The 71,746-nt window shown below is 48.1% G+C and overlaps 2 protein-coding genes and 1 long non-coding RNA gene across 5 annotated transcripts in view; all 3 read right to left on the bottom strand.

The window, feature by feature from the left end:
- LOC123180216 (nuclear pore complex protein NUP98B) overlaps positions 1-5,476 on the bottom strand; it is a 6,539-nt gene extending 1,063 nt beyond the window's left edge. Inside the window, exons 1-8 of one of the 3 annotated variants that reach the window (XM_044592193.1) lie at positions 5,263-5,476; positions 3,919-4,401; positions 2,785-2,859; positions 2,011-2,166; positions 1,137-1,483; positions 919-1,044; positions 731-844; positions 393-513 (exon numbers count right to left, since the gene is read on the bottom strand). In XM_044592193.1, the coding sequence (XP_044448128.1) occupies positions 393-513; positions 731-844; positions 919-1,044; positions 1,137-1,483; positions 2,011-2,166; positions 2,785-2,859; positions 3,919-4,399 (1,420 nt within the window). In that variant the 5' untranslated portion in view covers positions 4,400-4,401; positions 5,263-5,476. Of the gene's footprint in view, positions 1-392; positions 514-730; positions 845-918; positions 1,045-1,136; positions 1,484-2,010; positions 2,167-2,784; positions 2,860-3,129; positions 3,185-3,918; positions 4,402-5,262 lie in introns of those variants that run through there. The other 2 variants (XM_044592194.1, XM_044592195.1) reach the window with 2 other exon arrangements.
- Positions 5,477-24,844: 19,368 nt separating this feature from the next.
- LOC123180215 (uncharacterized) lies at positions 24,845-29,838 on the bottom strand. The gene is made up of 2 exons (XR_006490773.1): positions 29,555-29,838; positions 24,845-28,811 (listed from the first exon to the last, which is right to left on the bottom strand). It is a non-coding gene; the product is annotated as an uncharacterized lncRNA (long non-coding RNA).
- Positions 29,839-31,272: 1,434 nt separating this feature from the next.
- LOC123157714 (uncharacterized) lies at positions 31,273-34,350 on the bottom strand. Its single transcript, XM_044575950.1, has 5 exons — positions 34,079-34,350; positions 33,503-33,771; positions 32,813-32,858; positions 31,688-32,193; positions 31,273-31,604 (listed from the first exon to the last, which is right to left on the bottom strand). The coding sequence occupies exons 1-5, from the start codon at positions 34,348-34,350 to the stop codon at positions 31,570-31,572; spliced, it is 1,128 nt and encodes a 375-aa protein (XP_044431885.1). The 3' UTR covers positions 31,273-31,569.
- Positions 34,351-71,746: the final 37,396 nt, after the last annotated feature.

Raw genomic sequence — 71,746 nt, 5'->3', positions numbered from 1 at the left:
TATTCAAATTATTAGCATGAAGCAACAAAAGCTTATTTCAATAAGTTTTCCCATGGGATAACAAAAGCCAAGTAGAACATGACAGTGGATCCATTTTATAGCAAGAAATGTATCTAGTTAATGAGGAAAACAAAATATTGTTTACTCTGCTTGAACCTGCATCGACTTAAGTTTGTGATGCAATGTGAAATAGAAAAGACAAAAACACATCATGCTTATCAGAAGTCTCAAGAAAATCCGAGCCATATGAAAATTACTGCTACAAAAACATTGCAGTATCAAAAGTCTAGGAAAAATAATGTAGCATCAACCTATCAGAAGTCTACAGAACAAACTAGTATCGAAAGCTAAGAAACTGATACGATACCACTGATAATTTCTGGAGTATCTACCTGTTGAACTAGATGGTTTCCCGTCATGCTGCTCCACTGATTGGATAGTTAGCTCTTGGTTCTCTCCAGGATAGATACAGAAAGACACTGGTGTTGCTGAAGCTTTAACATTATGATGAACCTATGCAAAAGGACATGTGGATTTCATTTATGGGGTACTCGAAATGGACAGATTCAATTTTTTTGGATGCAATAAAAAGCGACTGGGAGCATTTTATCTGAATATTCATGAGCCTAAACGTGTGAGCATATATGGCTTCAAACATGTTTGAAGAGGTCCACAAGATTTCGTTTTACTGTGCAACACAATTCTGGGCTATGGAGATTTATTGCCATACCTCTGTAGCACGACTGCCAGTATCATCATTCTTTGGAGAAAATCTAATCCTTACAGTAGTAATGTCAACTGGTAGTACCAACTCCACAGTTTTCTCAGCTTGATCAATATTTATCTGGAAAGGAAGACAATAATAAATCAGATAAAGAAACAAAAAGCCAGGAAATATAGCCATTCAGTGACACCTACAGTAGTGGAGTGACCGTTTGGCGATGGAGCTGGTGCTGAATGGGCGACCGAAGAGCTGAGTGAACTTCCTCCAGATTGAGTAGATTTTGGAGGGAACAAATTTTGGCTAAACATATGGCCTTGCTGCTTCCATCAAAACAATTAATCAATGAGAACACATACCAACTCCTATGAATGAAATGCATCATGAAAGAATAATCTTCTATAGGGATACTTACAGCAGAAGATGTATCTGCAGGAGCTGTATATGCCGCTGTGTTATTGGATACGTTTTCCCAACATGTAGTAGATGGTGCAAAAGAGCTTGAAAACCATGATGGCCTGTGGATTGGCTCGGGAGGGTATGAGAATAATGGTGACTGGGGTGCTGGAGGGCGCAGCCAAAATGGGTTGGTGGTACCATGTGCTGAGGATTGCAGTCCCACAGGTGCTGAGGATGGCTCAGAAGAGTATGAAAACAATGATGGCTTGACAGGATTTGTTAAGGCATTCACTGGGGGCTGGGGCTGGGGCTGCGAGGAATGATAAGCCCAAGGAGCTCTGCTTTCCTGTAAGTTGAAACCACCTGGGGAACACACAAAACTAGATTAGTAATAAGAACCATATAAACTAATAAAATAAGTACATAATGGAAAAACACAAGATTCAACAGTTATTAACCATCAGTTATTATATAAGGTCCATGCACGTTCTTTGGCCCCAGATTGCAGCCAGGGCACCAAGAGCAGTACCGTGTTGCTTTAATTGAACTAGTCAAGTTCTTGCACATTAGGTTAGGTCTCTAGAGGATTGAAGATAAATTTGGAAGAAAATTAATTAAGTACATATTTTAAAGTGTAGATTAACTCATTTTGCCCCGTATGTAGTCCATATTGGAATCTCCAAAAAGGCTTATATTTAGAAACAGAGGGAGTACAATAAGAAAGTTAAGACTGAGATGTATTATATGTCAGAGTTGCAAGTTATCCTTCTCCTGTGCATAACTCCTATTGATCTTGACCATCACAGCAACCTGCCGAGACCTCATAGAACTTATCAAAAATCTAAACAGGACAAAAAAGTCTAAAGTGTTGGAAATACTCAATATCTTACCTTTGTCTCCTTTCTTATAATTTTCATGTCGAAGCTCCTCATGAGATTTGCTCTTGAATACTGGCATTGCTGAAATAGATACATAGTAATTACGTTCAGGATCATCACCAGGAGTCCTGGTATAAGCAGAAACCCTGCTGCCTTTTTTAGACACTCCTGCATAGATAAGATGTGAAAAAGAAACAGTGAAATAACATATAAAATCTCATAATAAGTCAACTCAAAGAAAGAAAATTTTACATCAAATTGAAAAAAATCAAGTACCAATAAGTCAACTAAACCTTGAACCAACCGTATTCAAAGAAAAATGTCAGACTCATTTGACCAGCGGTTTTCCCCAGTTTTAAAACTCTTATTTCAAAATAAGCTAACTACTTCAATTACTAATCACCACTGAGGGTGTATTGTTATTGTATAGAAGGCACTACTTCCCATAACAAATAGACAAAGTAGATCATGTAGAGACTTGCATGAATATTAGGATCAGATTACTGCATCACGTTTTGAGTCAATAGATCCAGAAATAGTAAGACAAAAATGGTATTTAAAAGTGCGTTGACAAATTACAATGCACAGCCAAGTTTACATATTCCCTCTGATCCAAAACAAGTGACATGGTTTTAGTACAAATTTGAACTAAAACCACAAAACTTATTTTGGATCGGAGGGAGTATGTTTAATGATAGCAGCTGAAAATGTAAGAGACTGGGTGAACTATAATTTGTGAATACATGATGAACTAAATGAAAAGCACAAAGAAACCACAAAACTTACGGCCAAAGGGCCCAAATGAAGGCTCAGATTGCACCCCAAAGGTAGGAACATGTGAATAATGTTGGCCTGTTGTAGCTGTACAAAGCAATATGAAATTAGTTTAGTCAAATCAGCTGTGCTGAGTAAACTTATGAGTAATGAAACCGTAGAAAACAAGGTTATGTTTGGGATTATATCTACTGCTGGAAATAGTGAAAGCAACATAGAAAACAGTGACATTGCCAAATAGTTCAGAGAAGAAAAAAAAATACCCTAATGGTTTCACAAAGGAATATGACCACTGCATGCAGCAAACAATTTTGATTATGACAATTAATTTATTGATAAAATATCAGAATTGACTACATACATGCTCATGATATGGGTAGTTTTGTAAAAGAATATTCCTGTAGACTGTCATGACTCTTGTGAATATGTCATGAAGAAAATAACGATCCAAAGAACATCATGGAGACCATGAAACAAAATGGCGTGCTCCTGGGAGCAGAGTACCACTTGCAGCCTACTATAGCTGTTTATATAGCGTCCATGTCCATTCAAAAACAGATCTTCCAAGAACTGACAAAAGACCCTGTAGTATCAGCATACTGGTTTGGTTGACCTTATTACAGTCATACTGGATTGATTAGCCTCAGTATACATAGTTTCAAATTAGAGAAAATCAAAAGTCAATGCTAAACGAATACTTCCTACTATATATCAATCATAAGTCACGAGGAAAGAAAAATACTTAACTGTTAACCAAAAACGTCAAAAACCACCAATGGTGCTTCAGTAGTCAGAGTTAAATGCATCCTAGTATCATACTGGAATTGTAGTACTTGCACAATCTTGTTGTGCAGGACATTTGGCTAACAAATATCTTGGGTTATGAACTCAAGGAAAATTGTGTTCTCAGTTACACCATAAATCTTTCACGTATTCATGAACTTACTCACGGATGCTACTTGATGGCATCGCCAGAAATTTTACTGTTCACCCAACACATGCACCGTCAAACAGGGGAAGACACTGCTAACAAATAGAATTCACATCTACCATTGTATTGAAAGAACCCATCAAATCTACTTCAGGATAACCAAATAGCAGACGATTAAAATAAAATAGAGAACTGGTGGACAGAAGGCTACTTACAGCCAAATGGTGTGTTGGATGAAAAAGGTGCCTGATGGGGCATGGGGTGCCCGAAGGCGTTAGGGGATCGCCCAAATGCCGGGCCACACCAAGATGAAGAGGAGCCCGTGGCTGCACCAGAGGAAGGCGTGAAACCAGACGAGGATGGAAAAAGGCCAGTGGCTACCGGCATGGAACCAAACGAGGATCCCATGGCTGGACCAGCGTATGGTGTGAAACCAGAGGATGGAAAAAAGCCCGTGGCTACCAGCGTGGAACCAAACGAGGATGAAGAAGGGCCCATGGCTGCACCAGAGGCCGGCATTATACCAAACGAGTATGGAGAAGAGCCCGTGGCTGCACCAGATGCCGGCGTGAAACAGAACAAGGATGGAGAAGAGCCCATGGCGGCACCAGAGGTCGGCGTGGAGAACAATGATGAAGAGCCCGTGACTGAGCCAAAGGCCGGTGGGGGGGTAGACCAAGATGAAGAACCCATCATAACTGCAGAAAACAAAGATCAAATCGAATTAGATGAGTGACAAGTTAATAATCTAATCTTAACAATCCCTAATTAACGCCTAAGCATGGAAGATAAAACTGCGTCAATCACACAAGACACTAATTGCTAGGTACCAGACAACGAAGGCACGCGGTGCACTCCTTGCCAAAATTGCAAAAATATTCACTGAAACAAAAACACATCCGTCTATCCTGGCAGTTATGTTCACTGAGTGGGTGCATTTTCTCATACGTCGTGCTGCATTCAGAAACCATAAAGTAATTCTTCACCTCCGGATTGAAGGCCTACCAAATTTGTTAACTCTTAATAACTCCTCATTAGTTTATCTACCCCGCTAACCCCGTGGTAAACTGGAATCTAGGCAGCAAATGCAATGCAGCATAAATAGTTAAATAACTGATAAGAAAACCCAACAAACGAACCCTCCGAATCAAACCACATAGAACAGCGCTTCTAACATCAGAGGAACAGGTGCAAATACAGTGGGACCGCCGCGTGCCCAGTTCGCTCATTCATTCAACGACAATATGTATAGAAACAAACGAAAAATCGTGCGCGCGTCGCACAAACCGGAGAGAAAACGCACGCGGTTGTCCCGGCGGGGCGGCAGTGGAGTAGAGCTCCTAATCAAAATCGACCCACCCGAAGAACCGGATTGGGGACAGAGCTGAACCGAACCGAATCAGGCGGGGAAACAAGCGCGGGAAGCACGTCAGGCGGGCAATGCGACCGCCGCGGCCTAGCGTCGGACTTGACCTACGAGCGAACCGCGAGTAGATAGAATCGCCGGGGTTCCGGTCGCATTGGGGCGGGGAGGAGGGTGAGGAGGAGGGGAGGCTTACAGGGAGGAAGGCAGGCGGCGGTCCGATCGAAGGGGCGGCGCGGCGGCTCGGGGTTGGGCGGGCGGTGGTCCTCCGCCGTCTGGGTGGAGGGAGGGAGACGAGGTGGCGCGGGTGGGCTCCCCGGTGCGGTGCCGGCGCGGTTTATATACTACAGCGGCGGTTGGGGTTGGGGGACGGACGACTTCCGGATCGCGGGTAGCGTGGGAGTGGTACAGTAGCTTACATATCAAGCCACAAGAGTAAAATATGACTTGTCAGCTTTCTTCCAACGCCACCTTTTTTTTCGTTTTTTATTAAGTCTTCTTCGGTAGCCACTTCTCGGCAAGGGAGGTGGAACATGAAAGATGTACCGAATGTAAGGTTCTCTCCAATCTAAGAGTGCCGTGGTTTTTTTTCTTGAGGAAAAGCCACCGTAACGCACTTTATGGATCAATAGCAAAACGGCCGTGCGTTGCGACGTGAGGAAAATAATCATAATCTTCAATGGCCATCGCCATATTTTGCTGCATCGCCGAGATACACTATCACTCTCATTTTCGTGAAATGGTGAACAATTTTTAAAAATTATAAACATTTTTTTAAACTCGTGAACACTTTTTACAGATTTTCGAGCATTTTCAAAAATCATGACATTTTTTGGATTCGTGAACACTTTATACTATTTGCAAACATTTTTATAAAAAATTGTGTACATTTTTAAAAGGATTTTTATTGAATAGGAGACGATTTCTAGAATCAACGAACATTTTTTGGAAATTGGTGGAACAATTTTATAAAAATCATGAACATGTTTTAAAATGCATGATCATTTTTTTGAACCGGCAAACATTTTATAAATCAATAAGCTATTTTGTAAGTCACGAACAGTTTTTGAATATTTTTGGAAAAAATTAATTCTTGAACATTTTTTGAATTGAAGAAATTTTGTTCTATTTCATTATCAATTTTCAAGACACGAATTTTTAAAAAAAATCATGAACTTTTTTTATTTCCCAAACGTTTCTTTTCAAAATTGCGAACATTTTTTCAATATGCGAACAATTTTTAAAAATCACAAACATTTTATTAATCCACAAACTTTTATGAATTATTAAACATTTTATTTCAATTTTTTATTTTTTATTTTAATTTTTTGAACTTTTTTGAAGTCTCAAATTATTTAAAGTAGAAAAAAACAAAGATGGAAAACAAAAACGAAAATAAAAAAACAGGTAACTCCTGCCGTCATGCGCAAGCTAGTATCCGACAAGAGTATGCAACTCCACAGTCCGTGCGTAAGCAACTATGCTGCCAGGGTGTGCAACTATGCCAACAAGAGCATGCAACTTCGCTGCCGTTCGTGTGCAACTATACCGACGAGAGCATACAACTCTACGGCCATGCGTGTGCGACTATGCCGATGAAAATGGCGTGTGCAACTCCCGATGTCGTGCGTGAGCTACTACCCGACAAGGGTGCGCAACCGCGCAGTCCGTGCGTAAGAAACTATGCCGATCAGGGTGTGCAACTCTACGCCCGTGCGTGTGCGACTATGTTGATGAGAGCATGCAACTCTGCGGCCATGCGTGTGTGACTATGCCGATGAAAGTGTGCAAGTCTATGACTTTGCGTGTGAGTATGACACCACGCATGTGTAACTTCTGTGCCGTGATTGTGCAACTATGTCGTCGCCCGTGTGCAAACTCTTGTAGGCGTGTGTCGGAGTAAATGGCCACGGGTAGTATAACCGACTGCCCCTAGCTCTTCCAAAAAATTATCAGGCCTTTGGGCCTTCAAGCATTTCAAGCATTGGGCCGCCTTCCCGGGCCGGCTACTTCTGAAGCCGACTCTTAGAAGGCGACCCAGCCTCAGCAACCTCCCCCCAAGATAACCACGGGATGGCCGACTCCCCAGAGCCGGCCATAAAGAACGCCGACTCCCCAGAGTCGGCCACGAAGAGCGCCGACTCCAAGAAGCCGGCCAAGACCGCACCCACCAAAACTACACCCACGTAACGGTGACAAGACGGGGTGTGGCCACAGTGCGGCCCACTACCCCCGAAGCCCGAGGCAGGCATGGCCACAGGACGCCGTACGGGACGGCCGTCTCCCGTCCGGCTCAGCACTGTAGCCATGCAGGCCTCAACGTCACCCACGACAGACGCCAGTACGGCCCACGGGCGGCGGACCCCTTTAGCCAGAGAGAGGCGCGAAGGCGGCCCGGCCTCCCCCAGTCGGCCAAGGGCGTAGCCGGCCCCCAGAAGCCGGCTACCCCCTCCCTCGAAGCATGTGCCACATCAAGGAGACAAGACGAGGTAAGGCTACAGTGAGAGCCCTCGAGGCGGCACACTGTAGCCACGCTTACCTCGATGAAGCCCTCATCATCAGGGACGAGGCTACAGTAAGCAGCCGCCGACAAGACCCTAGGCGGTGGGGCCGGCCTGTCGACCGAGAGGCCGGCAGCCGGCGGGACCCACCAGTCGGCAGGCCCCAGCGGCCGGCGGAGAAGCCGGCGAGCGTAGACACTGACGGCTGGGACCCGCGCCCAGCCGGATTACACTTGTACCCCCGGGGGATAGGCCTATATAAACCCCCCGGGGCACCCATGCAAAGGGTTGGCTTCTTAGCATTACACACACACCATAGAGAGAGGGAAGCAAGAGCTAGCCTTGCTCTTCTTCTCCCTTGAACCGAGCAGCTCTAGGAGCATTTGTAGCTACTCTTTCTGATCTAGTGATCATGCGGAGACCCCGCAGAGCAGGACTAGGGGTGTTATCTCCTCGGAGAGCCCCGAACCTGGGTAAGATTCGCCGGCGTGCATGTCTTCGCCTCATCCCGTTTCCAGGCACCGGCGACGTCTTACTGGCACCCACTATGATAAGCCATCCGTTGGCATATGTCGCACCTACCACCCGACATTTGGCGCCCACCGTGGGGCCAGGTGCACCGTCGTCCGGAGACCTGTTCTGGACGGGAACCCTCTTCCTCCCCCGCGAGCGCAGCCAGCCTGCTGCGCCCGATGGCGTTTGCCTCGACGCGCTGCAAGGCGTCGACGACGCCTGCGCGGCGAGCTGCCTCGCCGATCTTCTCGGTGAGACTCGCATCTCCGACGAGCCCGCGTCCGATGCGGGCACGGACTGCCCCGAGAGCCGCCTCGAACAGCTTCACATCTCTAGCGAGCCCGCTGTAGATGTGGAGTCGGTCGGCTCCACCGACCCGATGCTCGTCGACTCCGACACGGCATCGCTCGACGCCTACCCCTCCGACGTGGTGGTCTTCGACGACCCTCTCCCTCGAGCTGACAGTGGCAGCAGCGCTGTCACCGAAGTGTTGGTCATCAGCCACGTCGCTAACTCGGGCGAGAATGCCCACGACGCCCTGCAAGCGGCAATGCACGATCTCTCCGTCCCCATCCCGGCCGACGCCGACGCCGAGACCCTGGAGGCACGCCGCCTCGCCCTCATCGCGGAAGGCCAGAAGATAGCCTCCATGAGACGCCTCACCGAGGCCCACCAGCGCGAAGTCGACCGCGCCGCCTTCGGTACGCCGCCGCCTAGCGGGCCGAGCCGAGCCGGCTTCGTCCAGAAGCGCGGCGCGGCTATTGCCAGCATGCTGGGGGCAGATCGCCCCGTCTACGCCACCCCGCTCGAGAATCTGCGAGCCGCTCAGGCGGCCGCCGAAGAGCTAAATGGGCTGGGAGCCGACGAACTCCCCTACATGACAAGACGGATCCAGCAGCTGATCGACGCGGCTGCAGAACGGCATGAAGCCAGCGCCCGCGTCGATAGTCATCCCCCGCGCCGAGAGCACGCTGCGACGTCCCGCTCGCCGACTGCGAGCGGCGCCCGCCAGAAGAAAGACAAGGAGCCGGCTGCTAGCCGCAGCCGGACTCGTATCACCATCGAGCGCGACGCGGAAGGCCGCCCTCGAGCGGTGGAGCGCCAAGGAAACCTGCCTCCTCCCCCGCCTCGAAGAGGGAGACGTCTCACCCCGCCGCCCGTCACGCACCCGACTCTTGGTGACCGACTAGGCCGCCGAGAAGGAGTCGGCGAGAACGACGCCCACCACCGGATCGACTGCCTTGCTCGATCCCTGGCGTTAGAAGAAGAAGACGATGTCGGCCCGCCATGCTTTGGCCGCCGCATCCGCGACGAGCCCTTCCCCAAAGGGTTCTCGCTCCCCAGAGACACGCCCAAGTACAACGGCTCAGTGAAGCCGGAAGCTTGGCTCATCGACTACTCCACTGCTGTCAGCATAGCCAACGGCAATCGGCGCGTAGCCATGAAATACGTCCCCCTCATGCTGCAAGGCACGGCGCGCACCTGGCTCAACAGCCTCAAGCCCTACAGCATCAACAGATGGATGGACTTCACGAAAGTCTTCGTCCGCAACTTCACCAGCACGTACAAGCGACCTCCCAAGCCTCGCCAGCTCTCCCTATGCGTCCAAGGGCCCGACGAGTCGACCCGCGACTACCTCACGCGGTGGGCCGAGCTCCGCAACTCCTGCGAGGGGGTGCACGAGGTCCAGGCCATCGAGTACTTCACCGCCGGGTGCCGAGAGGGCACCCTCCTCAAGCACCGACTCCTCTGCGACGAGCCAGCTACCCTCGACGAGTTGCTGGTCATCACGGACAAATACGCCACGGCCGACTCCTCGGTGAAGACCGAGCTCCGAGTGGACGCCTCTGGGAAGGTGATCGCTCCGGCTCCCAAGATGCCGGCTAGCGACTCCAATCGGCGCCCCTACCAGAACGATCACAAGCGCAAGGCCCCCATGCCGCCTTCCACCAGTCGGCAGGTGGCCACAGTTGAAGATGAGCAGCCCGAAGAGCGGCCCGCTCCCAAGAAGAAGGGTGGCAGGCCGGCCTGGCAGCCGGCTCTCTCTTACGAGCAGACTCTCGACGCCCCCTGCAAGTTCCACAGCGGCGCGAAGCCGTCCAACCACACGACCCGAAAATGCCACTGGCTCACGCGAATCTCCAAGGGCGAAGGGTTGTTGCCGCCTCCGCCACCTCCGCCTCCCGACCCGCCGCCTCCAGCCCCCCAGCAGCTGGCGGCTCGGCCGGCAGTCGGAGCCATCCAAGACGAGTTCCCTGAAGAGCACACCACCTACGTCGTCTTCACCAGCCAAACCGATGACAAGCGTAGTCGGCGCCGTCAGCATCAAGAGGTCAACGCAGTCGCCTCTAGCACCCCCGAGTTCATGCACTAGTTAGAGAAGCCAATCAGCTGGAGCCAGGCCGACCACCCAGAGGTGATGCCATCCCCTGGCTCCTATGCACTGGTCTTGGATGTTACCCTCGCGACGGAGAGGCGAGCTGCCCGATTCTCCCGCGTCCTGATAGATGGCGGAAGCAGTCTCAATATACTGTACCGCGATACCATGGAGAAGCTGAACACCGAGGCGAAGCAGCTTATGCCAAGCCGAACCGTGTTCCATGGTATCGTCCCCGGCTTGTCTTGCTCCCCAATCAGCAAGATTAAAATGGATGTTCTCTTCGGAGACAAAGATCATTTTCGCCGAGAAGCTATCTGGTTCGAGGTAGTGGATCTGGAGAGCCCCTATCATGCTTTGCTTGGCCGACCTGCTCTGGCCAAGTTCATGGTTGTGCCCCACTACGCCTACCTGAAGATGAAGATGCCGAGCTCGAAGGGAATCATCACGGTAGCCGGCGATTACAAGAAGTCCATCGAGTGTGCCATGGCCAGTAGCCGGCTGGCCGAGTCCCTCGTAGTGGCAGAAGAGAAGAAGATGCTGGAGCGGGTTATGGCCATGGCCGGCAAGCTGCCGGCCCTGTCCCCCAACCCCAAAGATTGTGATGCGCAGGGCTCCTTCCAGCCTGCCAAAGAGACGGAGAAGATACCTCTGGACCCGGAGAATCCGGAGAGGTTCGCTGTCATTGGGGCGAACTTGGACAGTAAATAGGAAGGCGAGCTCATCGACTTCCTCCGTGAGAATCGAGACATTTTTGCATGGTCCCCAAAGGACATGCCGGGTGTCCCGAAGGATTTCGCCGAGCACAAATTACATGTCCGAGCCGACGCGAAGCCGTTCAAGCAACCCCTCCGCCGACTGTCAGAAGAGAAGCAAAGAATCGTGGGAGAAGAGATAGCCCGGCTCCTTGCCGCTGGCTTTATTATGGAAGTGTTTTTTCCAGAGTGGCTTGCCAACCCAGTTCTGGTATTGAAGAAGAATAACAAGTGGCGTATGTGTATAGACTACACCAGCCTGAACAAGGCCTGCCCCAAGGATCCATTTGCTCTGCCACGGATTGACCAAGTGATAGACTCCACAGCCGGATGCGAGCTGTTGAGTTTTTTGGATGCCTACTCAGGGTACCATCAGATCAAGTTGGACCCAGCAGACCGCCTGAAGACTGCCTTCATCACACCATTTGGAGCTTTCTCTTACCTGACTATGACATTCGGCTTGAGGAATGCCGGTGCCACTTTTCAGCGTTGCATGCAGAAATGCCTCCTGAAACAACTCGGCAGAAATGCCCACGTCTATGTAGACGACATTGTGGTGAAGACGGAGAAGCGCGGCACCCTGCTGGAAGATCTCAAAGAAACATTCGCCAACTTACGCCGATTCCAAATCAAGCTCAACCCCGAGAAGTGCGTGTTCGGAGTACCAGCCGGCCAGCTGCTAGGCTTCCTGGTCTCCGAACGCGGCATCGAGTGCAATCCTGTGAAGATCAAGGCCATCGAGAGGATGGAGATTCCCACCAAATTGCGAGATGTGCAAAAGTTCACCGGGTGCTTGGCCTCCCTGAATCGTTTTATCAGCCGACTAGGAGAGAAGGCTCTCCCCCTGTACCGACTCATGAAGAAGTCCACTCACTTCGAGTGGAATGACCAAGCCGACCAAGCCTTCCATGAGTTGAAGAAAATGCTGACCACTCCGCATGTCCTGGCAGCGCCGACTGAAAAGGAGCCCATGCTCCTCTACATCGCCGCGACTAGCCGAGTGGTCAGTACTGTTGTTGTGGTCCAGCGCCCGGAAGAAGGCCGAGCCCAGCTAGTCCAGAGGCCGGTGTACTACCTAAGCGAAGTGCTATCTAGCTCAAAGCAGAACTACCCGCACTACCAGAAGATGTGCTATGGGGTGTACTTCGCCGCCAAGAAACTGAAGCCCTACTTCCAAGAGCATCCCATCACGGTCGTGTGCACCGCCCCGCTCGCCGAGATCATAGGCAGCCGGGATGCATCCGGCCGGGTGGCTAAATGGGCCATTGCACTGGCGCCCTACACGATCTTCTACCAACCCCGCACCGCCATCAAGTCCCAAGCATTGGCCGACTTCCTCGTCGACTGGGCCGAGACCCAGTACCTACCGCCGGCTCCCGACTCTACCCATTGGCGGATGCACTTTGACGGGTCCAAGATGCGCACCGGCTTGGGAGCCGGCATCGTCCTCACCTCTCCCAAAGGCGACAAGCTCAAGTACATGCTGCAGATCCACTTCGCCGCCTCCAACAACGTGGCCGAGTACGAGGCGCTCGTACATGGGCTCCGGCTAGCCAAAGAGCTCGGCATACGCCGGATCCTGTGTTACGGTGACTCAGACTTGGTGGTCCAGCAGTCGTCTGGCGACTGGGACGCCAAGGACGCGAACATGGCGAGTTATCGATTCCTCGTCCAGTAGATCAGCGGGTACTTCGAAGGGTGCGAGTTCCTTCACGTGCCAAGGGCCGACAACGACCAAGCAGATGCCCTAGCACGGATCGGCTCCACCCGACAAGCCATACCGACTGGCGTCTCCCTCCAGCGCCTCCTCAAGCCGTCCATCAACCCGTCTCCAGAGTCGGACTCTATCTTCGTACCGCCTGTGCCAGATGCAGCCGGATCCGACTGGAGGAACCCCGCAGGCGGCACGGAGACTTCGACAACTGGCCCGGGGACTGCCGTAGTCACACCCGGCCCGGGGACTTCAGAACTTGGCCCGGGGACTGCAGCAGTTGGCCCGGGGACTGCAGCAACGCAAGAAGCGGTGGCCGACTCCAACTCCACGCCACCCAACCCACCCACCCGAGTCATGGTGGCTACGCTAACAGAAGAAGAAGTCACAGCTCCATCTTGGGCCCAGCCCATCCTCAGATTCCTAGTCAGCAGAGAGCTGTCGGCTGATGAGATCTCAGCAAGACTAGTGCAACGACGAGCCGGAGCATATGCAATAATCAACATAGAGCTTGTGAAGCGCAGCGTCACTGGAGTCTTCCAGCGTTGTGTCGAGCCAGAAAAAGGAGTGGCAATCCTGAAGGATATCCACCAAGGCGAATGCGGCCACCACGCAGCCTCAAGATCACTTGTGGCCAAGGCTTTCCGCCATGGTTTCTTTTGGCCGACTGCCTTAAAAGATGCCAAAGAGATAGTCAAGAGCTGCAGAGGATGCCAAGTTTTTAGTTCCAAGCAACACCTGCCGGCTTCTGCACTCAAGACCATTCCCCTCACCTGGCCTTTTGCCGTCTGGGGACTGGACATGGTGGGCCCTTTCAAGACAGCCCGCGGCGGCTTGACACATCTACTTGTCGCTGTGGACAAGTTCACAAAGTGGATCGAAGCGAAGCCGATCAAGAAGCTGAACGGGCCGACTGCCGTGACATTCATCACTGACATCACTACTCGGTACGGCGTGCCGCACAGCATCATCACCGACAACGGCACGAACTTTGCCAAAGGAGCACTGGCACGTTTCTGCATGACGCAGGGCATCCGACTGGACTTAGCATCCGTTGCCCACCCGCAGTCAAACGGCCAGGTCGAGCGAGCAAATGGACTCATCCTCTCCGGCATCAAGCCCCGACTGGTTGTACCACTGGAGCGATCGGCCGGCTGCTGGCTCGATGAGCTGCCGACTGTCCTCTGGAGTCTGCGCACTACACCCAACAAGTCAACCGGCGTTACTCCATTCTTCCTTGTATATGGTGCCGAGGCTGTCATCCCAACAGACATCGAGTTCGACTCGCCTCGGGTCACCATGTACACGGAGGCGGAGGCCAAGGAAGCAAGAGAAGACGGCGTCGACCTACTAGAAGAAGGCCGGCTGTTAGCACTCAGCCGGTCTGCCATCTACCAGCAAGGGCTGCGCCGCTACCACAACCGCAAGGTCAAGCCAAGATCCTTCCAAGAGGGCGACCTTGTGCTTCGGCTGATCCAGCAAACAGCCGGCCAGCACAAGCTCTCGGCCCCTTGGGAAGGCCCCTTCGTCGTCAGCAAGGCACTAGGCAACGACTCCTACTACTTGATCGACGCACAAAAACCAAGAGCACGCAAGAGAGATGACTCCGGCAAGGAGTCGGAGCGACCATGGAACGCGAACCTCCTGAGAAGATTTTACAGTTGAAAGCAGTATGTATCATGCTACCCTTTTATATTATGTACGAACCAACAGGCCCCCCGAGCGGTACTCGGGGACTGCCTTCATTTATCTATGAATGACGAGTGTCATATCCATGAATGTACTATTACATTTGATTTCTTGTCTGGCACCGGGTTCGACTAGTCGGCCCGGGGACTGGCCGCCTTGAGCTATATTAAAAGTTCTACCTGAAGTCAGACAAGTAGTGTGCCGGCTCCCGAGTCCTCTCTTGTTGAAAGTCGCAGCTCGAAGAACCGACTGTCCGACTAGCAAGAGCCAAGGCAGAAAGGATGCCCACACGAAAAACGGCTAAGGACTAACGAACTTATATAGCAAAAAGACGGCCTCCAACCATGCTTGCCGGCTGTCAGAACAGCCGGCTGGCCGGCTTCCTAAACACTTAGCTCTAATCCAACAAAGCTAGAATACTTGCCTCCCAATTGGCCAAGCACTCTTCCAGCCACAGATTGCAGAGCAGCTGTCTGACTGGGGAGGCGGCAACCAAGGGAGGGCGGCAAAGGAAACAGCAGAAGGATGAAAAGCAAAGTACGAGGAAAAGCCAAACGCATGCATAAGTCGTATATACATATAAAGCCCCCAACAGGCCGGCAATCGACATAGTTCGAATACACCCCCAGTGGGTGGAATTGTGCAGACTTAACAGAATATTGTTCCAAAAGTGACAAGACAGGAAAACAAAAGATAGCAGACTAGACTAAGGCGCGGTGCGGGAGCCAGGCTGGTCGGTGGAGATGGCGTCGCCGGCTGAAGGAGTGGCCGGCTAGCGGGTCCCGGCTTGGTCACCACCAGTGGCAGGCGACGCACCCGCGCGTGACGTGGTGCTGGAGGCGCGGTCAGGCTGAGGCTGGTCGGCCGCTCCACCATCCGGCCCGGCGTCTTCACCCTCCTCCTCCTCCTCCTCCTCGCCCTCGTCGCTGGAGTCGATCTCCTCCGCCGAGTCTTCACCGTCTGCCGGGTTCAGCCCGAACCACTCCTCCGGCTGGGCGACACCGTTGTCATCTACCTCAGGGGCGAAGACGTTGGTGTCGGTGTAGTTGGCGATCGCCGAAGCCCGCCGGATGATAGCCGGCCGCACCGGCTCCAGCTCCGTGTCGGCTTGCTGCCGCCAGGTAGCCAGCTGGTCCAGACTCAGGCCGGGGTACCAGGCCTTGACGAACTCCAGCGCCCGCCTGGCGCCGGACCGAGCTGCCGAGGCCTTCCAGGCTTCGAAGCGACCGACCGCCACCTCCAGCCAGTCGGCAGTCCGACTGGGGGTGCGGGGAACCACTACGCCGGGCCAGAGGGCGGCCAATACTTGCACCCCGGCACGCTGAAGCCGGCGGAGCAGTCGGTGAGCCGGCTGGAGACGGGCCTGGATCACCAAGAGCTGCTCCTCCAGCGAACGGCCAGCGCTTGGTGCAATCTCGAAGCCAGTCTGCCTTCGCGCTTGGCGGCGGGCCTCGATGATTTGGTTGGCGGCGGTAGAGTAGCCAGGGAAGTACTCTATGCAAGAAAGAAAGAGAAAGAAGAGAAAACACCAAGTCAGAAAACGAGCCAAAAGCGGCAGACGGCAAGAAAGGACGAAGAAGTAGGCGGCTTACCGTCAACCAGATCTTCGATCTGACCATAGCCAGTGATCAGAGTCTGCCTTGCTTCAGCCCAGCCAGCCGCTTCTGTCTCGTACTCGGCCTGGAGGGCGGCTTCGCAGTCCTGCATCGCCTTCAGAGCCGCCTTGTGGCCCTCTTCCTGGTCGGCCAACTTCTTGGCCAGGCGGTCGCGTTCCTGCACACAGGCGGCAAGCTCGGCCTCCTTGGCACGAAGGGCAGTCTGAGACTCTCCCAGCTGTGCCCTCGGACCGGCGTTGGCCGCTGCAGAGACGGCAGAAAAAGAAGAAACAATAAGAGAAAGTCGTCAAGGAAGATCCGACCCGACTGCTCAGCAGTCGGCCCGAATCTCGGGGACTACACCCAGTGGGTGCGTTGACGCGCCCCCACGTGAGATAAAGAACAAAGCACTTACCCCGGCTCTCAGTTAGGTCGGCGGTCTTCTGGGTCAGCTCCCGAGCCTGGGAGTTGAAGGCGGCCGCACGAAGATTGTGGTAGTCCTGCAAGATAGGCAGAAGATCGAAGTAATAACAAGAATAGCAAAGCCAAATCCACTAAGAAGTTCCAAGCCGCCTGCTCAGCAGCCGACTCGGAACTCGGGGACTACACCCAGTGGGTGCGCTGACGCGCCCCCACGGAAGAAACCAAGATCAAGAACAAGCAAGATAAGAAGCCTAACCCGGATGGCCGCCCGCGTCGCAAGGAATTCGTCGGTGTATTGCCTCAGCGCCGTACCCTGGGCTTGGAGCCGGGTCCGGACGTCCTGCGCGGCCACGTTCATCACGGCCGTCCCTCCGCCCGGCGTCCACCCTGAGGTGGCGCTGGCCACCTCCACATCCTGGGCCGACGAGCTGGAGCCCGCGGCCGGCTGCGGCTCCGACGCCGCCTTCTGTGGCTCTGACGCAGCCTTCCCCGCGCGCCGGCTCGGCGGCATCCGGACCGCCAGCTCAATCCTCGCGGCCGGCTCGCCCCCCGCCGATTGCGCAGGCGGCAGATCAGGCCGGCCGCCTTGAGCCGCCCCAGTCGGTGGAGTCGGCACCGGCGCCCTCTCTAGGATGACGACGTCGTCATCCCTCTCCAGCCCCGGCTGGTCGCCGCCGGCCTCTTCTGGCGAGGGCTCCGGGGCCCCGGGCGCTGCGACGCGCAGTGGGGTGACCAACAAGGCCCCCTCCGCCATCGCCGCAGCTGCAGCCTCCGCTTGGGCCTTGGCTGCGGCGTCGGCGCGCGCCTTCGCCGCCTCCTCCTCCTGTGCCGCCTGGGCGGCGGCCGCCTTCCGCGCCTCCCGCTCCTCCCGCACCTCCCGCGCGTTCCGCTCCGTCGCCGCCTGAAGGTCGGCACGGGGGTCCACGCGGCGAGTGGTGCTCCCAGATCCCCTTGGCGACTCAACGACGGAGGCGGCGGCCGCCCGCTCGAGCGACAACGGAGCTCTGGTTGTTTGGAGAAAAAGACAAGGATTCAGGAACCACCAGAGAAAAGAAAAAAGAGTACACGAAGGAGTTTGAACTTACACCGACACCGTCTGCGGTTGCTTCACCGTCTTGCGGAAGCGAGCCGCCTTCGCGGCCGCCTCCTCCCGCCTGGTCGCTGCCGCCCCGCCCCTGGGCTTCTTCGTCCGACTGCCGAACAAACCCTGCGCGGCACGACGCTTTTGCCCGCCGCCCCGAGCAGGCGGTGCAGCGGAGGAACCCACGCCGCGGCCAGACGCCGGCTGACGGCGCGGGACGACTTTGGCCTCGTCGTCGTCCGGCCAGTCGTCGAAGCCGACTCCATGCCCGGAGCCGCCTGCTTCGCCGTCGGCTTGGCCACCACCCGGCTCGGTGTTGTCGTCCATAGCGGCCGCCCCCAAGTCGGGTTCCTCCAGATCGTGCTCCGTCCGGTCGGGGGCGAATCGGCGCTCCGCGTCCGACCCGCCTGCAGGCCGAAGAAGAGGGCTCTGTCGAAAACAAGCCGACTAGTCAGAATCGGCCAAAAGGAACTCGGCAACAAAACTGAGAGAAGAAGAAGAGACAAGGAGAACATACCGTAGGCGGCGGATTGGCTCGGCAATATGGCTCCTTGCCGAACTGCCACTCTTCGGAGAGTTTGCAGTTCGCAAGGTAGTTCACCATATAGGCCACCTCGTCGTGCGGCATGTCCTTGGTACACATCCGGCTCGGATCGAGCTGGCCACTCATCTGACAGATCAGATGAGGGCGGCTCTGGAGCGGGAGTACCCGGCGCGTGACGAAGGCGGCCAGCAGGTCGGACCCCAAGCCCTCCGACTGGGTCATCGCTCGCACTCGGGAGACGGCTGCGGTTCCAGCCGGCGTCAGCGTCACGGCCCGGTAGGACCACTGGGGCCGCCTGCCCGCCGGTGGGCCGGCTACGTAAGCCGGCAGATTGACGTAGTCGCCCTGCGGGGCGACGTTCTTCACGTAGAAGTATGGCTTTTGCCATAGATTCACCGACTGGATCAACGTGATGATGGGGAAGGGGTTGTCGGCAGCCACCCTCCGCATCGCGATGAAGGCGCCAGTCTGAGCCGGCACGCCCTGCATGCGTGTGCCCAGCTTGGACTGGAAGAACTCCCCCCAGAGCTCGAGGGTAGGGAGGACGCCGAGGTAGCCTTCGCACAAGGTGACGAAGGCAGACAGCAGCACCACCGCGTTCGGGGTGAGGTGGTGTGGCTGGAGCTGGTAGAACTCGAGCCAAGAGCGGAAGAAGGCGCTCACGGGCAGGCCGATGCCGCGCAAGAAATGCGAGCGGAAGACCACCCGCTCGCCCTCCCGCGGCTCCGGCGTAATCTCCTTCCCCGGAGTGAGACGGACCTCCACCTTGTCCGCGCTGGGCAGCCGTCGCGTCTTGCGGAGGAATTCGACGTGATCCTCGTGGACGTTGGAGCCGTCCCAATCCCCGTCGTACTGCTCCGTGGCGGGAGGCATGGCGAAAACGAGCGCGGCGGCAGAGGAACGAGTGGTGGAAGAGCGCGGCGGCGAGGCACTGTTGCAAGAAACAGCAGGAGGAAGAAGATGGTGGAAGGAGGAGGAGCGTGCGAGAGCCTGCCGCTCTCCCTCTCCCCCTACTTATAGCTTCGCGAGGTGAAGCCGGGGAGGCCGGACGTGGGGTGAGACGTGGGATTAACTGCACCCACTCCCCCCACGCCTCGCGATTATTACGCCCTAAAGGCGTGCCGAAACCGCCGCAGGGAGACGTGCGGGCGGTTTCGGGCTACAGAGGATCCACGCCTGGGCCCGGGCGTGGGCGTGGCGGGCCCCCGCCCTGCGGCGACGTCCCGTCGCGCGCGTGGGCTGGCAGGCTTTTTAGCCAAGAGAGCCACGTGGTTCGCAGGCGGCAAGTGGCCGGCCCGCGGCCCGGTGCATGCGCTGGCGAGCTCCCGCCCTCCGACTCCAAAATTTTTGGCCAAGACGGCGCGCCTAACCAAAGCCGGCTCCCAGCTGCCGGCTTGTCAAGATAGGAAACTGATCGAGCTTCTCAACTCCTACCCAACCTCGAAGCCCAATCAGCTTCGGGGACTACTGTCGGAGTAAATGGCCACGGGTAGCCTAACCGACTGCCCCTGGCTCTTCCAAAAAATTATCAGGCCTTTGGGCCTTCAAGCATTTCAAGCATTGGGCCGCCTTCCCGGGCCGGCTACTTCTGAAGCCGACTCTCAGAAGGCGACCCAGCCTCAGCAACCTCCCCCCAAGATAACCACGGGATGGCCGACTCCCCAGAGCCGGCCATAAAGAACGCCGACTCCCCAGAGTCGGCCACGAAGAGCGCCGACTCCAAGAAGCCGGCCAAGACCGCACCCACCAAAACTACACCCACGTAACGGTGACAAGACGGGGTGTGGCCACAGTGCGGCCCACTACCCCCGAAGCCCGAGGCAGGCATGGCCACAGGACGCCGTACGGGACGGCCGTCTCCCGTCCGGCTCAGCACTGTAGCCATGCTGGCCTCAACGTCACCCACGACAGACGCCAGTACGGCCCACGAGCGGCGGACCCCTTTAGCCAGAGAGAGGCGCGAAGGCGGCCCGGCCTCCCCCAGTCGGCCAAGGGCGTAGCCGGCCCCCAGAAGCCGGCTACCCCCTCCCTCGAAGCATGTGCCACATTAAGGAGACAAGACGAGGTAAGGCTACAGTGAGAGCCCTCGAGGCGGCACACTGTAGCCACGCTTACCTCGACGAAGCCCTCGTCATCAGGGACGAGGCTAAAGTAAGCAGCCGCCGACAAGACCCTAGGCGGTGGGGCCGGCCTGTCGACCGAGAGGCCGGCAGCCGGCGGGACCTACCAGTCGGCAGGCCCCAGCGGCCGGCGGAGAAGCCGGCGAGCGTAGACACTGACGGCTGGGACCCGCGCCCAGCCGGATTACACTTGTACCCCCGGGGGTAGGCCTATATAAACCCCCCGGGGCACCCATGCAAAGGGTTGGCTTCTTAGCATTACACACACACCATAGAGAGAGGGAAGCAAGAGCTAGCCTTGCTCTTCTTCTCCCTTAAACCGAGCAGCTCTAGGAGCATTTGTAGCTACTCTTTCTGATCTAGTAATCATGCGGAGACCCCGCAGAGCAGGACTAGGGGTGTTATCTCCTCGGAGAGCCCCGAACCTGGGTAAGATTCGCCGGCGTGCATGTCTTCGCCTCATCCCGTTTCCAGACACCAGCGACGTCTTACTGGCACCCACTATGATAAGCCATCCGTTGGGATATGTCGCACCTACCACCCGACAGCGTGTGTGAGCTACCCAACGAGAGTGTGCAACCCCATAGACCATGCGTAAGCAACTATGCCGATGAGAACATGTACCTCCGCAATGGTGCGCGAGCGACTATGGTGACGAAAGCGTGCAACTCCCGTAGCGGTGGGTGAGGTAACATATCAACGAGTATGTTTTTATCCTCAAAGTAGTACTGAAGTTGGTTCGAAAAAGATTGCATTCCGAAGAATGAAAGTTGCACCATTTGGGAAAAAAGAAGGCAACGAGAAATTTTTTGTTGAAATGTATTTACTCAGAATCTAGTTTTAAAGAGCGCGTCACAAGGATTTCTACAGTGAAACCAAAATTTAATTCGATATATGGTTCAAAGTTATGTTTTTTTGAATTTTTTTTAAATGAAAATAGTTCCCCCACGAATTCAGCAAAATAGCTTGGAGCTTGGTTTTCGCACCACGTGCCCACATTACTAGGTGACCGGCGTATGCGTCGGCTGGAGCCACATGCGCTTCGAATTTTGATGCATCTAACGCGCACACACACTTTAAAGAATTTGGGAATAATTTTTGGCCCGGTAGGTGCAACACGTACGGCTCCATCTATCCAGACATCGTGTATATATTTAGTCTATCCTTACTTTTACACATACTAGCAAAAGGGTTTGTGTGTTGCAATGAGAAAAAAATCATAATCTCTAATGGCCATGATCACATTTTGCTACATCACCGAAATACATTATCACTCTCATGAACAATTTTTGAAATCATGAACATTTTTTAACTTGTGAACATATTCGAAATCATGAGCATTTTTCAAATTTGTGAACACTTCTAAATTTTCAAACATTTTCTCAAATGAATTCGTGAACATTTTATACTTTTTACAAATATGCTTTAAAAAATTCTGAACATTTTTAAACAATTTTCTTGAAACCTTAAATATATCTAAAATTGACGAACATTTTCTCTAAGATTGATGGAACAATTTTTGACATTCACGAACATTATTTTGCTTTAACGAATATTTTTTGAAATACATCATCATTTTTTAATCAGCGTACATTTTGTGAATGCGTAAACTATTTTGTAAGTTATGAATAGTTTTTGAATTTTAAAATATTTTTCCATTTATGAATATTTTATGAATTGACGAAATTTTGTTTAATTTTACTAAAATTCTTTAATACATGAACTTTTGGGAAAATCTTGAACATTTTTTGATTTCCAGAAAAATTATTTTCAAAATTTCGAACATTTTTTAATAAGCAAACATTCTTTTACAAAATATTTTTTAGACATTTTTGAAGTCCCAATTTTTAAATTTTTGAAGTTCCAGACATTTCGAACATTTTTTAAGGTCCCTACTACATGGACCGGCTCAGGTGGGGGCATTCCCCTATGTAAAACGTTTTCTTATCACTTATAGGTGCCATTGATGGGTGATGTTTTGCAACTTTGAGGATAATTTTCGTGATTTACCACCGGAAAAATAGCCCATTTATTATTAGGTATAGATATAGAAGAGATGGGTGATGATGGCTAGTGTGCTATGCTTAAATAAGTTTGGCCTGTGTTCAAATCACAGCCTAGATAATTTATTTTTGTACGCTGGGCGCCAGCGAGGGTGACAGACAAAAAAAACGTACTCCCTCCGTTCGAAAATACTTGTCATCAAAATGGATAAAAAGGTATGTATCTAAAACTAATATACATCTAGATACATCCCTTTTATTCATTTTGATGACAAGTATTTTCGGACGGAGGTAGTACCACTTTGGATAATACAAGATCTTAAAAATTCAAATCCATTCTGTATCTATCTGTATCTTTTTTAATAATAACTAGCAAAAGAGACCGTGCGTTGCAACGGGAGAAAAAACACAACGCACACTCCTAACCGAACAACCATCACTCAAAGACCACGATAGGTCCATCTCCTTTATTTTAGCGACGCATCATATTTGTGTTGCCGCTTATCCTTCTTCTCACCCTCGCCGGCGGTGGCCTTAGTGTTCACACAAATCAAAACGTGTTAGAATGTGGTTAATCCTAAGACGTCTCTCTCTCTCCCTCTCCCTCTCTCTCGCTTTCTCTCACACTCGCGATGAGAAATCTGTTGTTTTCCCCTGCGACGTATTCAGAGGTATGCATGTGTAGTTCTCGATGTTTTCTTTTCCCTATATGATTATAGTGGGTGTTTATTTGCAATCCGGATCGCCGCCTGTATGAAAGGAAAAATGGATCGTGCGCTATAGTTATAAGTTTGCTTCCAAAACAATATTTAAAAAATATTTAACAGGTAAAATTAACATCATATACAGATTTCACACATTTTTCTAATCAAATTTCATATATAACATATTAAAATCAGAGTTACAGTTTAAAAGATACGTATAATTTAGAAAACCATTTGTTTGAATTAAATATCTTCCAAAATAATATTTATAAATACTTAATAAGTTAAAATAATCCTATATTCATATTCTACATATTTTTCTAATCAAATTTCATATATAACACGGTTTAAAAGATATGGATGGTTTAGAAAAGCATTTATTTGACTTAAATATGATCCGCGGATGAAATACCTAAAAAGTCAGGGGTTTTTTAGAAAAACTGTAAAATAACGGTTCGGTGCGACTTAAATCTGGACTACAGGTTGATTTCATGAAAACGCAAGGGCTTTTTTGCAAATTGGAGCAACGAACGCAAAAGAGCCCGTGCGTTGCAACGGGAGAAAAAACACAACACACATTCTTAACCGAACAACCATCACTCAAGACCACAATAGGTCCATCTCCTTTATTTTAGCGATGCATCATATTTGTGTTGCCGCTTATCCTTCTTCTCACCCTCGTCGGCGATTGCCTTAGTGTTCACACAAACCAAAACGTGTTTGAATGTGGTTAATCCTAAGACGTCTCTCTCTCCTCCCTCTCCCCCCCCCCCTCTCTCGCACTCGCGATGAGAAATCTGTTGTTTTCCCTTGCGATGTATTCAGAGTTATGCATGTGTAGTTCTTGATGTTTTCTTTTCCCTACATGACTATAGTGGGTGCTTATTTGCAACCCGGATCGCCGTCTGTACGAAAGAAAAATGAATTGTGCACTATAGTTATAAGTTTGCTTCCAAAACAATATCTAAAAAATATTTAACAGGTAAAATTAACATCATATTCGGATTTCACACATTTTTCTAATCAAATTTCATATATAACATGTTAAAATCAGAGTTGCGGTTTAAAAGATATGTATAATTTAGAAAACCATTTGTTTGACTTAAATATCTTCCAAAATAATATTTATAAATACTTAAGAGGTTAAAATAATCTTATTTTCATATTCTATATATTTTTCTAATCAAATTTCATATATAACATGTTTAAATTGAAGTTACGGTTTAAAAGATATGGATGGCTTAGAAAAGCATTTGTTTGACTTAAATATAATCCGCGGATGGAATACCTAAAAAGTCAAGGGGGTTTTCAAAAAACTGTAAAATAACGATTCGGTGTGACTTAAATCTAGACTGCGGGTTGATTTCATGAATACACAGGGGCTTTTTTGCAAAACGGTGCGACGGACAAGCAGAAACCCTACATACTTTATTATCAGGTAGAGATAAAGTAAGGTACGTTTCTTCGTTTTTTTGGTTCACTAGCAAAAAATGCCCGTGCGTTGCAACGGGAGAAAAAAATTAGCTCCCCCTAGTCTAATGGCTCAAGACCACATCGTGCTCCATCACTCACATACTCTATCTCTATCTATCTATCTATCTATCTATCTCGTTCAGACATTTCGCAAAGCATCGCCCCTGTTATCGACATGAAATAAAAAGTGCATGGCAGTGCTTAGAAATGACATGTTCACTGTCATTGTAGAAAAATGATTAATTTAAATATATAAATTACCTTGCAAGTTGTGAATTAACATGCAGAGTGAATCGGACAACATAAGATTCAGATGCTTGCAAGTTGAATCCTTGGTGGAAAACATGGCTGAACTCCAATAAAAAAAGATTTAACAATTTTGTAAACATTGACACTGGAAATGATAAAAGTAAGTGCATGGGTAACAACATATGTGAGAATTGCAAAATGCCCAAAAAATCTGTTTAAACAAAACTGTCATGCAAGCTATACATCTAAAATAAATGGGGACTTAATATACGTATACTAATCTAGGGGATAAAATGAAGTTAAGGTATCCTTTCAGTATTGTTTTCAAGAAAAATCCCTTCATAGCTTCACACCAGATTCGTTGAGATAACTCAAGAGGTCTAAAAAATTGCCACGAGCAGAAGACTAACAGTGATAATCTGAACCACCGAGCTAAGCTTACATGCCAGATCGCTCAATCCTGTTGAAGGCAAATTAAGGAGTTAATTGCATTTTAGATTCAGATACAATAGACAGAAACGTAAGATGCATCACTATTATGTGGATAAATAAGTTAATGAATACATGTTAGAATTGCAAGATGATGATGTTGTTCATACCAAATAGTATCCATCGCTACTCATGTGTCTATGAGTTACGGATCATACAGGAAGATACAATATATTGGTAGCTCGTGCAATGCATAAAGGTAAGTTCAGGTATGATTCTTTCTTGGTGATTGTATCCCCATCAAGTCAAGTTGGTCCCTGTTGCAGCTAGCTGCACCAAGCGTTGCTCTATTACAAGTACACATAAAGTAGAAGTATTTAGATTCTCTACTTCATTGTCTAAAACCAAGAAGGAATAATAAAAATAATATTTGATCAAAGCTGTTGGAACTTCTCTAGCAAATTTCGATGAAGATTATCTACTGTTATTGTCTCAAACCAAGAAGGAATAATGAAAATAATATTTGATCAAGGCTGTTGCAACACCTCTAGCAAATTTCCGTGAAGTTCTGCTAAGCTGGTATAACATGGAATCTTACATATATGTATTATAACAGCCAACCATTAATGCACATCTTCAGGAGGCGTAGAGTATAGTACATGTGACCGCGACAACAATCTTTTTTTGTTGGAACTAATTTTCTTATGGGACCGGCCAAAACTTTTGCTGCGACCTGGCGACAGCGAGCCATTGTTTTTGCTGGAAATGACGAGTTTTTTTGCTGTAAACATACATTTGTTTTGTTGGAAGAAAATATAAATAGAGCATTAACTAATAGCAAGGCTATTGGATCTTGACACCACAATAGTCAATTAAATAAGTAGAAATTCAGCTATTTAAAAACAGACGCATGTTCTGTTGATCAAATCAGTAGGGGTTTTTTAACTGAAAAGGCCTTTCCATTAAGCAAAAAACTTAGATAAATCATTATTCATGCACCTTGCCAATTAGCACAAATATAGATGCAAATTACCACAGAGAATTAGAAGACCCAAAAAAAATTAACCCACACATGGTGCACTCATACATAAGAGAAGACTCAAGCAGACGATCAAGCCATGCAATTTAAGTTATTAAAATACTAATTAGTTATTGTATCCAGACGGACAATCTTATGTAAAAACGTTTAAATGATGAGTAGTTTGCAAGGAGTATATACATATTTATATTTTCAAATGGGATATATACAACTATTCTCAGAGTATATACCTATGATACTGGCAATAACGATCAGTGTATACTCATTGTCTGAAAGGAGTATATGGTGTGTTTTCAATTGATAGTATACTACTTTTCACAATGGGGTATAGAAGAGAGGGCTATCTTCCATATGATATTTCAGTATCGATCAACAGTATATGTTTCTTTCTGTCTTGTTGTACGTATACTCTGACGAGGAGAAAGTATACACCAAAAAAATTAAGTACTGAACTAAGGGAAACCTATGAGGAGAAGCATGCATGAATCCGCTGAGAAAAAGTAAAAGTGGTAAAAAGAAGTATATACCTGAACAAAAGTAGCATATACCGTATTATCTGAAGAAGTAAGAAGAATGAATTTGAAATACTCATGAAATTAAATTGATAGACACGAACAAGTATATACTTGTATATTTAGCTTTCATTTCTGTCACAACAGCTGTTCTTCCTAGATAAAAAATTTGCTACCTTTATCACCTTTGATTGCTACTTACAAAATAGTCAATTAATGCCATCACCATGATATTAGTTTATCTTTTCTTAAATTTTTCCTGTCATACAGCAGCTGTTCTTCCTAGATAAAAATTTAGCTAGCTTTATATCCTTTAATCGCTACTTGTAATTATTGTCTTTCCCGAAGATCATCTTGTAATGACTACATGTGGTATTTCAGGCATTGACTTGTTCAGAGCTTAAAGAGCATATACTAAAGAACATACAAAATTAATAAGTAGTCTTTGATGACAGATGCAATTGATGACACCGTAGTATGTACCTCAGGTCAGACAAAGTTCCAGCGAACGGTCGAGTACGAGCAGACGGATTATCGGCGAAAGTCGTCGGTGTACAGCCCAAGGTTTACGAGTCGACAAGTCGACGAGTCGTTCCGAGGTTGAGACTCATAGACTAATCGTGACTAGTCTAGACTAGTGCTGGACTAGTCGACATGGTACTGTAGTACTCAATTATTAATAACTAGTAGTAGTATGTAGTATATATATTTTCTGAGCGGTGTATGTAGTACATACTAACAGTACAGTATGCAATAACACCAGAAGTGCTAGGCGACGCTCACCAAGCCCAGCCCAGCGCCACGCAGCAGCCCCCCAGCTGGCCCATTTGGGCCCAAGTGGCCAGCCTACTTAGCCCCCCCAGTAACTGGAACCCTAGCTCCCGATCGATCCCATTGCAGCCGCCAGCATCATCACACAAGGGAGCACGCGCGCGCAACCCACGCCTCCGGCCGCTGCCGCCGATCACCGCCATGCCTCCTCCTCTCCTCTCCTCTATCTCTCTTCCTTCTCTCTTGTCTCAGGGCCGCGCACTCCTACGTGTCACGGCTATGGCCTCTGCCCAAGCACGAGCTCCGGCCAGGCTGGGTGACTTATCCCCTCAAAATTTTGAGTCGCTCGACTCAAATAGCTCGACTAGTCTGTCAACTGCTCGACTCGACCAAGTAGTCTACACGAGATTTGCAGTCGACACTCAAGTTGCGACTCGTAGACTAGTCTGTCGACTAGTCTCGACTAGTCCCTCGACTCGTAATCAGTGGTACAGCCACGCGATGTCAGAAACTTGAGGCACAATGATAAGCCAAAAAACTGCATATTGGCCCAGAGAGTTAGAACACACAAAAAATATTCAACCTTGCATTAGAATCCAAAGGGTTCAGTGATGTGTGCCTCTCTCTCTGCGCTCTCTATCTCTCTGCTCTCTCTGTTCCTCTCCTATTTCTCATTTTTTGCTCACCAAAACCAGATCAGTAAGCATTGGAACCCTGTCTCTCCCTCTCTGTTCTCTCTCTCTTTCTAGCAGCAGCTCAATCAAGCCCTAAATTGCAGCAATCAACGCCTATCTCTCGAGCAGCAGCGCCCTGCCATTCCTAGAGCAGAAACTCATCACAAACCATCTCGAGGTGTTCTGGCTGGTACCAGTAGCCTGTACCGAAGAGGTACACAGCCTCTTGTGACTTGTGTGGGAAAATTTGTGTAGCTCGATCAGTTGGTGTATTGCTTGGGGCATTTGTTTTCAACCTGCTTGGTGGGAATGGCGGGGTGAGCTTCTTCAAACACCTCCTCATACTTCGCAGCGGTGATTGTTAGGTTCCGGCTTCTACTGTTACCCTCTTCATCTTCTTCTTTGTTGTCTGTATCATAGAGCAGTTTCCTTCCCGGAGAGTTTGTTATGTTCCTCCTCACCCTGCATTCCGGGGGTTATATCGGTCTTGCTCGGGTCTACTTTCTTACCATCAGTTTCGTTGGTGATTTCAGCAACCTGATTTTCCGAGGCAGATATCCCCATGACACTCACAAAAAATTCCTGCAGGTTGTGAATCAAATGGCGTGATGAGAATGAACAGAAAAAAAATGATTATAACATCATATGGTGACCATTCGAAATAGAAATCATTCGAAACAAAAAACATCACATGCCGAAGTTCATAAGATCCCAGTTGGTTCATCAATTTAGCAGTGTCAGACCTAATTCACACTACAATGTAACTGGCCTAACACAGTAACATAGAAGTAGCCTTGGTTTGCAGACACACTGCATTATTAAAACGTCCATGCTACACGCTAGCCATAGACCAAATCCAAGATGCTTCCAACACATGGCTTGATTGACCTGCTGCTGGCTGCTGATTGCGTCCAGCAGGAACGTCCCTAAAGCAATTTGGTGACCTGATACATGTTACGCAGACGCAGAAAGACGGAACTGATCGGGGTATGGAAGGCAAACCCCGGGTCAGAAGAATACAAAATCGATGGTTTGGCTCATCTGCTCCTCCCACAACATAAGTGAGATAGTTAATCAATGAACCAACACTTCAAGGCATCAAAACATGAAACTGTTTCTTCATCTTCTGTTCTAAACATGAAACAGGTAGTAAGATGCATCAGTTTAAGGATTCAATTCAACACATACAGAAGAAAAAAAATAGAAATTGTACCTAACACAAGACACATACAGAGAGTTGCAGGCCAGCAGCGACCTCGATCAGCAGCCAAGATGCATCAGTTACAGAGAGTTGAAGGGAGGCCAAGAAGGAAGGAGGCACGAACCTGGGTCCGCCGGAGACGCGCCGGCGATGCCCTGCCCGAAACCCTAGCCACGGGGGTGGGGTTGCGAGCGGGCGGTAGAGGACCGGAGCGGAGAATCTGGCCGGAGGGGAGGGAGGCGCGGACCGTGGGGAGCTCGGGGGCGTGCTGCGCGGCATCGGAGGTCGCCGGAAGCAGCCGGCGTGGGTGGTGGTGGCGGCGGCGTGGGTGGTGGCGGCGGCGGCGTGGGTGAGAGGGGGAGGAGGCGAGCCCGTGGTCCTCCTGTGGTCGTTTTTTTTTCTTTACAAATCTACGCGAACCGCGGGCTGAATACTCCATACGACAGGGTGTTTTGTGCAAAAACGAATCGTTTTTTAGTATTCACTTAAACAGAGACTGCGGGTTGTTTTCTGAACAATAGAAGGGCTTTGTTGCAAAACTTGCTAACGACGTAGTACGACCAGAAGCAATAGCTGGTTTATTATATTATTATAAGGAAATTAGGGAAAGATTTACCTCAACTTTTATTTCGTCTACTATACTCGAGATGGTACTAATTCTGTAATAAATTAATTTGCATTGAAAAAACTCTGTTGGGCCTTGCCTGTAATCTAATGAGCCAGCTGTACCGGAACTTCGAAAAGAAAAGAAAGCTTGCAAATAGACCAGCTGTACCGGAATTATGGCCCAGCTGTACCAGAATTTTGCCAAAAATACTTGATCAATATGTGGGGAACCTTTTGGGCCGGCCCATGTGCAGGCGTCCTGTTTTTCTATTTTGTATTCTTCTTTTCTATTTTCCAATTTCAATTTTTATACTTTAAATAATTTGGGATTTTAAAGTAGTTCGGATTTTTATAAAAAATTATTTTGAAAAAAAAGTTCAAGAATTTATTAAACGTTTGTGGATTTTAGAAAATGCTCGTGATTTTGCAAATTCAAAAAATATTCACCAATTTGAATAACAATAAGAATTCAAATACTGTACATGGAAATTTTTAAAAATCTTCGAAAAAAGGAAAAATATTCCAATTTTTGTAAAAACAAATCATGAATTAAAAAAAATCTTCGATAATTTTAAAAACATTTCATGATTTTAGAAAATGTTCATGAATCTCAAGCGTTATTCACGATTTCAATACAAATATTCAGGAATCATGATTTCAAAAAAAAAATCATGAATTTGAAAAAGTATTCACGATTTCAAAAAAATGTTCACTAATTTGGAAGATGTTTGCGCAAAAGAAAAAAAAAAGAGATAGAAAAAGTGTTTTTGTGCTTAAAAATATATTCATAGTTTGAATAAGATTCGAGCTCTTTAAAAATGCCATGTGATTTAAATAGGATTTATGTGTTTTAAAAAGAATGTCAAGACATTAAAAGAACAAATACACAGTTTAAAGGTGAGCCGGCTCATATGTATGAACTAGATGTATCATTCGCCTGCGATGACACGGTTTATTAACAAATGTGTCATGCGGTGGTTGAGATCATTAACAAATGTGTCATGCGGTGGTTGAGATCATCACACATTGCAATTAGTTGGACACCACATCCATGATCGATGAGTGCGGAAAGGACGATAAGGGACAACAAAGGTGAGACACTATGTTGAATTAGATAATGTGGACCGGTGAATTTATGAAAGCGTTCTTATTATGACTGAAGTCTGTGTTTTTTTCCGTTGCAACACACGAACATGTTTGCTAGTAATAATAATATGGATGAATGGATTAAAAAAATCAGAGAATCACACCTTACTTTATTATTATTAGTACATATAGATACAGATATATCCGTCACGTAAGAAACAAGATCCTAATATAATGTTTTTACATAACGCAGAAACAAAATAACAATTACTAAGTTATAGTACTCCCTCGGTCCCAAAATATATGTCTCAACTTTATACTAGCTTTAATACAAAGTTTAACAAAGTTTTCGGGACGGAGGGAGTATGAATTATAAAGGTAGATGTAGGGCATGACGCCGACGGCCTGAGCGGCAACTTCAACACCGTTTCGACACGGAACTGCACCTCATTCTTTACCAGTCCCCGTGTCCTCGGAAGTCCCTGCATCGATCCAGTATTAAATACCCAAGAATTGCATTGAGGATCAACAGAAAAAACAACTATAACATGTATGAATATCATACTTGTGCTGGACTTTCCAGACTTCTTCTTTTCTGCCAAAAACTTTTTGCAATTCCTTTTCCAGTGACCCTTGTCCTTGCAGAAGAAGCACTGAGTCTCTTTAGTAGCACCGCGTTTAGGCTTTCGCTTGGTGTCGGTCTTAATGACGCCCTTGCCATTTTTAACTTTGCCCTTCTTCTTGAAATTAGTGGTCTTCTTCGTCAAATGATTGGTGCCTTTCTGCATCCAAAACTCCGCGTTCTTGAGCATCACGAGCAATTCATTCACGCTCTTGTCCATCTCGCACATCATGTAATTCATGATAAAGCCATTAAAGCTTGGCGGGAGAGACAGAAGGATAAGATCAGTACAAAGCCAGGGGGGGATCGGAGAGCCCAAAGCTTCCAACCTCCACATGTAACGAACTAGCTTGACCAGGTGTTGGCTCACTGAGCTTCTTTCTGCCATTTTGCACTCCATTAAGGCCTTGGTTATCTCGTAACGTTCGACATTTTGTAAAGAGCATTCCCTATAAAAACCAACTATTAACAAAAAATATATGGCAATGGTGCTTCAGTAGTCAGTAGTTAAACGCATCATATCCTACTATACTACTGAAATTGTAGTACTTGCACAATCTATTTATGCATGGCATTTGGCTAACAAATATATTAGGTCACGAACTCAAGAAAAATGTTGTTCTTAGTTATACCATGAATGTTTCACCTATGCCTCAACTTACTCACGGATGCTCTACTTGATGGCATCCCCAGAAATTGTACACATGCACGGTCAAACAGGGGAAGACGCTGCTAATGGAAAGAATTCACATCTATTATTGTATTGAACTTGGCAAACATAAGAACCCATCAAATTTACTTAGGGATAACCAAGTAGCAGATCATGAAAATAGAGAATCAGTGGAGAAAAATGGCGCATGGGTGGCCAAAAGGTCGGGCTATACAAATGCGAAGAGGAGCCCATGGCTGCACCAGAGCTTGTTTTGTGAAACAAAACGAGGATGGAGAAGAGCCCATGGCTGCACCAGAGCTTGTTTTGAAACAAAACGAGGATGGAGAAGAGCCCATGGCTGCACCAGAAGTCGCGCGTGGACAAAAATGAATGAGGATAAAGAGCCCATGACTGACCCAGAGGCTGGCGGGACAGACCAAGATGAAGAAGAACCCATCATAACTGCAGAAAAGCAAAGATCAATTGAATTAGATGAATGACAAGTTAATAATCCCTAATGAGCATGGGAGATGAAACTGGATCAGTTACACAAGATACTAATTGATAGGTAACAGAGAAGGAAGATATGCAAGCCACTTCTTGCCAAAATTGCAAAATATTCACAGAAACAAACACACATCAGTTTATCCTGGCAGTTATATGAAAGCCACTTAAGCAGTTGAAGTGGGTGCATTTCCTCAGTAAGTTGTGCTACATTCAGAAATCGTAGACTAATCTTTCACCTCCGGATAGGAGGCCTACTAAATTTGTTACTAGTACTCTTAGCTTCCCATTAGTTTGATCTACCCCGCCAACCACGGGGTAAACAAGAATCTAGGCAATAAATGCAGCATAAATAAATAGTTAAATACTGTAACTAATAAGAAAACGAAATCAAAACGCACGAAGAACCCTATGTCGGATTGGGGATAGAACCGAACTGAACCAAATCAGGCAGGGAAACAAGCGCGGGGGAAGCACGTTGATCAAGTAGGCAATGCACCCGCCGAACCTAGCCTCGGATTTGATCCAGCACGAGCGAATCACAACCAGAATCGCCGGGCTCCGGTCGAATTGGTGCGGGGTAAGAAGGAGGGGATGCTTACAGCAAGGCGGCGCTCCAACCACGGAGAGGGAGAGGCGGGGCTTGAGACGGCAGGGGTCCTCTGCCGTTTGGGTGAAGGAGGAGGAGGAGAAGGCGAGGGTGGGCTTCCCCGGTGCGGCGCCGGCGCGGATTTTTATATAGCGGCGGCTGGAGATGGAGTTGGAGGAGGACTTCCGGACCGCGGGTAGTGTGGTACTAGTAGACTGGACACAGCATGTGTCCCCACAAACTGATGTAGGAGCCGGTGTTGCATATGTCCGGTTAGAGCATCTACAACCGCGATAGGCAAATCCGACCTCTCAAACGTCTGGGCGCATCCGTGGGCACTGATCGGGCTCGCCTCATATTTCTCTGTCCACATCCGCGTATCTCATATCCGGCATCCTATATCCATACTACGCATGCAACGTGATGAACTACTCTACGTGATCAAACAACTGACAAAGTAATCGACATCAAACTCACAACGAAATGCACCACCCCACTTTACATTATCCAAAAGATCACCGTTGTTCATCGCCGGACAAGTTCAACTACTAAAAGCGATAACTAAACATAAGAGGAGCTCCTTCACCACTTCCTCGTCGGGTCTTTCCCCTTTCGGTCGCCGGCGTAGCTGTAGGCGTCTGCGGCTGGTGGAGGATCTTGGTCGTCGGAGGAGGTGGAGCTGCCGTCGGAGGAGGTGGAGCTGCCGTCGGAGTCGGAGGAGGAGGAGGACAAGACTACCAGCCCCTTCATCCAACGGACGGCCTTGTCCTGCTGCTGCTTCAGCTTGGCGACTCGAGCCGCCTCCGCCGCTGCCTCCTTCGCCTCCCGCTCTGACTGCTCTATGGCTAGCCGGAGGGCCATTGCGTTCTTCGCCAGAGCAGCAAGCGGCCGTCTCCGTCGTCGTGAGCGACCGACGGTAGACCTCGGCGAGGAGCCGCTCCTCCTCGTTGGGCTCTGCCGGCATCCCGCGCCGACGACGCACGGCCCGCTCCGCCGCTTCCCTCTCCCTTGCCCACTGCCTGAAGGAAATATGCCCTAGAGGCAATAATAAAGTTGTTATTTATATTTCCTTATATCATGATAAATGTTTATTATTCATTCTACAATTGTATTAACCGGAAACTTAGTACATGTGTGAATACATAGACAAACAGAGTGTCCCTAGTATGCCTCTACTTGACTAGCTCGTTAATCAAAGATGGTTAAGTTTCCTAGCCATAGACATGTGTTGTCATTTGATGAACGGGATCACATCATTAGAGAATGATGTGATGGACAAGACCCATCCGTTAGCTTAGCATTAATGATCGTTTAGTTTTATTGCTATTGCTTTCATCATGACTTATACATGTTTCCTCTGACTATGAGATTATGCAACTCCTGTATACCGGAGGAACACCTTGTGTGCTATCAAACGTCACAACGTAACTGGGTGACTATAAAGATGCTCTACAGGTGTCTCCGATGGTGTTTGTTGAGTTGGCATAGATCGAGATTAGGATTTGTCACTCCGTGTATAGAAGAGGTATCTCTAGGCCCTCTCGGTAATGCACATCACTATGAGCCTTGCAAGCAATGTGACTAATGAGTTAGTCACGGGATGATGCATTACAGAACGAGTAAAGAGACTTGTCGGTAATGAGATTGAACTAGGTATGATGATACCTACGATCGAATCTCGGGCAAGTAACATACCGATGACAAAGGGAACAACGTATGTTGTTATGCGGTATTGACCGATAAAGATCTTCGTAGAATATGTAGAACCAATATGAGCATCCAGGTTCCGCTATTGGTTATTGACCGCAGATGTGTCTCGGTCATGTCTACATAGTTCTCGAACCCGTAGGGTCCGCACGCTTAACGTTAGATGACGATTTGTATTATGAGTTATATGATTTGATGTACCAAAGTTTGTTCGGAGTCCCGGATGAGATCACGGACATGACGAGGAGTCTCGAAATGGTCGAGACATAAAGATTGATATATTGGAAGGTTATGTTTGGACACCAGAATGGTTTCGGATAGGTTCGGGCATTTTTCGAAGTACCGGGGTATTACCGGAACCCCCCCGGGGGGTTAATGGGCCTTCATGGGCCCTAGTGGAAGAGAGGAGGCGGTGGCCAGGTGGAGGCGCCCCCCCAAGCCCAATCCGAATTGGACTAGGGTTGGGGGGCGGCCCCCCTTTCCTTCTTCTCCTCCCTCTCTTTCCCCCCTTCTCCTTCTTGAAATAGGAAGGGGGGGGGGCTGAAGGAAATATGCCCTAGAGGCAATAATAAAGTTGTTATTTATATTTCCTTATATCATGATAAATGTTTATTATTCATGCTAGAATTGTATTAACCAGAAACTTAGTACATGTGTGAATACATAGACAAACAGAGTGTCACTAGTATGCCTTTACTTGACTAGCTCGTTGAATCAAAGATGGTTAAGTTTCCTAGCCATAGACATGAGTTGTCATTTGATTAACGGGATCACATCATTAGAGAATGATGTGATTGACTTGACCCATTCCGTTAGCTTAGCACTTGATCGCTTAGTTTGTTGCTATTGCTTTCTTCATGACTTATACATGTTACTATGACTATGAGATTATGCAACTCCCGAATACCAGAGGAACACTTAGTGTGCTATCAAATGTCACAACGTAACTGGGTGACTATAAAGATGCTCTACAGGTGTCTCCGATGGTGTTTGTTGGGTTGGCATAGGTCGAGATTAGGATTTGTCACTCCATGTTTCGGAGAGGTATCTCTGGGCCCTCTCGGTAATGCACATCACTATAAGCCTTGCAAGCAATGTGACTAATGAGTTAGTTGCGGGATGATGCATTATGGAACGAGTAAAGAGACTTGCCGGTAACGAGATTGAACTAGGTATTGAGATACCGATGATCGAATCTCGGGCAAGTAACATACCGATGACAAAGGAAACAACGTATGTTGTTATGCGGTTTGACCGATAAAGATCTTTGTAGAATATGTAGGAACCAATATGAGCATCCAGGTTCCGCTGTTGGTTATTGACCGGAGATGAGTCTCGGTCATGTCTACATAGTTCTCAAACCCGTAGGGTCCGCACGCTTAATGTTCGGTGACGACCAGTATTATGAGTTTATGTGTTTTGATGTACCGAACGTTGTTCGGAGTCCCGGATGTGATCACGGACATGACAAGGAGTCTCGAAAATGGTCGAGACATAAAGATTGATATATGGGACGACTATGTTTGGACTTCGGAATGGTTCTGGCTGAGTTCAGGCAATTACCGGAGTACCGGGGGTTACCGGAACCCCCCCGGTGAGTCTAATGGGCCATATGGGCCTTAGTGGAGAGAGAGGGGCGGCCAGGGCAGGCCGTGCGCCCCCCCTTGGTTCCGAATTGGACTGGGGAAGGGGGGCGGCTCCCCCTTTCCTTCTCCCTCTCTCCTCCTTCCTTCCTCTCCTACTCCAACTTGGGAAGGGGGGAATCCTACTCCCGGTTTAAGTAGGACCCCCCTTGGGGCACGCCATGAGAGGGCCGGCCCTCCCCCTCCTCCACTCCTTTATATACGGGGGAGGGGGCACCCCATAGACACACAAGTTGACAGTTGTCTTAGCCGTGTGCGGTGCCCCCCTCCACAGATTCCACCTCGGTTATATTGTTGTAGTGCTTAGGCGAAGCCCTGCGTCGGTAACTTCATCATCACTGTCATCACGCCATCGTACTGACAAAGCTCTTCCTCGATACTCAGCTGGATCGAGTGTTCGTGGGACATCACCGAGCCAAATGTGTGCAGATCGCGGAGGTGCCGTACTTTCGGTACTAGGATCGGTCGGATCGTGAAGACATACGACTGCATCAACCGCGTTGTCATAACGCTTCTGCTTTCGGTCTTCGAGGGTACGTGGACAACACTCTCCCCTCTCGTTGCTATGCATCACCTAGATGGATCTTGCGTGTGCGTAGGAATTTGTTTGAAATTACTGCGTTCCCCAACAGGACCGAATCCTACTTGGACCGAGAGTCCAAGTAGGACCCCCCTTGGTGCGCCACACCTTGGCCGACCTCCTCCTCCACCCTCCTTTATATACGTGGGAGGGGGCACCCCAAAGACACAGAAGTTGATCTTTTAGCCGTGTGCGGTGCCCCCCTCCACAGTTACACACCTCGGTCATATCATCGTAGTGCTTAGGCGAAGCCCTGCGCCGGTAACTTCATCATCACCGTCGCCACGTCGCCGTGCTGACAGAACTCTCCCTCGGCCTCAACTGGATCAAGAGTTCGAGGGACGACATCGAGCTGAACGTGTGCTGATCGCGGAGGTGCCGCACGTTCGGTACTTGGATCGGTTGGATCGCGAAGACGTTCGACTACATCAACCGCGTTACTAAACACTTCCGCTTCCGGTCTACGAGGGTACGTAGACACACTCTCCACGCTCGTTGCTATGCATCTCCTAGATAGATCTTGCGTGATCGTAGGTAAATTTTTTGAAATACTGCGTTCCCCAACAGTGGCATCCGAGCCAGGTCTATGCGTAGATGTTTGATACGTCTCCATCGTATCTACTTTTCCAAACACTTTTGCCCTTGTTTTGGACTCTAACTTGCATGATTTGAATGGAACTAACCCGGACTGATGCTGTTTTCAGCAGAATTGCCATGGTGTTATTTTTGTGCAGAAATAAAAGTTCTCGGAATGACCTGAAAATCAACGGAGAATTATTTTGGAATTAATAAAAATACTAGCGAAAGAATCAAGGCCGGGGGCCCACACCCTGTCCACGAGGGTGGGGGGCGCGCCTACCCCCTGGGCACGCCCCCTGCCTCGTGGCCCCCCTGGAGCTCCACCGACCTCAACTCCAACTCTATATATTCGTGTTCGGGGAGAAAAAATAAGAGAGAAGGATTCATCGCGTTTTACGATACGGAGCCACCGCCAAGCCCTAATCTCTCTCGGGAGGGCTGGTCTGGAGTCCGTTCGGGGCTCCGGAGAGGGGAATCCGTCGCCATCATCATCATCAACCATCCTCCATCACCAATTTCATGATGCTCACTGCCGTGCGTGAGTAATTCCATCGTAGGCTTGCTGGACGGTGATGGGTTGGATGAGATTTATCATGTAATCGAATTAGTTTTGTTAGGGTTTGATCCCTAGTATCCACTATGTTCTGAGATTGATGTTGCTATGACTTTGCTATGCTTAATGCTTGTCACTAGGGCCCGAGTGCCATGATTTCAGATCTGAACCTATTATGTTTTCATGAATATATGTGAGTTCTTGATCCTATCTTGCAAGTCTATAGTCACCTACTATGTGTTATGATCCGGCAACCCCGAAGTGACAATAATCGGGACCACTCCCGGTGATGACCGTAGTTTGAGGAGTTCATGTATTCACTATGTGTTAATGCTTTGGTCCGGTACTCTATTAAAAGGAGGCCTTAATATCCCATAGTTTCCATTAGGACCTCGCTGCCACGGGAGGGTAGGACAAAAGATGTCATGCAAGTTCTTTTCCATAAGCACGTATGACTATATTCGGAATACATGCCTACATTACATTGATGAATTGGAGCTAGTTCTGTGTCACCCTATGTTATAACTGTTGCATGAATAATCGCATCCGGCATAATTCTCCATCACCGATCCAGTGCCTACGGGCTTTTCACATATTGTTCTTCGCTTATTTACTTTTTCGTTGCCATTGTTACAATCACTACAAAACTATCACTGTTACTTTTGCCACCGTTACCGTTACTTCCATACTACTTTGCTACTAAATACTTTGCTGCAGATATTAAGTTATCCAGGTGTGGTTGAATTGACAACTCAACTGCTAATACTTGAGAATATTCTTTGGCTCCCCTTGTGTCGAATCAATAAATTTGGGTTGAATACTCTACCCTCGAAAACTGTTGCTATCCCCTATACTTGTGGGTTATCAAGACTGTTTTCTGGCGCCGTTGCCGGGGAGCATAGCTCTATTCTTTGAGTCACTTGGGATTTATATCTGCTGGTCACTATGAGGAACTTGAAAGACGAGAAAACCAAAATTTATCCCTCAACTACGAGGGGAGGTAAGGAACTGCCATCTAGCTCTGCACTTGATTCACCTTCTGTTTTGAGTAAACTTGCGACACCTAAACCTGCTTCTGCTATTAATTCTGATATGTCGCATGTTATTGATGATGCCACTTCTTCTATGCATGATACTTATGATGAAACTACTTCTATGCTTGATACTACTGTGCCGCTTGGTGAATTTCTTGATGAACAACTTGCTAGGGCTAGAGAGAATGAAATTATTGAAACTGATAATATTGATGAAAGTGATGATGAAGATTCTCCCCCTAGATATGAATTTCCTGTTGTGCCTGAGGGTTATGTTATGGTGAAGAAACTGCTAGAGACTTTCTTGCTTGCAATGATAGGAGTGATCTTAAGAAATTATTATCTAAGCTTAAAGAAAAAACTCTGAATGCTAGAATGAAATATGATCCTGCTTATGCTACTTCACCTATCTTTGTTACTGATAAGGATTATGAATTCTCTGTTGATCCTGATATAATTACTTTGGTTGAATCTGATCCTTTCTATGGTTATGAATCTGAAACTGTTGTGGCACAACTTACTAAATTAAATGATATAGCCACCCTGTTCACTAATGATGAGAAAATCCGCTACTATTATATCCTTAAATTATTTCCGTTCTCATTAAAGGGTGATGCTAAGATATGGTTTAATTCTCTTGATCCTGGTTGTGTGCGTAGTCCCCAGGATATGATTTATTACTTATCTGCTAAATATTTCCCCGCTCATAAGAAACAAGCTGCTTTGAGGGAAATATATAATTTTGTGCAAATTGAAGAAGAGTCTCCCACAAGCTTTCGGGAGGCTTCTCCAATTACTTAATGCTTTGCCTGATCATCCTCTCAAGAAAAATGAAATACTTGATATCTTTTATAACGAACTAACTGATGCTTCCAGAGACCACCTGGATAGTTGTGCTGGTTGTGTTTTCAGGGAAGAACTGTTGATCAAGCTGAAATTCTATTGAATAATATGTTGACTAATGAAAATAATTGGACACTTCCTGAACCAACTCCTAAGCCAACTCCGAAGAAAAGGGGTATTCTATTTCTCAGTCCTGAAGATATGCAAGAGGCAAAGAAATCTATGAAAGAAAAAGGTATTAAAGCTGAAGATGTTAAGAATTTACCTCTTGTTGAAGAAATACATGGTCTTGATAACCCGACACGGGTATTAAAGGTAAATTCTCTCTATAGATTTGATGAAGGTGATATTCCTCGTTATAAGTCTGCTAGCCAATGCTTAGATGAATTTGATAATTTTATTGTCAAACAAGAAAACTTCAATGCTTATGTTGGTAGACAATTGAAACACAATGCTTATATGCTTGAACACTTGAGTGATTATATGGCTAGTGTTAAAGGTGAACTTAAGCTCATTAGTAAACATGCTTCTATGGTTACCACTCAAGTAGAACAAGTACTTAAAGCTCAGAATGATTTGCTCAATGAATTGAATAGTAAGAATAATGACTATGCTGTTAGAGTTGCAACTAGAGGATGTAAAGTGACTCAAGAACCTTTGTATCCTGAGGGCCACCCTAAGAGAATTGAGCAGGATTCTCAAAGAAATAATGTTGATGCACCTAGTCCTTCTAAGAAGAAGAAAAAGAAAAATGATAGGACTTTGCATGCTTCTAGTGAACCTGTTGTAGACACACTGAGAATCCCAATCATATTTCTATCTCTGATGCTGAAACACAATCTGGAAATGAACATGAACCTAGTAGTAATATTAATGATGATGTTCATGTTGATGCTCAATCTAGTAATGACAATGATGTAGAGATTGAACCTGCTGTTGATCTTGATAACCTACAATCAAAGAATCAACGTTATGATAAGAGAGACTTTGTTGCTAGGAAGCACGGTAAAGAAAGAGAACCTTGGGTTTAGAAACCCATGCCTTTTCCTCCTAAACCATCCAAGAAAAAGGATTATGAGGATTTTGAGCGCTTTGCTGAAATGATTAGACCTATCTTCTTGCGTATGCGTTTGACTGATATGCTTAAAATGAATCCGTATGCTAAGTATATGAAGGATATTGTTACAAATAAGAGAAAGATACAGGAAGCTAAAATTTCCACCATGCTTGCTAATTATACTTTTAAGGGTGGAATACCTAAGAAACTTGGAGATCCAGGGGTACCAACTATACCTTGCTCCATTAAAAGAAACTATGTTAGAACTGCTTTATGTGATCTTGGAGCCGGTGTTAGTGTTATGCCTCTCTCTTTATATCGTAGACTTGATTTGAATAAGTTGACACCTACTGAAATATCTTTGCAAATGGCTGATAAATCAACTACTATACCTGTCGGTATTTGTGAGGATGTGCCTGTTGTGGTTGCAAACGTTACTATTTTAACGGACTTTGTTATTCTTGGTATTCCCAAGGACGATAGTATGTCTATTATTCTTGGAAGACCCTTTTTGAATACTGCAGGGGCTTTTATTGATTGCAACAAAGGCAATGTCACTTTTCATGTTAATGGTAATGAGCATACGGTACACTTTCCGAGGAAACAACCTCAAGTCCACAGTATCAATTCTATTGGAAAAATTCCATCGATTATTTTTGGAGGTTTTGAATTTCCTCGTCCTACTGTCAAGAAGAAATATGATATTCTTATTATTGGGGACATGCATATCCCCGTTGAGGTAACCTAGTGCTATTCGAAAATTCTCCGGTTCCATGTTATTCGGAATGAGTTTGTTAACAAGACTTGATCAACCTTGTTAGTGGATTCCTTTTGATGAGCATGAGATGGATGAAGCTAGAAAGCACAACCTTCTGTACCCTCCTTTTACTTTCTGTAATTTAGTCGAAATAAAGCAAAAATAGTATTTTCTGTCTATTTTTTGAATTACCCGTGCAATAAAAAATACACCGAAAATAAAAATTCTCCAAATGCCCCAAAATTGAAATGTGATTTTTTCTGGAATATTTGAGAATATCTGGCACTGAGAACACAACAGGGGGAGCAAGCACCTGGCCACGAGGGTCCAGGGCGCGCCCCTGCCTCGTGGGCCCATGGTGGCTCCCCTCCACTTATTCCAGCCACCACACGCTCCTTCTTCCTCCCAAAAAAAATCACCAACCAGCTCAAGCACGAGTTCTAGCTCATCTTGCTGCGATTTTCGATCTCCTTGCTCAAAGCTCCACTCACAAAACTGCTTTGGGGGATTGTTCTTCGGTATGTGACTCCTCCAATGGTCCAATTAGTTTTCGTTCTAGTGCTTTATTCATTGCAAATTTTTGCTGCTTAGGTGACCCTGTTCTTGAGCTTGCATGTCAAATTTATATGGTCCCAAGTAGTTCTAATGCATGATTAGTCTCTAGGCATTTGTGGGAGTAGTTGCTATCAATTTTGTTGAGTTTGGTTCACTTTTATTTTAAGTTACTACAAATTTCAGAAATTTTCAGAAAATGATGAAGAGATTATTGAGGGGCTCTTCGAGCCGAAGCTCGAAGGATAAACAAAGTGAAGAGGATAAGAGGCCCAAGTATAATCTCCCTCGCACCACGGAGGTTCGGCCATGTGAATGGCCTTGTGATGATTTCTTGAAGGCAGCCGGGATTCATGATGATTTTTATTCTTTGGCTGAGAATGTGGGCCTCATCGACTTCCTCCGCGACCAGCGCGAACAGTATCTCCTACTCACTAATATTTTTGTGCAAAATTTTCATTTCCATGCTAAGAGATCACCACCCTCGGTGGATTTTTATCTATATGATGAGCATAAGGAGATGTCCCTTTCTGATTTCTGTCGGGTTTGTAAGATACCCCTTACTGGGAGCATAGAGGAACCACATCGTAATGATGTGGAAGGGTTTATTGATATGATTGCTGTAGGGGAAACAAGGAAAGTTTCCGATGCAAGAATTACTAGCATACATTTTCCGATTCTGCGTTACTTTGCGATATTTGCTAGTAGATGCTTAATTGGTCGTGGAAACTGTGGCAACCTAAGTGCCCCTGATATTGTTCTTTTGTGCCATGCCCTGTTTCGTGACAACACATTTAGTATGGGCGCTATTGTTGCAAAGCGGTTAAATCTTAACCGTACTAAAGGCCCCATCTTGGGAGGCATCTTTGCCTCGCGCCTCGCTGCATACTTTAACATACCTATTAGGCATTATGAGAAAGAAGAAAAGTTGTTGCCTACTATTTTTCTAGACTACAAGAGTATGGTTGCACATGATTTCATTGTTAAGAACAAGAAAAAGGAGCTTAACTATAGACTGTTATTTGATAAAAATCACCCTGAGACTATTACTCTGCCTGCTCCTTCCTTGTTTGACTTATCTGCAGGCAAGTACCTTGTTCCGCTGGAGGCCATTCACACCTACCGGAACCCTACCTCAGCTACAGAGCCAGATCCGGAACCACAATTTGTTCCTTCACGCCAGTCTGTTTACCAGTGGGATCCGGAGGAGATGGCCAGCCAGTGGCAACCTGAGGCTTCTTCTCAGTACGACCCCAACTACAACTTTGGATATCCGCCAGGCCAGCTGTGGCCATAGACCAACTTAGGCCAAAAGCCTAAGATTGGGGGAGTACGTATTTCTCACCGACATTACATTTATGTTCACACACTCATGCTAGTTGTCGGTGCTCATACTTTTTCTTTGTACTATGCGTGCTAGTTTATTTTCCTTTTTATGCCTTCTTCTTTTGTGTTTGAAAAACCTTAAGAAAACCAAAAAAATAGTTGTATCTTTTAGCTAGTTTACTTTCTTGCTTGTAGTAATAATTAAAAGAAAACCCAAAAAGATTTCCTGTTCTTCTTTTGCTTGTTGGGAGCTTTCCCGTGTAAATAGTTTTACTTCTTTTCTTTTCTTTGGGGGTCGATAGGAGAAGACCATGATGAAAATGTTGGAGTGGCTCTTATATGCATTATTGTTGATTTAACCAAGAGCCCATATTGCCTTGTCTTCTCCTGTTTATTGAATGCTCGCAGATTCCAGCTTAGTCCAATGCATGTGCACTATTATTATTATTCACATCGTTCGGTCGTGCAAGTGAAAGGCAATAATGACGATATATGATGGACTGATTGAGATGAGAGAAGCTGGTATGAACTCGACCTCTCTTGTTTTTGTAAATATGATTAGTTCATCGTTCCTGATTCAGCCTATTATGAATAAACATGTTTGCAATGACAATTAGAGATTATAGTTGCTTATGCCATGCTTAATTTGCTAGGAGTTTATAATGGTTTACCTTGCGTGCCAACATGCTATTAAAATGGTTGTGATGTGGTATGATAGGGTGGTATCCTCCTTTGAACGATTCGAGTGACTTGACTTGGCGCATGTTCACACATGTAGTTGAAACAAAATCAACATAGCCTTCACGATATTTATGTTCATGGTGGATTATATCCTACTCATGCTTGCACTCAATGTTTATTAATTTTAATGCATGTTCATGACTGTTGTCGCTCTCTAGTTGGTCGCTTCCCAGTCTTTTGCTAGCCTTCACTTGTACTAAGCGGGAATACTGCTTGTGCATCCACTTCCATAAACCCCAAAGTTATTCCATATGAGTCCACCATACCTTCCTATATATGCGGTATCTACCTGCCGTTCCAAGTAAATTTGTATGTGCCAAACTCTAAACCTTCAAATGAAATTCTGTTTTGTATGCTCAAATAGCTCATGTATCAACTAGGGTTGTCTGTATCTTCCATGCTAGGCGGGTTATTCTCAAGAGGAGTGGACTCCGCTCCTCACTCACGAGAAAATGGCTGGTCATCGGGATGCCCAGTCCCATGCTTTATGCAAACCAAATCGAAATAATTGCAAACAAAACTTCCCCAGGGCTGTTGTTAGTTGGAGGCACTCGTTGTTTCGAGCAAGCCAAGGATTGATGCTTGTTGGTGGTGGGGGAGTATAAACTTTACCATTCTGCTTGGGAACCGCCTATAATGTGTGTAGCATGGAAGATATCGCCATCTCTTGGTTGTTATGTTGACAATGAAAGTATACCGCTCAAAATATTATTTATCTCTGCTTTAAAATCAAGCTCTGGCACCTCTACAAATCCCTTCTTCCCTCTGCGAAGGGCCTATCTATTTACTTTTATGTTGAGTCATCACCCTCTTATTAAAAAGCACCAGCTGGAGAGCACCGCTGTCATTTGCATCCATTACTATTAATTTATATTGGGTATGACTATGACTGGATCTCTTTTACCATGAATTACAATGTTTAGTCAGTCCTTGATCTTTAAAGGTGCTCTGCATTTATGTTTTGTGGTCTCAGAAAGGGTGTCGGTGTGGAACGACACCTATGGGGTCACAAGAACCCCTACTACGGTTGCCAGGGCGCGGGGTTGCGAGAAGAGCAGGATTAGTAACCAGCACGAGGATCGTTTACCCAGGTTCGGGCCGCGAGGATGCGTAAAACCCTAGTCCTGCTTTGGTGGGTGTATTTCAGAGAGTTCTTGAGCTCTCGAACTAGCTGTGGTGAGTGTGTGGTTCGAAAAGGCCGAATCCTTCTCCAGTATGCCATGGGCCTCCTTTTATAGTCGGAAGGGGCTGCCACAGTGGCATACAGGAGGTGGAAAGACGTACAGTATTGCGAGCTTATCACTCGTATTACAAGACAAGACGCATTTAATGCGTAGCTTAGGTGTCCCCTAGCTTTATCGGGGACGGGGGCGAGGCCCGTCCCGTCCGTCGCCGCTCCTCCTTGGTTCGACACGCGCCCTGGCTAGCGATGCATGCGGCGCCACGTAGGCAGGCAGGCAGCTGAGGTGGCGTGGTGGTGGAGCCACCATGAAGATCCGCATGCCGCCACGTAGGCGCTTGATGAGTTGGCCTGGGAGCTGCATGTTGCCACGCAGGCGCCCGCCCAGCTGGTTGGGCTGGCAGCCGCATGTGAACGGTGGCAGAGACTTGGTTGGTGCGGGCCTGGCAGTGGCCTTGCTGGCGTCCTCGGTGAGGGTCTTGCCGGGTGGCCCGGCAAGAGTCTTGCCGTGGTGCGTTGTCGTCCCCAGCAGGGACCTTGCCGGGGGTCTGGTGGCCTTCCTCGGCAAGGATCTTGTCGAGGATCGTCGTCTTCTAATCCTCAACTGATCTTGAGTGTTCCTTGTCTTCACAAAGATCTGCATGCCACCATGGAGGTGCCTCCCGAGCCCTGGCCCAACGTGATGTTGGAGACCGTGGGCTCAAGGGTGGCTCGCTCTGTTGGTGTGGGGCGAGCTGCCCCGGCAAGGGTCTTGCCGTGGGAACCTGCTTCGTCCCTCTGCTCTTTGTGGTCTTGGCCTTGGCGTTGCTCTGGCTGTCTTGGGCTTCGGTTTTACCTCGGTTCACCTCCCCTGCTCTGCTTGGCGTGGCTGTGGGCGCGGCTCCGACTGTCCGTGCACAGGTAAAGGGGTACAAAGGTGCGCCCTTCTTTTGTACACCGACAGGAGCCCCCGGGCCTGGGCCACACATAAGCGCGACACGTTGTTGGGCCAGGCCCAAAATGGTGCGCGGGCAGGCGGGGCGGTTTTTACCGCGGTAAAACTTTTCGCGCGCCGCGCTTTCCACGACTTGTGTTGAATGCGCAACGTGGAGGGGTGCGCGTGACGTGGGAGGCATGCGTGTGGCGGTTTCCGCATGCATGTGTCACATCATGGTAAAGAGGCGGCTCGTGCCTTCCCCATAAAAAGAGGGAGGCGTGGAGCGCGGCTCATTTACTGCGCGGGGCCGGGTCGCGATTTTCAAGGCGTCCACACCCCATGATCACGGGGTGGGGAGAGGTCGCTTCACCCTTCCCCTCGATTCCGCACGTTCGTCGCGTGTCCTCCATGCGCTTGGGGTGGCAAGCGGTGGAGGCGGGAAACCGGGCCGTCGCTGATTGGGGCAGCGGGTCGGTCTCGATTCCCTGTGCCTCTGGTGGCTGGATTGGCCGAGCGGGGCGGCCGAGCCCCGACCCCGCCCCTTCATAAGGAGGGGGAGGGGGACGGCATCCCGCACCCTTCTGTCATCTATCTCCTCCTGCTTCTGCTTCTTCCTTTCACTCGCCATGGAGAAAGGGAATCCCAGTCCCTCGACGATGGCGGCGAGGGTCGCTGCTCGACAGCGCGTCCCTCCTCCTCCTGAGCCCGTGGTGGCGGAACCGGCCGCGAGGGGAAGGTGGAGGGGGCGAGGCCGTGGGCGAGGCCGGGGCAGAGGTCGTGGTGCTCGGGGAAGAGGAGGACGGGGCGGCGCGCCGGCTTCGCCCCCGCCAATGATGCCCTTTCTGATGGAAGGCAACGTCGGAGACTAGCCCCGCGGGTTCTTCATCAGGCTGCGCCGGCCTCCGCGTCGCCGTCTTCAGCTTCCCGCCTCGTTTGCTCGGGAGATGGAGCATAACCCGCCCCAATCCCTCAGATTACACATGAGGGGTTGCGGGAACGGGGGCACGCGGGTCGACATCGACTTCCCAGCTCCTCGGGTCATGTACCTCCGTCGTGGATGGAAGACGTTCGCCCGCATCCACAGCCTGACGGCGGGGCTCGTCCTTTACTTCAAATTAATGGAGGATGGCTTGCTCTCCGTCAAGGTCTTCGGAGACTTCGGGACTCGCCTGAAGTGCTACTTGGAGAGCTCCTCCGACGGAGATTCCGATGATGGAAGCTCTTCCTCGAGCAAAAGTGACGAGGAGGACAGCGGGGCAGATGACAGGGACGAGTCCGACTAGGCGTCGGACGCCCCACGCCTAGGCGGGTGCGGCAGCAGCATCATCTGCACCTGGCCGCTCCTCCGGCAGAGTTTTGCCGGGGGAGGGGCCAGCTCCTTGAACTTCTCGGGGCCGTCTCCTTGGGCGGCTGGCGTCAGGAGGCTGCGGAAGAGGAAGAGGGCGGGCGGCAAGGCCGTCAACTCAGAGTACGCGGGCACCGACGCCTTCATCGCGTATTGCCGGTCCTGCCGCCTCGTCTTCCAGCTCCTTTCCCGGCACCGTCATCACCGGCCCATCCGTGGGCGGCCACCGAGGTGTTCTCTTGGTGCTTTCTTCTGCTCGTAGCTCACCTAGGCGCCTCTTTTTCCCTTTCACCTCCTTGACCTGCCTCCTGAGGAGAGGGACAAGAAAGGGATTACAGGCATCTCCTCTTTTTTTAAATCTGTAAGCCTTCGGGCCTTGTAAAGCTTGTAATCCCCCTTATTCATGTTTTTCATTTCGTATGAACTGTACCTGTACGGGATGTTTTTTTTAATGAAAAAGGGGTGTTTGCCGGGGGTTTTCGTTCATGGATGGAACGACAAGGAGCGAATCCTTGTTACCATTTAAGATAAACGTTTTCCGCCCAGCAATAGGCCTTGCCGTCCCCCCCACTTCGCTCGACCATTCTCGCGCCCTTGGCGGAGGCAGGGATGAAGCGGGCTTAGGCTCCTCGTTCTATTTCCTTGCCGCCGCGACTACAACCAAATCCGGGCCCAGGAGATAATCCTTGGGTATAAGAAAAAAGGGAGCACGGTAGCCTGGAGATAAAACGAGGTTTCACATGCCCCAGTTTCATAACGAAATGCATGACAGAGGATAAAAGACTTATCTGGATTTGCAGCCCCCGGCAATCTCATCTTGCCGCGGTTGGATACTTGTACTTGCAGCCCCCGACAACTTTGGTTTGCCGGGGTTGGGGCGCCGGTCCGTGGCCTTTCTTCCAAATAGCTCAGCAGAAGTGCTCATGTGCCCTGCGAACTAAAAGAGGACAGAAAAGAAACAGAGAGACGCGCACTCGACCTCTAGGATAGGGGTTAGCCGCCGTTAAGCACTATCAACCCTAACCAAGGAAAAGACTCAACCTAGCATGCATGCTATAACTTAGGGCGCCAGCGCTTCGTTCATTTATGCTCAGGGTCTGCGCCTGGCTTTGTACAGAGGGTTACATGCCTTGCCGGCAAAGCTTGTACAAAAGGTGGCTTGCCGGGGGGCTCGGCAAGCCGCACCTTATGGGTAAAACTTGCGAAGATGCTCGATGTTCCAGGAATTACTCACTGGGACGGCATCTTCGGTCTCCAGGCGGACTGCACCGGGCCTGGTGACTCGTATTACCCGATAAGGGCCTTCCCACTTCGGCGTCAACTTGTTGGTATTCTTGGCCGACTGAACGCGCCGAAGAACAAGGTCGCCTTCCTCAAAGCTTCGGGCATGAACCTTGCGGCTATGGTAGCGGCGCAAGGCTTGCTGGTAGTGTGCTGCTCTCACAGCTGCCCGAAGACGATCTTCCTCAAGGAGCATTGCGTCATCTTGCCGCAACTGCTCTTGCTCAAGCTCATCATAAGCGAGCACTCGAGGTGACCCGTATATGAGTTCCGTGGGGAGAACTGCCTCTGCCCCATATACTAGGGCAAAGGGTGTCTGACAGGTGGTTCGATTTGGCGTCGTCCTGATCGACCAAAGAACCACCGGCAATTCATCAATCCAGTGCCTTCCGCTCTTGCGCAGCTTGTCAAAAGTCTTTGTTCTTAGGCCTCGCAACACTTCAGCATTTGCCCTCTCTGCTTGGCCATTGCTCCGTGGGTGTGCCACGGAAGCAAAACAGAACTTGATGCCGAGGTCTTCAATGTACTGCATGAAGGTGTGGCTTGTGAACTGTGTGTCGTTGTCGGTGATAATTCTGCTTGGCACACCAAAGCGGCAGACCAGTCCCTTGAAGAACTTGACGGCTGACTGTGCTGTCACCTTTCTCACTGCTTCCACTTCCGGCCACTTTGTGAACTTGTCGATTGCAACGTACAAGTACTCAAAGCCCCCAACTGCACGGGGGAAGGGGCCCAGTATATCGAGCCCCCAGACCAAGAATGGCCAGGAGAGAGGGATTGTTTGAAGGGCTTGAGCTGGTTGATGAACCTTCTTTGAATGGAACTGACACGCTTCACACTTGGTTACTAGTGTCGTCACATCCTGGAGGGTGGTGGGCCAGAAGAAACCTTGCCGGAGCGCCTTGCCGGCGAGGGCCCTTGACCCTATGTGGGAGCCACATCTGCCTACATGTATCTCTGCCAACAGCTCCAGTCCTTCCTCCCGGGGGATGCACTTCAATTTCACACCGTTCGGCCTCCTCCTGTACAGTACGTCATCGACGAACTGGTACAGGGCAGACCAACGGGCTACTTTTTCTGCTTCTTCCTGCTCCTCAGGAAGCTCCCCCGTTTGGAGGAATCGGACGGTGTGCTGTGCCCATGCCGGAGCCTGGGGCTCGACGGCAAGGACCAAAGGCATCTGTTCTGCCATGGGAGCGGCTATCTCTATGGCCAGGGCTTGACGCCCTGCCGGAGTCAGTTGCTCTTGGGCAGGCTCAGTGTGCCCGACAACATCCTTGCCGGCCGTCCCTGGGGGCTCGGCGGGAAAGTACTTGCCGGGACCTGATTTCCTCCGCTTGTTCTGCCCTATTGATGGTTCGACGGATGGCTGAGTTAACCGGAGCAAAAAGGTACCTGGTTCCACAGGTAGCTTGAATGCGGCACGCTTTGACAGGTAATCGGCGATGTCGTTCTCTGCTCGGGGAATGTGCTCCGCTTGGATACCGTCAAAGCGTTCCTCCAGCTTCCTCACTTCATCTACATAGGCCTCCATCAATGGGCTCTGGTAATCCTTGTTGACCTGTCTGACAACAAGCTAGGAGTCACCCTTGACGATGAGCTTCTTGACCCCAAGGTCTGCCGCGATCCTGAGACTGGCGAGCAGCCCTTCGTACTCCGCAGTGTTGTTGGTCGACATCTCCCTGGGAAAGTGCATCTGGACCACGTACTTGAGGTGCTCTCCGGTGGGCGCGATGAGTAGCACGCCGGCACCGGCGCCTTGCAGCGAGAAAGCCCCATCAAAGTACATGATCCAGTCGCGGTCTGCTTCCTTGCCGGGGAGAGCGGTCTCCTGGATTTCTTCGTCAGGCGTTGAGGTCCATTCTGCAATGAACTCCGCCAAGACTCTGCTCTGGATTGTCGAGGTACTTTCAAACTTTAAACCAAAACTTGACAACTCCAGGGCCCATTCCACAATCCTTCCAGTTGCATCTGGGTTATGCAGTATCCGTTGCAATGGGAGGCGGGTGACGACAGTGACCTCGTGGGCTTGGAAGTAATGACGCAGCTTCCTCGAGGCCATAAGGAGGCCGAAGAGCAATTTTTGCACACCGGAATACCTCGTCCTAGGCCCCTGCAAGAGGGAGCTGACAAAGTAAACCGGGTGCTGCATCATCTTCTTCTTCCGCACCACTTCGCCTGATTGCGCAAGCACTGCCCTGGTGGCGTCAACTCCTGCCGGGGGCCCCGCCTCGCCGGCACCAGGCCCTGCCGGGGGGACCTTTGGCTTTCCATCCGCTAGTTCTGCCGCCGCCACTGCCTCTTCGTCGACCTCTCTCTGCGCCACCAGTGCGGCGCTGACCACTTGATTCGTCGCCGCTAGATACAGCAGCAACGACTCTTGTGGTCTAGGCGCAACCAGTATTGGCATGGAGGAAAGGTATTTCTTCAGATCCTGCAACGTCGCCTCGGCTTCCGGGGACCACTCCATTGGACCTTCCTTCTTCAAGATTTTGAAGAAGGGAAGGGCACGCTCGGCGGACTTGGAGATGAATCGGCTCATGGCGGCGATGCAGCCAGCGAGCCGACGCACGTCTTTGACCCGCTTGGGCGCCTCGATCTGCTCAATAGCTTTGATTTTATCCGGGTTTGCCTTGATCCCGCGCTGCGACACAAAGAACCCGAGAAGCTTGCCGGACGGAACGCCGAAGACACACTTCTCAGGGTTCAGCTTAAGGTTGATCTTGCGCAGGTTGGCAAATGTCTCTTCCAGATCTTGCACAAGAGTTGGCCCGTCCTTGGTTTTGACCACTATGTCATCCATGTATGCCTCCATATTTCTATGGAGCTGAGGTTCAAAACCAATTTGGACTGCTCTTGCAAACGTCGAGCCAGCACTCTTCAACCCGAAAGGCATCCGTAAAAAGCAATACGTACCACATGGGGTGATGATTGCTGTCTTTTCTTCATCCTCTCTTGTCATGAAGATTTGGTGGTAGCCCGAGTAAGTGTCGAGGAATGATAACAGATCACACCCAACCGTGGAGTCAACAATCTGGTCGATGCGCGGCAACGGGAAGGGGTCCTTAGGACAAGCCTTATTGATATCTGTGTAATCAATACACAGCCTCCACTTCCCATTCGCCTTGCGCACCACGACCGGATTGGCCAACCACGTCGGGTGGAGCACTCCTCTCACCAAACCTGCCGCCTCCAACTTCCTGATCTCCTCTGTGATGAACTCCTGCCTCTCCAGAGCCTGCTTTCTGACCTTCTGCTTGACGGGCCGCGCATGAGGGCAGACAACTAGGTGGTGCTCAATCACCTCCCTGGGAACCATGGGGATATCGGATGCTTGCCATGCAAACATGTCGACATTTGCCCGCAGGAAGGTGACGAGCGCGCCTTCCTATTTGCTGTCAAGGGTGGAGCCTATGGTGAAGGCCCCTCCCGTGCCATCCTCCCTGGCGGACACCTTCTTGGTCTGCGGTGGCTCGGCTCTGGATTTCTTGCTCTTGCCGGTAGAGCTCTCTGGCACGTCCTCCATGGTAGCGTAGAACTCCGAAGAGGCGTGCTTGCCGGAGTGGGTGCGAGAGGTCTTGCCGGGCTTCTTCTTCCCTTCCGGGCCTTCAGCGGCAGGAGCATGTGCCTTGACGGCAGCTGCCGCAATTGCCTCCCGGTAGAGTTGGTCGGCGCAGATCAGCGCGTCCTTCTTGTCGGAGGGGGCGGAGATGATGGTTAACGGCCCGGGCATCTTTAGCATGTTGTAGGCATAGTGTGATGCTGCCATGAACTTGGCTAGTGCCGGTCGGCCAAGGATCCCGTTGTAGGGCAAGGGGATCTCGGCCACGTCGAAGATGATCCTCTCCGTCCTGTAGTTCAACTCCCCTCCAAACGTCACGGGCAGTGTGACCTTCCCCTTCGGCTGGCTCCTCCCCGGATTGACCCCTTGAAACGTGCCCGTTTCCTCGAGGTCTCCATCAGGGATTTGCAATCTTTTGATCACGAAGGCGAGATCAAGTTCAGGCCGGCCCCGCCGTCAACCAACATCTTGTTCACCCTGAGGTTGTGTATCATTGGTGAGACCAACAATGGCAAACACCCGACCACGGTTGTGCGGTCAGGGTGGTCCTCGGCGTCAAAGATGAGGGGCGTGCTGGACAACTTCAGCGGCTTCTGAGTGTCGAACGACGGCTCCGCTGCTGTAATCTCACGCGCCCACTGCTTGAGCTGGCAGTGAGAAGTATGCAGCGAGGCGCCGCCATCGACGCACATGGCCTCCGTAGCCTTCTGGAACTCTTGCTCACCGGACTCGTCGTCCTCGTCGTGATCGTCGTCTTCTTGTTTCTTGTCACGGCCCCGGGCGGGCCTCTCTTGCTGGTTGTCCTTGCCGCGGCGGCCTCCTTGGCCGCCACGCTTCTTGCCGGATCCCTCGGCACCATCCTGGTCCTTCTCCTTGTCCCGCCTCTCGTACTCAGCTTTTTGCTTCTCAGCAAGCAGCTCGACTTGTCGGCAGTTCTAGAGGTCGTGGCCCTTGGTGCAGTGGATCTTGCAGTATTGCTTGCCGGAGCTTCCTGGCTTGTCGGTAGCCGCCAAGGCCCGGCAGGCGGTGCACCCGGCAATCTCCTTGCCGGGGTCATCTGCCTTGACCTTCTTGGCAGCGCCGGTGTCGTCAGATCCTTCAACGGCAAGCACGGCCTTACCTTTGCGTTTCCTGTTGCGACGCCGGCCCTTCTTCGTCGGGGCAGCGGCGTCTTCCTCGGTAGAGTCGGTTTCCGCACCGGCGTCTTCGCCGGGGTACTTCCTTCCCTCCTCAGCCCGGGCGCATCTGTCGGCCAGAACGTAGAGCTCGGCCACATCCTTAACCTTGGTCATCGACAGCTCTTCGCGCATCTTGCGGTTGCGCACGTTCTGATGGAACACGCTGATCACAGCGGCGGGATGAACGTCGGGGATGTTGTACTGCACCCGGCTGAATCTCTGGATGTACTTGCCCAGGGTTTCCCCTTCCTTCTGGGGAATGATATGCAGATCACTGGCCTGGCCATGAGCTTGGTGGCCTCCTGTGAAGGCGCCAACGAACTCATGGCATAAATCCGACCAAGAAGAAATGGAATCCGCCGGCAAGTGCATCAACCAAGACATAACATTGGGCTTCAGTGCCAGCAGGAAATAATTGGCAAGCACCTTGTCATCGCGAGCTCCGGCAGCCTGCATTGCGATGGTGTAGATGCTAAGGAACTCGGACGGATGGGTCTTGACAGTGTACTTCTCGCCGACGCCGGGCTTGAACGTGCGGTGGGACGACCACTGGAACTGCCGCAGCTCACGGGTAAAGGCCGAGCAGCCCACCTCGTAAGGTAGGCCGCCGGAGCCCCCCGGTGCTGGGTGGTCCATAGCGGGTCCCGCCCGCTTGTCCGACTGATGGCGTGTTTCGCGCCGGCGCTCGATGGTGGTCCGAGCGTCTTCGTTAGCTCGTTCCTGAAGAACTTGGCGCTGGTCGCGGAGGGTCCACGGGTCAGACGATGCTATGGATATGTTATCACAAGCATCATCACGACGGGCCGACGCCCGCGGTGGCTGGCGAGGGGGAGGAGAGTGCACCGTGGCCACAGCTCCCCCGGCCCTCCAAGTGCCAGCATGTGGCGGCTCGGTGGAGCGCCGAGCCGAGGGGCCCACCGGTCACGGATCGTCTTTGTTGGCGACGGTGACGAGGCTCCGGATGGTGGCCCTCCACTCGTCGAGCTTCTCTGCGGTAGGAGGGAAGTCGAGGAGCAGCTGCGCGTGTGCCAAAGCTTCCGCTGGCGTGGGCGGCGGCGACAGCTGCATGGATCACGGCGCGCTTCGACTTCTAACCATGTTAGAAGGAGCTCCATTACGACCCAGCGGCTGCGTGCCATTTTCGCCAGCACTTCGGCAGGCATGCTGAACTCCTTCATCCCGCGGACGACGCACAGGGCTCTTCCCACGGCGGTGCCCAGGGTCACCGGCGTGGTGACGCTGCTCGTCGCGCACACCATGGGAAGAGCGCGCAGTGGCCGCCGGCGTGGGCGTCTTGGAGGTCGCCGCGCCGCCTGGGGGTGGCACGATGACACTCCTGGAGGGCCCCACGCCGCCTGCGGGGGACCCAGCTCCGTCTTTGGATCTGGCGACGTGCGGCCGGTCGTCTGGCGCGCGAACGACGCCGCTCGCCAGGCTCTGACTCCCAGGGCGATGCTGGTGTTCGTGGACCGCGGCCCGGGTCCTGTCCACGACCGACCCACTGCTCGCTCGCTCCGGCACGGGCCGTTCGGCTCCCAACGAGCCGATCGCCTTTGCCGTCTTCTTCTTGGGAGCCATGGCGACGAAGAATTGCTAGGCTGGCTACTAGACCAGATTCTCACAATTGCGCCCCCTACCTGGCGCGCCAAAGATGTCGGTGTGGAACGACACCTATGGGGTCACAAGAACCCCTACTACGGTTGCCGGGGCGCGGGGTTGCAAGAAGAGCAGGATTAGTAACCAGCACGAGGATCGTTTACCCAGGTTCGGGCCGCGAGGATGCGTAAAACCCTAGTCCTGCTTTGTTGGGTGTCTTTCAGAGAGTTCTTGAGCTCTCGAACTAGCTGTGGTGAGTGTGTGGTTCGAAAAGGCCGAATCCTTCTCCAGTATGCCATGGGCCTCCTTTTATAGTCGAAAGGGGCTGCCACAGTGGCATACAGGAGGTGGAAAGGCGTACAGTATTGCGAGCTTATCGCTCGTATTATAGGACAAGACGCATTTAATGCGTAGCTTAGGTGTCCCCTAGCTTTATCGGGGACGGGGGCAAGGCCCATCCCGTCCGTCGCCGCTCCTCCTTGCTTCGACACGCGCCCTAGCTAGCGACGCATGCGGCGCCATGTAGGTAGGCAGGCAGCTGAGGTGGCGTGGTGGTGGAGCCACCACGAAGATCCGCATGCCACCACGCAGGCGCTTGATGAGTTGGCCTGGGAGCTGCATGTTGCCACGCAGGCGCCCGCCCAGCTGGTTGGGCTGGCAGCCGCATGTGAATGGTGGCGGAGACTTGGTTGGTGCGGGCCTGGCAGTGGCCTTGCTGGCGTCCTCGGTGAGGGTCTCGCCGGGTGGCCCGACAAGAGTCTTGCCGTGGTGCGCTGTCGTCCCCGGCAGGGACCTTGCCGGGGGTCTGGTGGCCTTCCTCGGCAAGGATCTTGCCGAGGATCGTCGTCTTCTAATCCTCAACTGATCTTGAGTGTTCCTTGTCTTCACAAAGATCTGCATGCCACCATGGAGGTGCCTCCCGAGCCCTGGCCCAACGTGATGTTGGAGACCGTGGGCTCAAGGGTGGCTCTCTCTGTTGGTGTGGGGCGAGCTGCCCCGGCAAGGGTCTTGCCGGGGCTGCTGAGGCTGCCCCGGCAAGGGTCTTGCCGGGGGAACCTGCTTCGTCCCTCTGCTCTTTGTGGTCTTGGCCTTGGCGTTGCTCTGGCTGTCTTGGGCTTCGGTTTTACCTCGGTTCACCTCCCCTGCTCTGCTTGGCGTGGCCGTGGGCGCGGCTCTGACTGTCCGTGCACAGGTAAAGGGGTACAAAGGTGCGCCCCTTCTTTTGTACACCGACAAAGGGCTAGCGAGATACCATCTTGTTATATCATATCATGATTGTTTTGAGAAATTGTTGTCATCCGAGATTTATTATTATTGCTCGCTAGTTGACTATGTCATTGACATGAGTAAACATGAGACCTAAGTGTTATTGTGAATATGGTTAGTTCATAATCTTTGCTGAAAACTTGAATGCTGGCTTTACATATTTACAACAACAAGAGCAAACAGAGTTTGTAAAAGTTTTTCTTTATCACTTTCAGTTTATCAACTGAATTGCTTGAGGACAAGCAAAGGTTTAAGCTTGGGGGAGTTGATATGTCTCCGTCGTATCTAGTTTTCCAAACACTTTTTCCCTTGTTTTGGACTCTAACTTGCATGATTTGAATGGAACTAACCCGGACTGACGCTGTTTTCAGTAGAATTGCCATGGTGTTATTTTTGTGCAGAAATATAAGTTCTCGGACTGGCCTGAAAATCAACGGAGAATTATTTTGGAATTAATAAAAAATACTGGCGAAAGAATCAAGGCCAGGGGCCCACACCCTGTCCACAAGGGTGGGGGCACGCCTACCCCCGTAGGCGCGCCCCATGCCTCGTGGGCCCCCCTGGAGCTCCACCGACCTCAACTCCAACTCTGTATATTCGTGTTCAGGGAGAAAAAAATCAGAGAGAAGGATTCATCGCGTTTTACGATACGGAGCCGCCGCCAAGCCCTAATCTCTCTCAGGAGGGCTGATCTGGAGTCCGTTCGGGGCTCCGGAGAGGGGAATCCGTCGCCATCGTCATCATCAACCATCCTCCATCACCAATTTCATGATGCTCGCCGCCGTGCGTGAGTAATTCCATCGTAGGCTTGCTGGACGATGATGGGTTGGATGAGATTTATCATGTAATCGAGTTAGTTTTGTTAGGGTTTGATCCCTAGTATCCACTATGTTCTGAGATTGATGTTGCTATGACTTTGCTATGCTCAATGCTTGTCACTAGGGCCCGAGTGCCATGATTTCAGATCTGAACCTATTATGTTTTCATGAATATATGTGAGTTCTTGATCCTATCTTGCAAGTCTATAGTCACCTACTATGTGTTATGATCCGGCAACCCCGAAGTGACAATAATCGGGACCACTCCCGGTGATGACCGTAGTTTGAGGAGTTCATGTATTCACTATGTGTTAATGCTTTGGTCCGGTACTCTATTAAAAGGAGGCCTTAATATCCCTTAGTTTCCATTAGGACCCCGCTGCCACGGGAGGGTAGGACAAAAGATGTCATGCAATTTCTTTTCCATAAGCACGTATGACTATATTCGGAATACATGCCTACATTACATTGATGAATTGGAGCTAGTTCTGTGTCACCCTATGTTATAACTGTTGCATGAATAATCACATCCGGCATAATTCTCCATCACCGATCCAATGCCTACGAGCTTTTCACATATTGTTCTTCGCTTATTTACTTTTCCGTTGCCACTGTTACAATCACTGTTACTTTTGCCACCGTTACCGTTACTTCCATACTACTTTGCTACTAAATACTTTGCTGCAGATATTAAGTTATCCAGGTGTGGTTGAATTGACAACTCAACTGCTAATACTTGAGAATATTCTTTGGCTCCCCTTGTGTCGAATCAATAAATTTGGGTTGAATACTCTGCCGTCGAAAACTGTTGCAATCGCCTATACTTGTGGGTTATTAATGTTATATGCACGAGTAGAACACAAAGAGTTGTGGGCGATAATAGTCATACTGCTTACCAGCATGTCATACTTTGATACGGCGGTATTGTTGGATGAAGCGGCCCAGACCGACATTACATGACCGCATTCGTGAGACTGGTTCTACCGCCGTGCTTCGCACACATGTGGCTAGTGGGTGTCTGTTTCTCCAGCTTTAGTTGAATCGAGTTTGACTACGCCCGGTCCTTGTTGAAGGTTAATACATCACACTTGACAAAAAATCGTTGTGGTTTTGATGCGTAGGTAAGAACGGTTCTTGCTAGAAGCCCGTAGCAGCCACGTAGAACTTCCAACAACAAAGTAGAGGACGTCTAACTTGTTTTTGCAGGGCTTTTTGTGATGTGATATGGTCAAGACGTGATGATATATAAATTGTTGTATGAGATGATCATGTTTTGTAACAGTTATCGGCAACTGGCAGGAGCCATATGGTTGTCGCTTTATTGTATGAAATGCAATCGCCATGTAATTGCTTTACTTTATCACTAAGCAGTAGTGATAGTCGTAGAAGCAATAGTTGGCGAGACGACAACGATGCTACGATGGAGATGAAGGTGTCAAGTCGGTGACGATGGTGATCATGACGGTGCTTTGGAGACGGAGATCAAAGGCACAAGATGATGATGGCCATATCATATCACTTATATTGATTGCATGTGATGTTTATCCTTTATGCATCTTATTTTGCTTAGTACGGCGGTAGCATTATAAGATGACCTCTCACTAAATTTCAAGGTATAAGTGTTCTCCCTGAGTATGCACCATTGCTAAAGTTCGTCGTGTCGAGACACCACGTGATGACCGGGTGTGATAAGCTCTACGTTCACATACAACGGGTGCAAGCCAGTTTTGCACACGCAGAATACTCGGGTTAAACTTGACGAGCCTAGCATATGCAGATATGGCCTCGGAACACTGAGACCGAAAGGTCGAACGTGAATCATATAGTAGATATGATCAACATTGAAAGCTACTCCATCTCACGTGATGATCGGACATGGTTTAGTTGATATGGATCACGTGATCATTTAGATGACTAGAGGGATGTCTGTGTAAGTGGGAGTTCTTAAGTAATATGATTAATTGAACTATAATTTATCATGAACTTAGTACCTGATACTATTTTGCATGTCTATGTTGTTGTAGATAAATGGCATGTGCTATTGTTCCTTTGAATTTTAATGCGTTCCTAGAGAAAGCTAAGTTGAAAGATGATGGTAGCAACTACACGGACTGGGTCCGTAACTTGAGGATTATCCTCATTGCTGCACAGAAGAATTACGTCCTGGAAGAACCGCTAGGTGCAAGACCCGCTGCAGGAGCAACTCCGGACGTTATGAACGTCTGGCAGAGGAAAGCTGATGACTACTCGATAGTTCAGTGTGCCATGCTTTACGGCTTAGAACCGGGACTTCAACGACGTTTTGAACGTCATGGAGCATATGAGATGTTCCAGGAGTTGAAGTTAATATTTCAAGCAAATGCCCGGATTGAGAGATATGAAGTCTCCAATAAGTTCTATAGCTGCAAGATGGAGGAGAATAGTTCTGTCAGTGAACATATACTCAGAATGTCTGGGTACCACAACCACTTGACTCAACTGGGAGTTAATCTTCTTGATGATAGTATCATTGACAGAGTTCTTCAATCACTGCCACCAAGCTACAAAATCTTCGTGATGAACTATAATATGCAAGGGATGGATAAGACAATTCCCGAGCTCTTCGCGATGCTAAAGGCTGCGGAGGTAGTAATCAAGAAGGAGCATCAAGTGTTGATGGTTAACAAGACCACTAGTTTCAAGAAAAAGGGCAAAGACAAGAAGGGGAACTTCAAGAAGAACGGCAAGCAAGTTGCTGCTCAAGTGAAGAAGCCCAAGTCTAGACCTAAGCCTGAGACTGAGTGCTTCTACTGCAAAGGGACTGGTCACTGGAAGCGGAACTGCCCCAAGTATTTGGCGGATAAGAAGGATGGCAAAGTGAAAGGTATATTTGATATACATGTTATTGATGTGTACCTTACTAATGCTCGTAGTAGCGCCTGGGTATTTGATACTGGTTCTGTTGCTCATATTTGCAACTCGTAACTGGGGCTACGGATTAAGCGAAGATTGGCTAAGGACGAGGTGACGATGCGCGTGGGAAATGGTTCCAAAATCGATGTGATCGCGGTCGGCACGCTACCTCTACATCTACCTTCGGGAGTAGTTTTAGACCTAAATAATTGTTATTTGGTGCCAGCGTTAAGCATGAACATTATATCTGGATCATGTTTGATGCGAGACGGTTATTCATTTAAATAAGAGAATAATGCTTGTTCTATTTATATGAGTAATATCTTTTATGGTCATGCACCCTTGATGAGTGGTCTATTTTTATTGAATCTCGATAGTAGTGATACACATATTCGTAGTATTGAAGCCAAAAGATATAAGTTTAATAATGATAGTGCAACTTATTTGTGGTACTGCCGTTTAGGTCATATTGGTGTAAAGCACATGAAGAAACTCCATACCGATGGACTTTTGGAATCACTTGATGCTTGCGAACCATGCCTCATGGGCAAGATGACTAAGACTCCGTTCTCCGGAACAATGGAGTGAGCAACATAATTGTTGGAACTAATACATACTGATGGACGCGGTCCGATGAGTGTTGATGCTCGCGGTGGGTATCGTTATTTTCTGACCTTCACAGATGATTTGAGCAGATATGGGTATATCTACTTAATGAAACATAAGTCTGAAACATTTGAAAAGTTCAAAGAATTTCAGAGTGAAGTGGAAAATCATCGTAACAAGAAAATAAAGTTTCTATGATCTGATCGTGGAGGTGAATATTTGAGTTAGGAGTTTGGTCTTCATTTGTAACAATGCCGAATAGTTTCGTAGCTCGCGCCACCTGGAACACCACAGCGTAATGGTGTGTCCGAACGTCGTAAACGCACTTTATTAGATATGGTGCGGTCTATGATGTCTCTTACTGATTTACCACTATCATTTTGGGGTTATGCTTTAGAGACGGCTGCATTCACGTTAAATAGGGCACCATCTAAATCCGTTGAGATGACACCTTATGAACTGTGGTTTGGCAAGAAACCCAAGTTGTCGTTTCTTAAAGTTTGAGGCTGCGATGCTTATGTGAAAAATCTTCAACCTGATAAGCTCGAACCCAAATCGGAGAAATGTGTCTTCATAAGATACCCAAAGGAGACTATTGGGTACACCTTCTATCACAGATCCGAAGGCAAGATATTCGTTGCTAAGAATGGATCCATTCTAGAGAAGGAGTTTCTCTCGAAAGAAGTGAGTGGGAGGAAAGTAGAACTTGATGAGGTAACTGTACCTTCTCCCGAATTGGAAAGTAGTTCATCACAGAAATCAGCTCCAGTGATTCCTACACCAATTAGTGAGGAAGCTAATGATGATGATCATGAAAATTCAGATCAAGTTACTACTGAACCTCGTAGGTCAACCAGAGTAAGATCCGCACCAGAGTGGTACGGTAATCCTGTTCTGGAGGTCATGTTACTTGACCATGACGAACCTATGAACTATGAGGAAGCAATGATGAGCCCAGATTCTGCGAAATGGCTTGAGGCCATGAAATCTGAGATGGGATCCATGTATGAGAACAAAGTGTGGACTTTGGTTGACTTGCCTGATGATCGGCAAGCCATAGAGAATAAGTGGATCTTCAAGAAGAAGACTGACGCCGACGATAATGTTACTGTGTACAAAGCTCGACTTATTGCGAAAGGTTTTCGACAAGTTGAAGGAGTTGACTACGATGAGACCTTCTCACCCGTAGTGATGCTTAAGTCCGTCCGAATCATGTTAGCAATTGCTCCATTTTATGATTATGAAATTTGGCAAATGGATGTAAAGACTGCATTCCTGAATGGATTTCTGGAAGAAGAGTTGTATATGATGCAACCCGAAGGTTTTATCAATCCAAAGGATGCTAATAAAGTGTGTAAGCTCCAGGGATCCATTTATGGACTGGTGCAAGCATCTCGGAGTTGGAATAAACGTTTTGATAGTGTGGTCAAAGCATATGGTTTTATACAGACTTTTGGAGAAGCCTGTATTTACAAGAAAGTGAGTGGGAGCTCTGTAGCATTTCTAATATTATATGTGGATGACATATTGTTGATTGGAAATGATATAGAATTTCTGGATAGCATAAAAGGATACTTGAACAAGAGTTTTTCAATGAAAGACCTCGGTGAAGCTGCTTATATATTGGGAATCAAGATCTATAGAGATAGATCAAGACGCTTAATTGGACTTTCACAAAGCACATACCTTGATAAAATTTTGAAGAAGTTCAAAATGGATCAATCAAAGAAAGGGTTCTTGCCTGTGTTACAAGGTGTGAAGTTGAGTCAGACTCAATGCCCGACCACTGCAGAAGATAGAGATAAAATGAAAGTCTTTCCCTATGCTTCAGCCATAGGTTCTATCATGTATGCAATGCTGTGTACCAGACCTGATGTGTGCCTTGCTATTAGTTTAGCAGGGAGGTACCAAAGTAATCCAGGAGTGGATCACTGGACAGCGGTCAAGAACATCCTGAAATACCTGAAAAGGACTAAGGATATGTTTCTCGTTTATGGAGGTGACAAAGAGCTCATCGTAAATGGTTACGTCGATGCAAGCTTTCACACTGATCCGGATGACTCTAAGTCACAAACCGGATACGTATTATATTGAACGGTGGAGCTGTCAGTTGGTGCAGTTCTAAGCAAAGCGTCGTTGCGGGATCTACTTGTGCTACTTGTGAAGCGGAGTACATAGCTGCTTCAGAAGCAGCAAAATAAGGAGTCTGGATGAAGGAGTTCATATCCGATCTAGGTGTCATACCTAGTGCATTGGGTCCAATGAAAATCTTTTGTGACAATACTAGTGCGATTTCCTTGGCAAAGGAATCCAGATTTCACAAGAGAACTAAGCACATCAAGAGACGCTTCAATTCCATCCGCGATCAAGTCAAGGAGGGAGACATAGAGATTTGCAAGATACATACGGATCTGAATGTTGCAGACCCGTTGACTAAGCCTCTCTCACAAGCAAAACATGATCAGCACCAAGACTCCATGGGTGTTAGAATCATTACTATGTAATCTAGATTATTGACTCTAGTGCAAGTGGGAGATTGAAGGAAATATACCCTAGAGGCAATAATAAAGTTGTTATTTATATTTCCTTATATCATGATAAATGTTTATTATTCATGCTAGAATTGTATTAACCGGAAACTTAGTACATGTGTGAATATATAGACAAATAGAGTGTCACTAGTATGCCTCTACTTGACTAGCTCGTTGAACCAAAGATGGTTAAGTTTCCTAGCCATAGACATGAGTTGTCATTTGATTAACGGGATCACATCATTAGAGAATGATGTGATTGACTTGACCCATTCCGTTAGCTTAGCACTTGATCATTTAGTTTGTTGCTATTGCTTTCTTCATGACTTATACATGTTCCTATGACTATGAGATTATGCAACTCCTGAATACAAGAGGAACACTTAGTGTGCTATCAAACATCACAACATAACTGGTGATTATAAAGATGCTCTACAGGTGTCTCTGATGGTGTTTTTTTGGGTTGGCATAGATCGAGATTAGGATTTGTCACTTCGTGTTTCGGAGAGGTATCTATGGGCCCTCTCGGTAATGCACATCACTATAAGCCTTGCAAGCAATATGACTAATGATTTAGTTGCAGGATGATGCATTACGGAACAAGTAAAGAGACTTTCCGGTAACGGGATTGAACTAGGTATTGAGATACCGATGATCGAATCTCAGGCAAGTAACATACCGATGACAAAGGGAACAACATATGTTGTTATGCGGTTTGACCGATAAAGATCTTCGTAGAATATGTAGGAACCAATATGAGCATCCAGGTTCCGCTATTGGTTATTGACCGGAGATGAGTCTCGGTCATGTCTACATAGTTCTCGAACCCGTAGGGTCCGTACGCTTAACGTTCGGTGACGATCGGTATTATGAGTTTATGCGTTTTGATGTACCGAAGGTTGTTTGGAATCCCAGATCTGATCACGGACATGACGAGGAGTCTCGAAATGGTCAAGACAGAAAGATTGATATATTGGACGACTATGTTTGGACTTCGGAATGGTTCCGGGTGAGTTCGGGCAATTACCGGAGTACCGGGGGGTTACCGGAACCCCGTGGGGAGTCTAATTGGCCATATGGGCCTTAGTGGAGAGAGAGAGAGGGGTGACCAGGGCAGGCCGCGCGCCCCCTCCCCCTTTGGTCCGAATTGGACTAGGGAAGGGGGCGGCGCCCCCTTTCCTTCTCCCTTTGTCCTCCTTCCTACCTCTCCTACTCCAACTAGGGAAGGGGGGAATCCTACTCCCATACGGAGTAGGACTCCCCTTGGGGCCCGCCATGAGAGGGCTGACCCTCCCCCTCCTCCTCTCCTTTATATACGGGGGAGGGGGGCACCCCATAGACACACAAGTTGACAGTTGTCTTAGCCGTGTGCGGTGCCCCCCTCCACAGATTCCACCTCGGTCATATCGTTGTAGTGCTTAGGCGAAGCCCTCTGTCGGTAACTTCATCATCACTGTCATCACGCCGTCGTGCTGACGAAGCTTTCCCTCGACACTTAGCTGGACCGAGAGTTCGTGGGACGTCACCGAGCCGAATGTGTGTAGATCGCGGAGGTGCCGTACTTTCGGTACTAGGATCGGTCAGATCATGAAGACGTACGACTACATCAACTGCGTTGTCATAACGCTTCTGCTTTCGGTCTACGAGGATACGTGGACAACACTCTCCCCTCTCGTTGCTATGCATCACTGCTACCTCTTGAGCACTGCGTTGGTTTTCCGTTGAAGAGGAAAGGGTGATGCAGCAAAGTAGCGTAAGTATTTCCCTCAGTTTTTGAGAACCAAGGTATCAATCCAGTAGGAGGCCACACTCAAGTCCCTTGCACCTACACAAACAAATAAGAACCTTGCAACCAACGCGATAAAGGGGTTGTCAATCCCTTCACGGCCACTTGCAAAAGTGAGATCTGATAGAGATGATAAGATAATATTTTTGGTATTTTTATGATAAAGATTAAAAGTAAAGATTGCAAAATAAAAGGTGCAAGAAATAGCTTGTTGACGGGAAATTAATATGATGGAAAATAGACCAGGGGGCCATAGGTTTCACTAGTGGCTTCTCTCAAGATAGCATAAGTATTACGGTGGGTGAACAAATTACTGTCGAGCAATTGATAGAATTGAGCATAGTTATGAGAATATCTAGGTATGATCATGTATATAGGCATCACGTCCGTGACAAGTAGACCGACTCCTGCCTGCATCTACTACTATTACTCCACACATCGACCGCTATCCATCATGCATCTAGAGTACTAAGTTCATAAGAACGGAGTAACGCTTTAAGCAAGATGACATGATGTAGAGGGATAAACTCATGCAATATGATATAAACCCCATCTTTTTATCCTCAATGGAAACAATACAATACGTGTCGTTTCCCCTACTGTCACTGGGATCGAGCACCGCAAGATTGAATCCAAAGCTAAGCACTTCTCCCATTGCAAGAAAGATCAATCTAGTAGGCCAAACCAAACTGATAATTGGAAGAGACTTGCAAAGATAACCAATCATACATAAAAGAATTCAGAGAAGATTCAAATATTGTTCATAGATAATCTTGATCATAAACCCACAATTCATCGGATCTCGACAAACACACCGCAAAAGAAGATTACATCGAATAGATCTCCAAGCAATCGAGGAGAACTTTGTATTGAGATCCAAAGAGAGAGAAGAAGCCATCTAGCTAATAACTATGGACCTGAAGGTCTGAGGTAAACTACTCACACATCATCGGAGAGGCTATGGTGTTGATGTAGAAGCCCTCCGTGATCAATGCCCCCTCCGGCGGAGCGCCGGAAATGGCCCCAAGATGGGATCTCACGGGTACAGAAGGTTGCGGTGGTGGAATTAGGTTTTCGTGGTGCTCCTCGATGGTTTGGGGGTATGTAGGTATATATAGGAGGAAGAAGTAGGTCGGTGGAGCCACGAGGGTGGAGGGCGCGCCCAGGAGGGGTAGGCGCGCCACCCTGCCTCGTGGCCTCCTCGTTGATTGCCTGACGTCCACTCCAAGTCCTCTGGATCATGTTTGTTCCAAAAATCACGCTCCCGAAGGTTTCATTCCGTTTGGACTCCGTTTGATATTCTTTTTCTGTGAAACACTCAAATAGGCAAAAAACACAACAATTTGGGCTGGGCCTCCGGTTAATAGGTTAGTCCCAAAAATAATATAAAAGTGTATAAATAAGCCCATTAAACATCCAAAACAGAATATATAATAGCATGGAACAATAAAAAATTATAGATACGTTGGGGACGTATCAAGCATCCCCAAGCTTAATTCCTGCTCGTCCTCGAGGAGGTAAATGATAAAAACAGAATTTTTGATGTGGAATGCTTCTTAGCATAATTTTCAATGTAATTCTTTTTATTGTGGCATGAATATTTAGATCCGAAAGATTCAAGATAAAAGTTGACATAAAAACAATAATACTTCAAACATGCTAATCAAGCAATTATGTTTTATCAAAATAACATAGCCAAAGAAAGCTTATCCCTACAAAATCATATAGTTAGGCTATGTTTCAATTTCGTCACACAAACGTTCTCATCATGCATAACCCCGATGACAAGCCGAGCAATTGGTTCATACTTTTTAATGTGCTTCAGCCTTTTCAACCCTTACGCAATACATGGGCGCAAGCCATGGATATAGTACTATGGGTGGAATAAAGTATAATGATGGGGGTTATGTGAGAAGACAAAAAGGTAGAAAGTCTCACATTGACGTGGCTAATCAATAGGCTATGGAGATGCCCATCAATTGATGTCAATGAGAGGAGTAGGGATTGCCATGCAACGGATGCACTAGAGCTATAAATGTATGAAAGCTCAACAAAAGAAACTAAGTGGGTGTGCATCCAACTCGCTTGCTCACGAAGACCTAGGGAATTTTGAGGAAGCACATCATTGGAATATACAAGCCAAGTTCTATAATGAAAAATTCCCACTAGTATATGAAAGTGACTACATAGGAGACTCTCTATCATGAAGATCACGGTGCTACTTTGAAGCACAAGTGTGGAAAACGGATAGTAACATTGTCCCTTCTCTCTTTTTCTCTCATATTTTTTTTTCTTTTTTTTCTCTTTTTTTTCTTGGGCCTTCTCTTTTTTTTCTTTGGCCTCTTTTTTTTAGTCCAGAATCTCATCCCGACTTCTCGGGGGAATCATAGTCTCCATCATCCTTTCCTCACATGGGACAATGCTCTAATAATGATGATCATCACACTTTTATTACTTACAACTCAAGAATTACAACTCAATACTTAGAACAAAATATGACTCTATGTGAATGCCTCCGGCGGTGTACCGGGATATGCAATGAATCAAGAGTGACATGTATGAAACAATTATGAATGGTGGCTTTGCCACAAATACGATGTCAACTACATGATCATGCAAAGCAATATGACAATGATGGAGCGTGTCATAATAAACGGAACGGTGGAAAGTTGCATGGCAATATATCTCAGAATGGCTATGGAAATGCCATGATAGGTAGGCATGGTGGCTGTTTTGAGGAAGATATAAGGAGGTTTATGTGTGATAGAGCGTATCATATCACGGGGTTTGGATGCACCGGCGAAGTTTGCAAAAACTCTCAAGGTGAGAAAGGGCAATGCACGGTACCATAGAGGCTAGAAAATTGTGGAAGGTTGAGAGTGCGTATAATCCATGGACTCACATTAGTCATAAAGAACTCATATACTTATTGCAAAATTTTATTAGCCCTCGAAGAAAAGTACTACTACGCATGCCCCTAGAGGGATATATTGGTAGGAAAATACCACCGCTCGTCCCCGACCGCCACTCATAAGGAAAGCAATAAAAGAACACCTTATGTGTCAAAATTGTCATGCAACTTTTACCATACGTGCATGCTACGGGGCTTGCCAACCTTAACACAAGTATTTCTCAATTTCAAAATTACTCAACTAGCATACTCTAATATTATCACCTTTATATCTCAAAACATTTATCAAGTATCAAACTTCTCATGATATTCAATGAACTCAATATGGAAGTTTTTATTATGCTAATCTTGGATGCCTATCACATTCGGATTAATTTCACAATTAAAGCAAATTACCATGCTGTTTAAGACTCTCAAAATAATATAAGTGAAGCATGAGAGATCAATAATTTCTATAAAATAAAACCACCACCGTGCTCTAAAAGATATAAGTGAAGCACTAGAGCAAAAACTATATGGCTCAAAAGATATAAGTGAAGCACATAGAGTATTCTAACAAATTCCGAATCATGTGTGTCTCTCTCAAAAGGTGTGTACAGTGAGGATGATTGTGATAAACTAAAAAGCAAAGACTCAAATCATACAAGACGCTCCAAGCAAAACACATATCATGTGGTGAATAAAAATATAGCCCCAAGTAAAGTTACCGATAGACGAAGACGAAAGAGGGGATGCCTTTCGGGGCATCCCCAAGCTTAAGCTTTTGGTCGTCCTTGAATTTACCTTGGGGTGCGTTGGGCATCCCCAATCTTAGGCTCTTGCCAATCCTTGTTCCATAATCCATCAAATCTTTACCCAAAACTTGAAAACTTCATAACACAAAACTTAACAGAAAATCTCGTGAGCTCCGTTAGCGAAAGAAAACAAAACACCACTTCAAGGTACTGTAATTAACTCATTCTTTATTTATATTGGTTTTAAACCTACTGTATTCCAACTTTTCTATGGTTCATAAACTCCATTACTAGCCATAGATTCATTAAAATAAGCAAACAACACGCGAAAACAGAATCTGTCAAAAACAGAACAGTCTGTAGTAATCTGTAACTAACGCAAACTTCTGGAACTCCAAAAATTAGAAAATAAATTGCTGAACGTGAAGAATTTATCTATTAATCATCTGCAAAAAGAATCAACTAAATAGCACTCTCAAAGACTTTCCCCAAGTCTTCCCAAAGGTTCTACTTGGCACAAACACTAATAAAAACACAAAACCACATCTAAACAGAAGCTAGATGGATTATTTATTCCTAAACAGAACCAAAAAGCAAAAAACTAAAATAAAATTGGGTTGCGTCCCAACAAGCACTATCGTTTAACGCCCCTAGATAGGCATAAAAGCGAGGATAAATCTAGGTATTGCCATCTTTGGTAGGCAATCCATAGGTGGCTCTCATAACAGATTCATATGGTAATTTAATTTTCTTTCTAGGGAAGTGTTCCATGCCTTTCCTTAACGGAAATTGGAATCTAATATTCCCTTCCTTCATATCAATGATTGCACCAATCGTTCTAAGGAAAGGTCTACCAAGAATAATAGGACATGAAGGATTACAATCTATATCAAGAATAATGAAATCTACGGGCACATAATTCCTATTTGCAACAATATGAACATCATTAATTATTCCCATAGGTTTCTTAATGGTGGAATCCGCAAGGTGCAAGTTTAAAGAACAATCATCAAATTCACGGAAACCTAGCAAATCACACAAAGTTTTTGGGATCGTGGAAACACTAGCACCCAAATCACACAAAGCATAGCATTCATGATCTTTAATTTTAATTTTAATTGTAGGTTCCCATTCATCATAAAGTTTTCTGGGGATAGAAACTTCCAACTCAAGTTTTTCTTCATAAGATTGCATCAAAGCATCAACGATATGTTTAGTAAAGGCTTTATTTTGACTATAAGCATGCGGAGAATTTAGCACGGAATGCAACAAGGAAATACAATCTATTAAAGAACAATTATCATAATTAAATTCCTTGAAATCCAAGATAGTGGGTTCATTGCTATCTAAAGTTTTGACCTCTTCAATCCCACTTTTACCCATTTTTGCATCAAGATCTAAAAACTCCAAATCATGTTGGGACGCCTTCTAACTGAAGTTGACTCATCTCTAGTCCCATCATTATCGAGATTCATATTGCAAAACAAGGATTTAATAGGGGACACATCAATAACTTTATATCTTCATATTTATTATCATAAAAACTTTCCGGCTTGGCGGCCATCTTATTAACTAAGGTGGCCTGCTTATCCGAAATTTAAGCTATTAATTTTTCAAAATGAGCAATCTAAGATTTCAAACCATAAAATTCCTTAGACATGTCATCAAGTTCTTTATTCATGTACTCCATAAAGCCTTTTTGTTCCTTGAGCTCGTTTCTAAAGAAATTATTATGCTCGAATTGTAAAGTCATAAAGCTTCTGACATTGCTTTCAATCTCTTCCAACCTTTTAAGGTGAAGATCACCAAATCTAGGCAGGGCCATAAGGGCAACAAGCAACAAGAGGCAAGCGAAAAACAGGCGAACGGAAAAGAGAGGGCGAATAAAACGACAAGGGTGAAGTGGGGGAGAGGAAAACGAGAGGCAAATGGCAAATAATGTAATGCGAGGGATAAGAGTTTGTGATGGGTACTTGGTATGTCTTGACTTGTGCGTAGACTCCCCAGCAACGGCGCCAGAAATCCTTCTTGCTACCTCTTGAGCACTGCGTTGGTTTTCCCTTGAAGAACCAAGGTATTTCCCTCATTTTTTGTGAACCAAGGTAGCGTAAGTATTTCCCTCATTTTTTGAGAACCAAGGTATCAATCCAGTAGGAGGCCACGCTCAAGTCCCTTGCACCTACACAAACAAATAAGAACCTTGCAACCAACGCGATAAAGGGGTTGTCAATCCCTTCACAGCCACTTGCAAAAGTGAGATCTGATAGAGATGATAAGATAATA

The sequence above is a fragment of the Triticum aestivum genome, chromosome 1D (assembly GCF_018294505.1).
Source record: "Triticum aestivum cultivar Chinese Spring chromosome 1D, IWGSC CS RefSeq v2.1, whole genome shotgun sequence".
Classification (NCBI taxonomy): Eukaryota; Viridiplantae; Streptophyta; class Magnoliopsida; order Poales; family Poaceae; genus Triticum; species Triticum aestivum.
This window is presented reverse-complemented; position numbering and strand designations above follow the sequence as displayed.

Bases quoted from the DNA above. Each gene is read 5' to 3' on its own strand.
- LOC123157714 (XM_044575950.1), bottom strand. From the start codon at position 34,350: ATGGCCCTCCGGCTAGCCATAGAGCAGTCAGAGCGGGAGGCGAAGGAG. The intron at 33,772-34,078 runs GTGGTGAAGGAG...TCGCGGTTGTAG, and splicing joins GGGAAAGACCCGACGAGGAA to ATGCTCTAACCGGACATATG. The intron at 31,605-31,687 runs GTATGATATTCA...GGATCGATGCAG, and splicing joins GTCTGGAAAGTCCAGCACAA to GGACTTCCGAGGACACGGGG.